This window comes from Plecotus auritus (genome assembly GCF_963455305.1).
Source record: "Plecotus auritus genome assembly, chromosome: 3".
In the NCBI taxonomy this organism is placed as follows: domain Eukaryota; kingdom Metazoa; phylum Chordata; class Mammalia; order Chiroptera; family Vespertilionidae; genus Plecotus; species Plecotus auritus.
The window spans coordinates 16,849,942-16,922,030 of record NC_137772.1 but is presented as its reverse complement, the minus strand read 5'-3'; the positions used below and the strand labels follow the sequence as shown (position 1 = coordinate 16,922,030).

The 72,089-nt window shown below is 42.6% G+C and overlaps 1 protein-coding gene across 2 annotated transcripts; it reads right to left on the bottom strand.

Annotated features, from left to right (window-relative positions):
* Nucleotides 1-37,367: 37,367 nt before the first annotated feature.
* Nucleotides 37,368-70,529, bottom strand: LONRF1 (LON peptidase N-terminal domain and ring finger 1). 2 transcript variants are annotated; one of them, XM_080662734.1, is made up of 12 exons: nucleotides 69,708-70,529; nucleotides 60,622-60,740; nucleotides 57,302-57,424; nucleotides 54,354-54,503; nucleotides 52,105-52,345; nucleotides 51,911-52,007; nucleotides 50,549-50,663; nucleotides 46,954-47,075; nucleotides 43,902-44,060; nucleotides 43,621-43,783; nucleotides 42,173-42,325; nucleotides 37,368-39,393 (listed from the first exon to the last, which is right to left on the bottom strand). In XM_080662734.1, the coding sequence occupies exons 1-12, from the start codon at nucleotides 70,420-70,422 to the stop codon at nucleotides 39,235-39,237; spliced, it is 2,316 nt and encodes a 771-aa protein (XP_080518860.1). In that variant the 5' UTR covers nucleotides 70,423-70,529; the 3' UTR covers nucleotides 37,368-39,234. The 2 variants fall into 2 exon arrangements, with proteins under 2 accessions (XP_080518860.1, XP_080518861.1); XM_080662735.1 differs by lacking the exons at nucleotides 46,954-47,075; nucleotides 50,549-50,663.
* Between the last annotated feature and the right edge of the window lie 1,560 nt (nucleotides 70,530-72,089).

The window sequence follows — 72,089 nt, the reverse complement described above, 5'->3', positions numbered from 1 at the left end:
GGCTCGGGGTGTCTCGGGCGAAAGTGAACCATGGGAGGCAAGGATGGCAGAGACTGTAGCACGCAGCAGTCTCGCAGTGCCCAGTGGCGTGGCCTGGCACCCAGTACATGCACGTGGTATCCAGGAGAGGCCACAGGCCCCAACCAGAACCCTGGTACCGAATAAAAGCTTCTGTGGTATCTGCAGTGATGGTGGGACTTGGTAGTTAGGTAGGCAGAGCGTCCAAACAGCAATGGAAAAAAGAAAAATATTCTTATGTTCAGATAAACAGAAGAACAAACCCCACGGAATTTCTGAAAAATAATTGTTGCAAGAGCAGTCAACACAAGCGATTACTGTAAATAACCTCCAATTAAAGAAAAAAATTTAAATAGCCTTATAGAGAAGTATTTGAGTTGCTTTTATTTTAACTTAGATTTTAGGCAAAATCTGTATTTTAACAGTATAACATGTTCACCAATGATAATTTTCCTGAAGCCAAAGAATATATTTTAGGTTATCATAGTATCAACCCAAAGGAGAGTTATTGTTTTAAAAAGCAGTTTCTTAGGAATTTGTGCTCATTTTTGTTTCCTTAAAGTTTTGCTAATTCCTGGTGAATCTTTGCTGTTTCCTATTGTTTGAGTAATATTGGTGTTCCTGTGGACAAAATCCAAGACTCTAGAGCAGCCTTGGGCAAACTATGGCCCGCGGGCCGGATCCGGCTGTTCTATCCGGTTCTCTTGCTCTCCCCTCCGCTCCTTTACTTTGAATTTATATTAGTTCACACAAACACTCCATCCATGCTTTTGTTCTGGCCCTCCGGTCCAGTTTAAGAACGCATTGTGGCCCTCAAGTCAAAAAGTTTGCCCACCCCTGCTCTAGAGTCTAGAATAGATGCACAAAGAAAGCTCCTGGCATTTGGATCAAGGTTTGCTACTAACCTCTTTCCCCCTGATGTTGATTCATTGTGGTCTTGGAGGCATGACCTTATTTATTAATCTGAATGACATTCTGGTTTTTGAAAGGGCAATACTCCGAATGGCAAATAATGAAATAAAAGTATGTAATCTCTTTAGTCCACCTGTGTAGCTAGATGACTTTATCTGAGAGGGTATACGTGTAAGAGTGCTCTCAACTAACCCTCTAGGGATCACCTGGGTTATACCTAATGCAACAATCACTATTTAACTTCAACAAAATAAGAATTGTATACTGTCTGGCTTGTTCTTAATTCTTCCCTACGGGTCTATTTGGTTTAGCATCAAATATAAGATTAAGAGACTCCAAACTTCAGCTAACAGCCACTCAAGGGATTTAAAGATGATCTCTTTACAAAACAGAGAGTTAGCAGACATCTGACATCCCTGCACAGAAAACACAGGCTATGCATAGAATAAACCCACTTGTCCTAATGCTTTTTATTTGAAAGCAAAATAAAAACTACTGTTACTATACTCTCAAAAACTCAACTTCCATCATGTAAAATTTGGGACAAGACAAAAGTGTCTATCAATTTATAATGAGAAAGAAAATATTGAAGGTTAGAGTGGCTAGGTGATCACATAAAAACGTGTGTATCTACATGTGTGCATATATGTGTATACTGGTATTTGCATATATCTTAAATTTGCATAGCATAAGTGAAATGGGAAAGTCAAATCTAGTAACATTCTCAACAGGAATTCAAGCTTGGGTCTTCTAAGACCGATTCTAGTGTTCCTTGCCTCACCCTAGGCTGTACCCAAATGGGGATAGAAACTCGCAGGGTAGAGGAGAAAAAATGCAGGGAAATATGGCTCAGGCCCACCTACTGGCTAAGGATGAAGTATTTTTGCACAAGTAGTGAACCATAATATGCATTTTTCTCATGTATTCATGCCGGAAGCCAATTCCAGCATGTCAGCAGGGCTAAATCATCTGGAGATGGCTGAGGGCATTTCCCCAAACCTGAAAAGGGTGCATTAATGATTGCTTGCTGCCAGACAGTTAAGGGCATTTTAATCTACATGTTATTGCCTCCTACTGGCTAAACACCTGAACAGCCAGAGGTAATTCTTCCAATCTGACAATGGATTCTGTAGACCAAACCCTGGCCTTTGAAGTGTATATCTACTTTGCCTTAGGATAATTTGTGTTAAGAAAAAAGCAAGGGGTCCTGAGACAAGGAGAACTTGGTTTCTTTAGCCAAGCTCCTCTGGCCCCCATAATGCCTTCCAAAATTATGTTTCATCTCTGGACTCTTTGTTAATTTACACACAGCGCTTCTCCAGATTCCTGAACCCTTCTAGATGCCAGATCAAGACCACCGGCATATTCAGACTTAATAAAATTGTTCTCAGAGGTTTTATATAATGTATATTTTTATTGAGTTCAGAGAGAAAGAGAGGAGAAGGGAGAGATAGAAACATCAATGATGAGAGAGAATCATTAACTGGCTGCCTCCTGCATGCCCCCCACTGGGGATTGAGCCCACAACCGGGTATGTGCCCTGACCAGGAATCGAACCATGACCTCCTGGTTCATAGATTGACACTCAACCACTGAGCCACACCGGCCAGGCAGTTCTCATAGTTTTAAAGAGAGGAAAAGTAGAGAAACAGGGAAGGAGAAAGAGATAGGTGGTAATAGAGAGAATGAAGGGGTATATCTCTTTCTCTGTGTCTCTCTGTCTGTCTCTCTGTCTGTCTCTCTTAGAGCTGCTTTTCTCCAAAGATACCATAGAGCTATGTAAAGAGCTGCAAAATTCCACAGTGTAGCACTACAAAGTTACAAACTGGAGAAATGGACTTAGACACGGGATTGGGAATGGAGGAATGCAGCAGGAAGGTTCAGGAAGGCAGAGGTGCCTCAGCAAAGGCACCCCCCAAGCCCGTTGGCCAGACCTGGCTCAGTTGGAGAGGTTTCCATGTCACGATGCACCGGCAGAGCAAAGTCACTCCTAGTTTATCTGCCAATGAGAGAAAAGACATAGTTTAATATTTGCATTGTGTTTACAGGGTCAATGCAAATATTTGTGTACAAACACATTTAGATGACAGCGATTGATTGTTACATTTTCTAGAATTAATTATTTCATGTTCATAACGCTTGACTGTGTGGCGAATTGTTGGGTGGAGAGCACAGCTGTTGTATCCAACCCCTTCATTTACAGAGGAGGGAATGGATTCGGGTATCCCATATGGTTTGCATATGCATAGCTTATGTAAAGTGATATTTTTAAATGTGAGGGCGTAACTAAGCATTCAGAACTATTTATTTAAACTCTCTTGGCTTCCTTTGATTCTCCAGAGTCCTAAGTTTTCTACAAGTGGAACTGAAGCAGTAATCTTTGTTACAATTTCATTTCCGCAACGTCAACTCTTCCTCTAGGCAGACCTCTTGCCCTGGGAAGAAATGCTGATGATATGGCAACAGCAACCAAATAGAAGATTAGGTGCTGCTGGGGAAAGGGTATTACTCATAACTTGGTATACATCCTGTCAATTATCATGCTTTGATGAATAGTATGTGACGGGAAACCAGGAAGTGGCAAAGGACCTACCAACCCCATCTCTTTGACAGGGAAGGTGGAGCGGTGAGTGATTGCATACCAGGCACCTTGCCACACTCACCGCAGAGCGGGGCTGGTTCATTCATCACGAAGACTGCAGTAGACAGCCTCTGCTCTGCTACAAAGTGTAGGCATAAAAGGGTTTGACATTCAGGGCTAAGTAGATGAGCCAATGGTATAGAGTCCAAAATGAATATCCTGTCCCAAACCAAAATATTAGTTAAGAGTGAGGGGAGAAGAAAAATCATGCAAGCAAAAAGGGTAGCTGAGCTTCAAAAATGCATCTTTTGCCCACTGTCTTTTCCCAGTTTGTAAATAACATAATCTAACCAATGTGTCATACTGGAGAGAAAAAATACTTCTTTCACATTTCTGTGTTGATGAATAGTATGTAACTTAATTTTAGAGCAGCAGGCCCTGAATTGCATGGCTTTGACATGGAAGATCTCACCCAATGGAGGGACTCCTCTAATACCCCGGGGACTGACACAGACCTAGTTAGTCCTTGAATGTTGCCAGTGTTACCGGCAAGTCGTGACCTACCCAAGCATATCATTCTACCTTCAAGCAGTTCTAATTATTACAAAGTCCTATGTAATAGGATGAGGCTGGGTTTTGGATACTTCTAGAAGTTCACATGTCCCTCACCAAGTATATTGTGCATGAAGTAATCTGATTGGGAGCTTTGTTTGACCAAAAGAAGGAGGTAGAGAGGGAAGACAAAGAGAATAGAGATCACACAGAGTTCCATTCTAGCCCTTTGACCTGGTTGGAGCCGTGATAAAACTGAGGATTAAAGGCCGGAAAATGATAAACTCTGAGCACAAGCATGCTACCCACTGGGGTCAGCAGAGAGCCTTTCCCTGCCGTTGTCATGGAGCCCAGCTCTGCTGTGAGCCTTGATGACGGGCAGCTTCGGGGGGCACTGATCAAGGGCACCTGTGCAAAGACATTGGCCTTATTTGTGGCCCAAACGCTATAGCAAGTACCATTGTAAGGCTGCTGACGTGGAGAAGGGAGACAGACGAGGAAATGAAGGCAGCAGGTGTCTTGGCTGAACTGATGTAGACAGGCTGGGCACTGGGAAAGTCCCAGAAATATTTTGGTTGGGAGGCAGGGGGACAGGAGGTGTGGGTGCAGGGAACTGCCTGTGAGTAGCAGTGCAGCAGACCGATCCCCTGGGTCACAGGTCTCGGTGCATCCAGGCTGGTGAGCCAGAGCAACGCCTGGACCGCATTTATGAAGATTCACAGTCGCTTCCTTTGCAACAGAAGCTAATTAAATTGCTACTCATTTACAGAGACTGTGAGGGTCGAATGTGTTATTAAATCTGAACAGTTGTCTTTTAAGTCACAGGGTACTTTTGTCAATAGAAATAATTAATGACTTCCATATTTTCATAATATAAAGCATACTTTAATCTCAAACAATATGAGCAGTGAGAAGCAATAAAGTTAAAAGCTGTCAGTTAAAGGAAGAATGACCATGTAATGTATCATCCAAACCAGGACACTTCTGAGAGTGAGAGTGTTATTATTATGCTGAAACAAGAAACAACAATATGGACTGTTCTGGGTAAACTGGGCCATATGGTTACCTTACCTACAAGTGATTCTTGCTTGGTAAGACATAAATGGGCACTGAAATCAAGCGGCAATACTTGTATTTACCCAACCGCCTACAATGCAGCCTGAATGTGGTTGGGCCATCTTGAAGCCTTGGCATCCTCTGCCAGCTGATGCCAACCTTCTCCACCACGAACAACAAAGAAAGGGGTGGGGGGACAGAATATTCTAGAAACTTCAAAGAGTAATATAGATTTTTTTCTTGCAATTTTATTTTGTATTGGTTTCGGGTGAACAGCTTATTGGTTAGGGAAGGAGGGTGCTGAGCTTTCATGCCTTCTTCAGTGGCCACTCTCCCCAAATCTACACGTGTTCATCAACCCAGAAGCTTTCCAAACCCAGTCCCTTCTGGTTTCTATGGAGGCCTCATCACATACCCATGGTGGACTAAATCATTGGCCATTGGCTGTTGATTCAACCTCCAGCCTCCCTCCCTTCCCTAGAAGTCAGGGCGTGGGACTGAAAGTGCCAACCTGCTAATCACATGGTTGGTTCTTTAGGCAACCAGCCCTTATCTTCAGGTGAGGTTCAAATGTCACCTCCTTAACATAACATCACTTGGGAAATTTCAAGTTTTAGCAGCTTTGTGCCAGAACTAGGGATGATGACCAAAACTCTATTTCCCTTTTTCATTTTATTTTAAATCTTTATTGTTGAAAGGATTACATACGCCCCTTTCCCCCCTCTCCCATTGACCTCTTCTAGCCTGCCTCCACCCTCCACCCCAGTATATTTCTTATTATAAACTACTAGAGGCCCGGTGCACAAAATTCATGCACAGGTAGAATCCTTAGGCCTAGCTGGTGATCAGGGCTGACCAAGGCCTTCCTTCCCCTGGCTGCCAGCTGCTGGCTGGGCCTTCCTTCATTCCGTGCTGCCCCCTGGTGGTCAGCACACATCATAGCAAGCAGTCGAACTCCAGGTCAGTCAAACTCCCAAGGGGACAATTTGCATATTAGCCTTTTATTATATAGGATAATAAATATCACACAATCAGGAGTAAGTGGAGGGAAAACGCCAACTAAAGCTTTTATATTTTTTGGAGGAGGGTAAAGCTATTGATTAACTGTACATTTTTTAAATTAAATATGCATGTTCTATTTTCTGGGTCAATACTGAAAAATGGAAACAGTGTATCACTTAAAAATACCAGAAGGAAAATATTAAGAAATGGAACAAAAACTAAGTCCAAAAGAGAGCAAGAAAGAATATGAGGGAGAGAAACCTAGAAGGAGAGAAAAGGACAATTAGAAAATACAAAATAAAAAGCACACTAAATATAAATGGACTAATTAATATCTCCAGTTCAGAGATAAAGATAGACTAGATCTTTTCAGATATACAACTGCATTCTGTTTGCAAGAAATCAACTTAACACTTTAGAACACAGTAAGGTTAATTTTTAAAAAATAGAAAAAATATGCTACGCAAATCCTACAAGGATGAAAGTAGGACAGCTATTTAAATAGAGAGGAAAGAAACTTTAAAGCTGAAAGCATCAATGACAATTAAGAAGATCACTAAATAGTGATAAAATTTTTAACTCACCAGGAAGATATATCAATTCAAAATTTGTATAGTTTCAGTAAAATAGCTTCAAAATATATAAAGCAAAATTTGGAAGAATTACAAATTATACATCAATCATGACAGTGACAGATTCTAATATACCTCTTTAGCAACTGACAGATCAAGCAAGCAAAAAGGAGTAAGCTTGATCAAAAAGTCATTATATCTAAAAATCATATTTGAGGCCATAAAGCAAGCATAACAAATACTTTTTAAAAATCTATTTTCTATGGACAATCTCTGGCTACAGCACAATTAAATTAGACACCAGCACTAAAAAATTAATTCCACACTGCACCTCTCAAAAACCAACTTGGGGGATTAAAAATAAATAATCTATGGGTTAAAAGAAGTCTTAACTTCTTAGAAAATACATGGAATTACAAAGTAAGGAAAATGCTATATCTCAACACTTCGGTGTTTTGCAGTTAAAGCAGCACTTAGCAAAATAAAAGACTTACATACATTTTTTAAAAGATGACAATATATGAGCTAAATATTCCCTTTAAAAAGGTAGACAAAGAATGTCAGAATCAACCCAAATAATATAGAAGAAAGGAAATGCTAACTATTCCTTCCCTGTATTTTATGGTTATTACTTAACATAGTTGTCCCTGTTTTAGTTGTATTGGTCTGATCTTGTTGCTATGCATTTCATATTCATCTTGTTAATTTAGAAGTTCTGCCATCATATTACATTCAATTAATGACCTGTGTTTTTTTATGCTCTATAAATCAGAACAAATGCCTCTATTGCCCTATTCTTTCAAAGCTATTTCTCCCACTGAGACCAACTAGTTCCCCTACTGATGTCCTCCTTCTCGTTTCTCCACATTTTGCTCACAACCTAATGGCATGAAATCTGTAGAATCCTTTCCTTTTTCCCCTTTCTTCCCTCCTCCCAATTACCCCTCCCATCCTAATTAAACTCTCTAAGGTTTTTACTTCCCCTTGCACTCTTAATTGCAACATTTTGCTGAAGTAACTAAACACGAAATTTCACTTCATGCTTGTTTGTTTGTTTGTGGGACGCACAAGTGGATCCATTACATGTTCTAGCTCTATCCATCAATATTTAATGACATATTTATAAAATCAATGAATTATTTATCTCCAATTCTTTCCTACTTTACCTTTCCCCAGCTTGAAGTCTCTGTTTTAGTTCAGTGGGTCTTTGGAAAGGTCCTTTTTTCAAGTGTTTACCTCAGATGGGGCACACAATGGTATAGTTTCTGATTAGTACACGTCTTCCAATATCTTTCACCTTAACAGATAAGCTACTGTAAATGCCTAGTATAAGATTCTTGTGGTTTCATTCAATCACCTAAAGATAAAGAGTCCACTCTCCTCTAGCTTCCTGTGTGGCAGATAAGAAATCCAATGATGCCTGGATGGCATGGCTCAGTGGTAGAGCGTCAACCTATGAACCATGGAGGTCACAGTTTGCTTCCCAGTCAGGGCACAGGCCCAGGTTGCGGGCTTGATCCCCAGTGTGGGGCATGCAGGAGGCAGCCAATCGATGATTCTCTCTCATCATTGATGTTTCTATCTCTCTCTCCCTCTCTCTTCCTCTCTGAAATCAATAAAAATGTATTAAAAAAAAATCCAATGACAGTCAAAAGGGAAAAGCCTGGAAACTTCTTGTACCAGGATGTATGATTGTTTCATCCATCAAGACTTCTGAGCCTTTTTACTCTGAAAGTTTACACCTTTCTTTGACTTAGAAAAATTTATCCTAAGTTTTTTCAAATCAGTTCTTCCACTTCATGTGCTCCTTCCTTTACTTTTAGAATGTGTTGTCCACATGACAGGCATCCTGCACCCATTTCCAATCTCACCTCTTCCCTCGTGATTTCAATCTCTGCCTGCTTTGCTCTGTGATTTGTGATGCTAATGGTGGCCCATTTTCCAGTCAACTCATATAGTTGCCATCTGTCACCACTCACCCTCTTGATTCACCTACTGAATTCGTCAGGTTATTGAAAAGTCTTTTTACTTAATGTGCAGTTTTATAGTTTTGTCCTTAAGTGCTCTTTTTATAAGATTTTTAAAAAATATACTTTTATTGATTCCAGAGAGGAAAGGAGAGAGAGAAAGAGATAGAAACATCAATGATGAGAATCATGGATCAGCTGCCTCCTGCACGCCCCCTACTGGGGATTGAGCCCGAAATCTGGACATGTGCTTTGAGAATCAAACCATGACCTCCTGGTTCATAGGTTGACACTCAGCCACTGAGCCACACTGGCCAGGCATTAGTTCTCTCTTTAATTTTTTATTTAGGAACCCACTTATCTACTCCAGCAGTATGATTGCCTGTTCCGTGGGGGATGTTATCTGAACATAGTATTTATTTGTCCTCTCTTTGGCTCTGGACAACTTTGAATAGATGAATATTTTTCTCTGTTGGCCAATTGGAATTGAAATCTTTTCTTCTTTTGATACTACTCTGAAAATCAGGATACTCTCAGGCCACAGGGTCCCCTCCCTGTAAGCATGGTATAGAGGCTGACAGTCTTCCTCTGAGGCACCACAGGAAGTGCCCCTGCTCTCAGATCACTCTGGGCTCTCCCTGCACGCATTGGAGAAAAGATTTGTCCAAGGCCTTATGTCGCTTAAGGAATCCTGGTATAGTCAAGTAGGACAGAGTGCTACCCCCAGGGAGCTACGCATCTTGATTGACAAGACCTGTCCTTTTCCCAGAGCTCATCTAGCTCAGCACCAGTTCTTTTACCAAGAAAAAAAAATTTTAAAAAGATGGGATGGAGAGGAATCTTTACTGAGAGCCCACGGCTACTGTAGGTCCCAACTCTGTAAAATGAGGAAATTTAGACTAGTGTTAGATAATACTTACAGGCTTTTCAACTCCAATATAATATCTGTAAATCAGATATTAAATTAAAAAAGGGTTCATGATTATGATCATTTATGGGATTAGAAGTGTCATGCAAGAAACACTTTAGAACCAGTATTTTAAGGAAAAGACTAGTTTTTGACTTGTAATGCTTTTATGAAAAACAAACTAATCTGGAGTCAGGAGATTGAGTTTGAAACTGGATGGCAAGATCCTCTGAGTTTTTAAACTTCTTAATCCTGATCCTATAGGAAAGGAAAATATTTGTTCCCATAACCTAGAACAATGCTTCTCAAACTTACTGTACGTACAAATCACCTAGCGATGTTCCACCACAGGTTCTGGTCCGGGAGAGTGCCTGAGAGTTTGCATTTCTTACCCAAGAGCATGCCCACACTGCCTGTCTGTGGCTCAGTTCAGTAGGCAGGCTTGGAATATTTGTAGTGGTGAGTAGAGACCTCTGGCGGGCAGAGTAGAAATATACAATCACTTTGTCATACAGCTATAAATTCTTTTCCTGGGAATGTTAAAAAAAAACACACACACATATCCCCCAAAGCCAGCAACTGATATATTTCTATCAGACATGATATAGGCAAAGCCAACACAGTTTATTAATTTAGACTTATTAACCTGGAATTTGGTGTCATTCCAACAGACCACACTGCTAGTGATAATCAAAGATGGAATGAATTTAGTCTATTAAGTGCTAAGGCAAATTCATTTCTTCTTAAAAAAAAATTGAAAGCGAACCTAGTAGTAGCCTTTATATACAAATAATGAATGAGTTATAGATGATTGTCTTTGTTTTATTGAATTTTTTATTTTCTAAGCCTTTTAATTTGATTCTCTTCCCCTTCCTTGTTAAGGGCTGCCATAAATTACATTTCTTATAAAGTGTCCTCTGATTCAGGCCCTTTTCTGAATCAGACAAGCCTACTCTTTAATTAGGAAAAATGACGGCGGTTTCATAGTAGTTTTAAGTTTCTCAGTCTTCTGGCTCCTCTCAGTCTGTGCTTCTCAACAGAACATAAAAAGTGCTCTGTTTTTTTACTAACTCTTGTCAGGGGTTCAAGTTAAACAAAGAAAGATATTCAATTTGGGGAATTATTTTTTTCTATTGTTATTTTTCTAGCTACAAATATGTTTCTTATTTGGAATGTCAATAGACATATTTCCTGTCTTTGTCATGGTAAGCCAATAAATGTTCATTAATCATACCTTCTTTTTGAGATAACAAAATTAGTAACACTCTAGGAAGGAAGATAAACATACTACACGAAGGATGTGCTTATTCTCAAACATGAAGCCCATTTCATTGAAACCAGCTTGCTAACTGATGTCAATAGGACGTTGCTATGGAGATGAACCTCTGTCTCATGAACAAGTCACTATCACTGGACCTGAGCAGTTACTGAAAAACGGTCCCCTGGCTAATGGAGATTTTCTTGAGTCTGCTCATGGTCCAGTGTCTTTGCATTTGGACACTAAATGGGACCCCAAAGCAAGTCTGTTTCCCTTGCCGGCTTCCACAGGATTATCATATTTATTTTATAAGAGTTATACAGATCTTTCCTATCGTAGGACGTTATATATGTCTATGCAACCTTTTTATCAAGCAGCTTTATAACAACATCTAGAGTTGTTTCTACTAATGACCTGGACTTGGCAGGTACTGATGGAACTGCCTGTGTAGATCATTTAAAAGATTTAAAAGGCGCCTATTCTGGGGTTCAGGGGTATGGGATGCTTTCTCAGTAAAGGTTTGGTGGGAAGTGCAGGTACATGGTGAGACGTCATAGCAAGTATTTCTGTGTTCTTAGTCTCCAAACGACTCAGAAGTTCACATGCACCTCTGACTCAGGAATAGTCATGTGTTTCATGTGTATAACCACCCATCGCCTGGCAACAGCCCCTCATTAGTTTGCTGAAGGGGAAATATCATCCCTCTACCCTCTGCTCACAACACGTTGACAGCAGGTGTGGGGTTGTCCCCACACCCACCAATTCCCTGACACCAGCTGGGGGCCTGCAGTTCAGTCCTGTCCGACACCATCTGCCTGGAACTAGTGTCAGATCGCACAGGTGAGAGACCGAGTCCCACACACTGCCCCCACTTCGGATGCCAATTCCCCAGGTGACCCAAGCCTCTGTCAGACTGGGCTACAAATTGGGCGTTCCAGTGACCCTTTCCTTTGGGTTCAATAACTTGCTATGATGTCTCACAGAACTCAAGGAAACACTGACATTTACTGACTTTTCTTTTAAGAGGGAATATGAAAAATGGTAAATGAACAGTCAGATGGAGAGATACATAGGGTGAGGGCCGGAAAGGTCCCAAGCACAGCAGCTTCGGTGGAATTGGGGAGTGCCACCCTCCCGGCCATGTGTCCACGAGCTTGAAATCTTTTGAACACTGTAGTTTAGGGAATTTTAAGGCAGTTTCATCACAGAGGCATGATTAATTAGTAACTCAATTTCTGGTCTCTCTCCCTGCTTGGAGGATGGGGAGTGGAGATGGAAGTTCCAAGCTTCCGACCAAGGCTTGGTCTTCCTGGTGACCAGCCCCCATCCGGAAGTTATCCAGGAGCCCACCGAGAGTGACCTCATTACACCAAAGATGCTCCTGTCGCCCAGGAAAGCCCAAGAGATTAAGGATCTCTTTGTCAGAAACTGGGGTGACGACTAACATTGGTACAAAAGGTGCTCCTAGCGCCTTTATCGCTTACAGAGATTTGGAGAGCTCTGGTCTGGAGCCAGGGACAAAGACCACAATCCATTTATATATTTATTATTATAACACCGTATCCCACTAACCTTAATAGTTTCGTTGCATTTTTAAATCCCTGCCATGGAGGTTAAGTGGGAGACTGTTAACCAGCAGATTTTGTTTATCTGCAGTTCCTAGCATTTCATTACGACCATGTCTAAGGAAGGAACAGAACCTCAATTGATATCTATTAAACTCAAGACACCAATTATTTTTGCATTTTAATGTCTAATTGATTCCTTTCTTGAGTTTAATGTATTCTCCTTCTTGTCTTTCGTTCTGTGGAGCTCTTTTCCACTGAGTGAGGCAGAAAGCATGAAGGTAATCATTGGAAGCGAATCACTCTGTACGCCAGCCCTCCGCAACCACCAGAGGAAAAAGTGGAGAATCATTCCTGGTTAAAGCGAATCTATGTTTTGGTAGCAAAACTCCCAAATCACACACACAAAAGAACAGGATACCTAGATTCTGTCATATCTGTGTACCCACTATGACAGCCACGGAAGTCATCTAAAACTGGTAACACTTATGGGCTCTGTGATTTCAGAACAGAGTAAGGGTGGAGGTAAAAATAACAGGCAGCTCAGGGAGACTTGAGACACTCCACCTTCCTGGAGGGAGAAACTCGCCACCTTGAGACTTCTTGGGCCCGAAATATTTTACTTTGTGTTGTTACATTTATATACTTCTTTAAATATATGTGTGTGTGTGTGTGTGTATACATATATATGTTTTTATTTATTTTTATTTTTTTAGAGAAAGAGGGAGAGGGAGAGAAGATAGAAGCATTGATCGGCTGCCTTCAGCACACCCCCTACTGGGGATCGAGCCTGAAACCCAGGCATATGCCCTGACCAGGAATCAAACCAGCAACCTTCTTGGTGCATGGGACGATGCTCAATCCACTGAGCAACACTGGCCAGGCCATTTATGTACTTCTAAAAACTAGAAATATATTTAAGATAAGCTTAAGTGTTAAATGGGTATGATTAATTCACCCGTGAGATGGAATCAATTCAATCAGATGGCTTTCTTCTACCTCTTCAGAATAGCCACGTTCAGAGGGTACAAGGAAAGAAGGTGAGTCTGAATTACAGAATTCTCTTGGGTAATCACCCTTCTGAGGGGGGCGGGGGCGGAGGTGGAGCCAGCAAAGGGGCACCCTCAGTTTCTGGGTTGGGAGAGGTCAGAGGAATGAGGCCTCTATTGCTGAAAGTTGCGCAAGGTGCAGAACAGGTAATTCGGGAAAGTCAAGTCCCCAAAGGAATGCAAAGTCAGAGCCAAAACAAACCTGCTAAAATGGGTCAGCAACCCCAGAGGCCAAATCGTGAGTGACAACTAAGATAAGACGCCAAATGGGTTAGAAAAGCAAAACAAAAGAGGAGACCTGAGAAATGGAAGGAGCAGGCAGGACCCAAGCAGCAGCTTTTCGAGGTCAGGCATTTAGAATTAAAGTCGCTCAGAACTAACTCTAACCTCACCTCCCTCACTGGCTTTCTCCTGTGGGGGTTCCCTAGATGTGCCTGGTCCGCGGCTCTGAAGTCTGGAGGGGGCATTTCCAAGGCGATGGAGGTTCTTTCCCATTGTCACCGGGATGAGTTATGGAGCTCTTATTGGGATCGAATGTTCAGGCGTAGTTTTCGGAGGGTGGGGTGGGTGTAGCAGGGATCTAGGGGGCCTGGTGGGGATGTTTGCAGAGAGGAAGACTAGAGACAGAAACTCATGGGGATGGTGGCCTCAGGCGGCTTGCCGACGCCAGTGGACCTCTGGTTTCTGAAGTGTCAGGTCTGGAAGATTCTGGAGCAGCCCCAGGCATCTTCCACTGCGATGCCCCCCTTTAGGAGGGACAGCTACCACTTTAGGACTTACTTTGACCCTGCACATCCTATAGCATTTTCTAGAGGCTTTTCTAGCGTCACAGTGCCTCCCACCCCAGGTACTGTTAGGATCGCCGAAAGAGGAACGCACAAGGCCAAAGGTGGTGAAGGGTTATACATTTATTAGGTCATCTGGAACCCAGATAGGCTGAGCCCCAAAATAGCGTCAGCACCTGGGGATGGGGAGTCAGAGGTTTTAAAGGATGCTAGGCGGGCTTTTTCTGGGCAGAGAATTCTCTGCGCTGGTCTAGATCCTGGGAAGGTCCGGAGGGCAAGGATAATGGTCTTAGCAAGTGGAATGTGGTCTAAGCGAAAGGGAATGTCGGTTGTGAAGTGGCCTAAAGGTCAGTTCCCAGGGGGGGAGGTATCGATTTGATTATTTGAACAGACCTAACAGGTAGGTGTCACCTGCCAGGCCTGTTGCTACAGAATGGGATATTCTTGGGGGAGGGGTACGGTGGATTGTTATAGCCAATGCCACTGAGCTGAGGTGAGCGCACTGGTTATTTTGGTTTCTGTTCTCCGCAGATACTTCCTACATTGCCCTTTCCCCAAAGTAATGTGATTATTTATGTGAGTCAAGCACAGCAATAGCACTTTGCATGCGATTCTCACAGACGCTCCCCAGCATTCAGGACCCCGTTCCTCTTTCCCCAGAGCCCTAATTCTGTTCCGTGGTCCACCTCGTCCAGCCATGAGGCCCAGAAGTCACCTCTCGCTCAGCACCTGGGTGGCCCTGATTTGTCTAAGGGTCCTCCCGTTCCTTTCACCAGTTTCTGCTTCAGGAATGAACATATGACCAAATTTTGGTCAACAAGACTTGAGGGAGACGAGACGTGCGCTCACGTTTCTGGCAGGGTTCCCTCACTCCTGAGAAAGCCTGTTCTTCCTCTGTTCCATGTTGAACTTTGACCTACTTCCCAGAACCTGCTGCTTGCCAGAGGTCACACACAGGGAGGTGGGTAGATGAAGATAACCAGAGAGAAATGCAACCTGGGTTCTGCTAGAATATCCATGGAGCAGACTGCTTTTAGCATGTGATAACAAATTTCGCTGTTTACACTGGTTTAATCAGGGCTTTCTGTTTAGTGCCTTCAATTCATCCTATGGATACAACAATATAAGTCAGATATTTTTTTCTCCCTGTTCTATAGATGAGGATGTTGAGGCTAACTTAACATTAAGCAATGTTTCTAAGGGTAGACAGCTCTTCGGGTAGGGTCAGGATTTGAACCCAACGTGGCCCAACTTCTAAGACTGTTTTCTTAACACAGAGAACACAAAGCCCCTAGCTGATGTGATTAATCTGACTCTGGGTCAGAAGGTTATGAACGCAGAGGGCTTTGGTTCTCCCAGGGGTCCCCATGCAGGTGCCTGGCACTTCATCAATGTACTTGTCCTGGGTTGGCCTGGTGAGGATGGAGCTTTCCAGGGATAGAGCCCAGGACAGCTTGACCCAGGGATTTACCTGAGACAAAAAGAAGTTCCTGCCGAAAAAAAGAAATCTCTCTGTTACATAAAGACTCCTTAAACACCATTTTCTCGGTGCAGGTTTTCTCCTACATCCCAGGTTTGCTCAATCACAGGACTATATGCTCTCTGCAGACCCTTGCTGGGGTCCTCAAACTACAGCCCGCGGGCCACAGGCGGCCCGCCAAGGATATTTATCCGGCCCGCCGGGTGCCACTGCCTGTCCTGCTTAGCAGCCAACTCGTCCCGGGCCCACTGTGCGCATAGGAATTTGTTCATAGTTTTTTTTAAAAAAACTATAGTCCGGCCCTCCAACGGTCTGAAGGACAGTGAACTGGCCCCCTGTTTAAAAAGTTTGAGGACTCCTGCTTGTACTTCTCCAATTATAATCAGGTGTCTACTATCTGTCTTCCCTGTAGACTAAAGACTACACATTCCTTGCCCTCTGGGCTTCCTTTCCGCTAAGCCAGTGGTCGGCAAACTGTGGCTCGCGAGCCGTGGTTTGCCGCTCTGTTGACGAATGAGTTTGCCGACCACTGCTCTAAGCCCGCCTCCAGCCCAGCTATCTGTTTGGTTTTCACACCAGGTGACAAATGCATCTGCCAACCAGATAGGACATCTACGGGGACGGACAGTCCTGAGCGCCGTGCTGCATGTAGGCAGGGGAGTGGGTTCTGAGGTTGGGCCGCCGGCGGATGCTGCATGCCTGGGGGTCTAGGGAGAGTGTGCCACGCTGACAGCACATAGAAAGGAGACAGAAGGAGACTAAAGGTGAACCTCATCCATTCCAGAGTTTGGATGGAAATTCCATACGTGGAAAAGAAGTAGGGGAGCCCTCGCCGCTTTGCTCAGTGGATGGAGTGTCGGCCTGTGGACCAAAGGAGCCCAGGTTGGATTTGGTTGCAGGCTCCTCCCTGGCAACCAATTGATGTGTTTCTCTCACATCAATGTTTCTCTCTGTCTCTCCCTCCCTCCTCCACTCTTTCTAAAAATCAACTGAAAAATATCCTCCTGTGAGGATTTTAAAAAAAGAAAAGAAGTGTACAACTTGTTTACCAGCAAGACAAACAGACACACATGCACACAATTAGAAACACACACACACACACACACACACACCCCAAAAGGGACCTTAGCTAGTTCTTTCATTACTTCCTTCAGTTACATTCAATTTTCTGGACTGGTTTAAAAAGTTAACTGTCATTTATAATTCAGTTCTGATTAGAAAATACTTTGAGAGTACCCCAAAATATATACTTCATACAGATTTTCAGTAAAAAATAATTATTGCTTTGTATTGAAGTGGTTTTTTTTTTTGGGGGGGGGCGGCGGGAGAAGGGATGATTTTGGCTCCTTCTAAAGACAAATGTATTGTATGGAAACTAGTAGGTATAGGTGTTCAGTAAACAATTATTGAATTTAGGAAAGAAAGTTGATCATTAGTTATACTTTATTTCTATGCAGAAAATAAAGAGAAATGAGTTTATTTTAACAAAGAGTGTGTATTATGAAGGCTATTGCTGCAAATGGAATTCTCTTCAACCAGTGCTGGCTGAAGAAGACACAAAATAGCTTAGGGAACTTCAAGGTTGTCAGAAGCAAAGGGAAGGTGTTAGATGCTGTGTTCAAGGCCAGCTCAGGGCCTGCTCTTTCTTCTTCCTTCATCGTGAATAGGCTTCTGTTTGGCACGATGCTCACAGTACTGCACTGGGCACATGGGGTGTACATGAAGAAGTGTAATATACAGTTCCCATAGGGAAGACATCACCACAATTCCACTGATCTTTGAAAGTCAGAATATGCTCGTATTATTCTCCCACCTAAAGACATCCATTGCCTATCGTGTAGAGAGAGCAATCTTTAGCCTAGGTGGTGTACCTAACTTACAAGGTATTCTCAAGTCGCCCTCCTCCCAAACTTTCTGCCCCACATCCCTATTGGTCCTGCCATCCTTTGAATTCCCAATTCTCCTGTCCATACAGTTTTATCTGCCTGAAGTGGCTCCCCTTTCCCTTACAGTTAAAGCCCACTCATCCATCAGGTCAGATCAGACTTCACTTATTCAGGGAGACCTTCCTGGACTCCCTAGACTGGGTCTTCATTGTGAGGCAACACTGATCGAATGAGAAATAGCTATCATCCTCAAAATAAACAATGTCATAAGCTCCACTTCCAAAGAGCTGTTGGAGAGTTGGCAGGATTTAAAAGGCAGCTGAGCCCAGCTGGTGTTTCTCAGGGGTTGAGCGTCAACCTATGATCCAGGAGGTCACAGTTTGATTCTCAGTCAGGGCACATGCCCAGGTTATGGGCTCCATCTCCAGTAGTGGGGCGTTCAGGAGGCAGCCAATCAATGAGTCTCTCTCATCATTGATGTTTCTATCTCTCTTTCCATCTCTCTTATTCTCCATGAAATCAATAAAAACATATTTAAAAAAAAAAAGGATCAGAGAATGAGAGTAATCCTATGATAATGCAGGAAAAATAACATTCTACTATTCTACCACTTCTTTGGTTTTTATTTTATTTTTTGGTTTTGGTTTTTTTGCCTCTCTTGGAAATTAGTTATTTTTTTGTTATTTTTAGACTTCTGAGGGAGAAACCCTACATTCTACTTTCTATAGATAGAGTCAGCCCTAAAGAACTTGGGTATATCTTCTAGATTTGAATTGTACTGCAGCTAGTGAGTATGGGGGCAGGGTGCACATACCTTACAGAAGGTGAAGCTTGGGGCCTGGTAAACATGCTTATCTGTCTTATTTCATTAGATTCTTTTATCAAAATTATCATAGATTCTCAAATCAAAACCCTTCCATCAAAGCCAAAAGTCAACTCTTAACCCATGGCAGTGTTTAGCGTTGTGAGATTTGAGGCAGATTCTAGGGACTGCTTAATGTAAGGAATTATAATATGATGAGTAGTTATATATAACAAATATGTGAGTAACACAGTGTGACCCACTCCCACCAGGATCAACATTTTCCTACATAAAATATTCATGCAGTCACTTTCTAAAAGAAAAATTCTATGAAGCGCCTGGGAACTTATTTTGTGATTTGTCTCTCCTTTGACCATTTATCATCTGTGGTTTTCCTGTGTTTTATATCCTTTCATGTGCATTCTTTCTAAATTAAGGATTCTAGCAGAATTAAGTCTGATGCATTTTAATGCCATTCTCCATTGTTAGTTGTTCTCGGAAACTTATAAATATTTCATGTTGGGTATTGCCAAATGTTAGGCATCATGGTTCTACATGAATAATCTTCTGCTGATAATTGCTAGCAAGGCTTGTGGTTTACTGCCTTGCTGGGGTTCATGGAGATTTATTGACTTAGAGCTAATTAAATTGTTGCCTGCTGCTTTCGAAATTCCACCACAGAAACACGCCTGTCATTAGGCAGCCTTTGTGCCCGAGGGCCGAGTTGGATTGAGATGCTGACTTCTTTCCCAGGTGCTTGTTGGGGTGGGCGTGGGGACACGGGAGGCTTTTCACAGGTTAAGGTTGTATGCACACAAAAACTTACGCATGAGCACTGGTGTTTTCTGTGTGTTTTTGTTTCTGGGGTTTCTGAGATATTGGAACTCTGTGTTTAAGTTGCTACATTTTCCTTCCAGAATCGCTCTCTGAATAGGAGGGCTATTTGATGGTCATACTGATTTCTTTTACCATATTGCTTTTAGGGAACACGCTAAAACCACGTGTTTTGATGCATGATTGTGGTGACTACATGAATCATTTGGGATCATTTTACCTCCCCAAATAGGTTTGTTTGTTTGTTTGTTTGTTTGTTTGTTATTATTTCAGAGAGGAAAGGAAAGGGAGAGAGAGATAGAAACATCAATGATGAGAGAGAATCATTGATCGGCTGCCTCCTGCATGCTCCACACTGGTGATTAAGCCCACAACCTGGGCATGTGCCCTGACCAGGAATTGAACCTTGACCTCCTGGTTCATGGGTCGATGCTCAACCACCGAGCATGCTGGCTGGGCTAGGTTTCTCAGAAAATGACTGAAGAAGCTTGAAGCGTAGGACTACCCATCATCTGTGGCCACATTAAATCTCCGTGTCCCTTCACATCAGGTTTTAAGGATTAGAACTGATTCAGAAGCCAAGCTTTGCCCTGGGCCTCCTGCCTCCTGCCATAAACCCGGCCTCTTTGTTAGTCATGCCGTTTCGCATCCTCTGCCTCAGTTTTCCCCTCTGGGAAATGGGGATTGTCATGGTACTATCCTATAGGGTTGTTGTGAAGATGAAGAGACCACATATTCATATGCTTTAACATGACAAACAGGTATTGGTTGGTACTATTTATTTCTACTTTTGTCATCATAACTATAGTGACAAAACTCCCATTTATACTGAACCTCAGAGTTTTACAGTTTAAACATGGGTCATCTCATTTGACCTTCACTGGACGTAAGAAATTCATGTATTATTTTCACCATTCCGTTTTAGAGATGAGAAATCTGAGATTAGAAAGGCTAAGAATTTTTCTCAAAATCTCACAACTATGGTGTGATGAAGCCAGAACTCACACCCAGCTGTGCCGAATCCAGTCTGCCCTGTTTCCTTCCTATTTCACTCCGCTGTCCTTCCATCGTCAGATTTAAGACTGGAGGAGAGCTCAGAAAACATCCAGCCTGAGCCCCTCCTTACACGGATGGGGAAGTGAGGCCCCCCAAAATGAAGAGTTGCCCAAGATCACGTAGTGCTTTGGAGAAGGGCCATCTTTCTCGATTAGCATCTGAAATCCTTTGCCGCCACCAGTCATCAGATCACAGGCATTCCAGGACAGCACTGAGGAAGTGGTCAGAGCATTCCCAGCATGAAAACAGGGCTTCTTTTTGGTAACGTGAGAATTTTAATACCATTACTTTCCTGCAAGCCAACTATTGTGGAATTGCAATAAATGTTAAATAACATCCTCTCCATCAAGGAGTTATTGTCATAGCCAGAGGGTCTCTTTAACTTCCCCTTGGTTCGACTTTGGTTTCGGCTCCTGGTATCTTCTCCCTTCCCATGGGAAAGGGGAGCCCCTTACAGCTGCCCTTGATCATTCTCTGTTCAGCACTGCCATGACCGTGGGGTGTGGCTAGAACACAGGAGGTCGGCTATCACAGGTGGCTTCTGGAAGCACAGAGGAGCGAGGATGAGTCGGACCCCATTTCCTCTGGCAGCCCCGGTGGAGTGAAGTGTGCAGTGAGTGTCTCGTGCACTTCACAAAACAGCCCAGCAAAAGCCAGCTTCGCACAAAGAACAGGGACCACGTTTTGTGTGGCCAGCTCTCCAAGCCTGGCCTGAGTTATGGAAAATGCAGGGAAGAAGCAACTTGAAGGTAGGAAATGCGTCTGTCCATCCCATACCTGAAGGGGCGATTGCATTGCTCATCAGAATGGGAACATTTCGCCCGGCTGGTGTGGCTCAGTGGCTGAGTGAACCAATAGGCCACCTGTTCGATTCTTGGTCAGGGCACATGCCCAGGTGGCAGGCCTGATCCCCAGTGGGGGGCGTGCAGGAGGCAGCCAATCAATATTCTCTCTCATTATTGATGTTTCTCTCTCTCTCTCTTTCCCTTCCTCTCTGAAATCAATAAAAATATATTAAAACAAACAAACAAAAGGAATAGGAAAATTTCTGCCAAGGGCCTCCTCTCCCAGCTCCACACCACACCGCCTCTCCTCTTGACTCGGGGGACCTGCATTTCCGAAAGGCTGCTCCTGGCTCTCCAACAGGACAGGTCTCTGCCACCTCAGAGCCCTCACACCTTCATCTTCTCACCTGTGACTCTCCGTCCATACCTGGCTGCCTCTCATGCTGATCAAAAATGTTTTCCTCCAGCGCCATATCTAAAAGAGGCCACTCGGCCTGTTTCTTACAGCCACGTCCTGTTCGATTCTCTGATGGCGCTGGTCACACGTTCACACGACGTATTTGCTGCTGCCATAAGTATTCTGTCCCTCCGACTTTAAGACCCATGAAGCTGGGCAACGTTCAACTCTCACAGTTGGTGCCTAGAAGATGCTGAGCACCTGTGCGGGCCCAACAGGCTGGGCCTGTCAGCAAGGGGATAACTGAGGCCATGACTAAGGAGTTCAACCGAAGTGGAAAGTTTAGGAGGAAAAAAAATGTAGCAAAGTGACATTAAGCTGTGACAATAAAATAATGACTGATGGTTTTAAACCAGAAAACTCCTTTATGAACATCTGTGTAGTTCCAAGGTCAGAAGTAGCCTTTGAAATAAAACGGGTTTAATTCTCCATGTGCTGCGGCGACAGCTCTGAATTGTTTAGTTTGTGGGTGTCTGTACTGCATGTGCTCGCCCATCCTGTCCCCCCAGTGGCAACAATCACTCAACGTTGCTCTCCCAAACCTGCCCATTACTTCCCTGGCGTTCAGCTCTCTCCTGCTGAGCGATGGCTTAGGAATTTTACCAGAAATTCTCAGCTACTTTTCAAGGTGTTTTTCTTAGGCAACAAACAGTTCCATCCCTAAGAGTTATTGTGTGCTGAGAAAATAATGCATCGCTTCACTTTGCTGCATCCGTTAAGGTCCATTTGGTTCTGAGTACTAGACTCCAAGTGAAGCCAAGGTTAGCAGGTGAAGGGACTTAGCATAGGGATGCTGTGGTTTCTAATGGAACTCGTGGAAGAACTGAATAATCTGGCTTTGGGGCAGCATCTCAGTGAAAACACACAGCCTCTGAGGATCCCTGACAATTTCCACAGGAGGGTAATCCGCCCGAGCCAGCCAGACACGCCCACAAGTGTCTGTGATGTGACCCTCTGAGTGCATGCGATTAGGGCCCCTCTCCTCAGAGTTTCTATTTTTTTTTAAATATATTTTATTGATTTTTACAGAGAGGAAGGGAGAAGGATAGAGAGTTAGAAACATCAATGAGAGAGAAACATCGATCAGCTGCCTCCTGCACACACCCTACTGGGGATGTGCCTGCAACCAAGGTACATGCCCTTGACCAGAATCGAACCTGGGACCCTTCAGTCCGCAGGCCGACGCTCTATCCACTGAGCCAAACCAGTTAGGGCCTCAGAGTTTCTAAAGGTGGTGGTTTGGATGGGTCCTGGACTGTAGATACTTCGCAGTATGCAGAGCACTTTCACATATAACCATTTTCAATTGAAAGAAAATAAACCCACAGTCATTGCTTCACTTAAACACATACACACACACACACACACACACACACACACACACACACACTCCTACTCCATTATCACTCAAGTCAGATGTGGATGGGAAGGGAGTAAGAAGTCATTAAAATTCATTTTTAAACTACTCCTGCCAGACCTAGCAGGTTTGGCTCAGTGGATAGAGCCACTGGCAGACTGAAGGGTCCAGGGTTAGATTCTGGTCAAGGGCACGTACCGTGGTGGCAGGTTCTATCCCCAGCCCTTGTCGGGGTACGTGTGGGAGGCAGCCAATCAATGTGTCTCTCTCACATTGATGCTCCTCTCTCTGTATCACTCCCCCTCCCTTCCACTCTCTCTAAAAATCAATGGAAAAATATCCTCAGGTGAGGGTTAACAAAAAATAAAAATAAAAACACAAACTACTCATACCAGAAATTATATTAACTTTTGACATGATCGTCTTAAAAGCCTATATATTCTAACGTTGTCATTCTTAGTATTTTTTGTGATCCATTATATACCCGTGTGAGATATGTAATAAATATTTAACTTCTATAAAATATAAGGTATAGTTTTTATTTTCATTATCTTATAGAGAACTGAGGCTCAAAAAAGTTAAATAGCTCTTCTAAGATTTCACATCTGGGAAATATTAGTAAAAGTGTTAATTTCTCAGTCTCTCTCAAGACTATGGTTTTAGCCCTAACTGGTTTGGCTCAGTGGATAGAGTGTTGGCCTGCGGACTCAAGGGTCCCAGGTTCGATTCTGGTCAAGGGCATGTACCTTGGTTGCGGGCACATCCCCAGTAGGGAGTGTGCAGGAGGCAGCTGATCAATGTTTCTCTCTCATTGATGTTTCTAACTCTCTATCCCTCTCCCTTCCTCTCTGTAAAAAATCAATAAAATATATTAAAATATATATATTTTTTTTAAAAAAGACTATGGTTTTTAAAAAGTGTTCCTCTTCTAATATAGAAGATATTTTCCAAAAATATAAAATAACTGGTTGAAAAAAACACTATGGCTTTATCTAAGAGCATGTTTTTGTGGGGTTTTTTTTGTTTGTTTGTTTGCTTTTTGGTTTTTTGTCCAAATGAGAGAAAAGTTCTTAAGAACACAAATCCATCAAATTCCCTCTGAAGCTAACTGGCCCTGTTTTATCTTCAGGTGTGGCAGCACCATCTAGTGGTGAAAAAAGACAGCCACATTGAGTGATTTTCTTCATTGGCCATCTAACCCCATTTTTAAGGGTGACAGATTAATTTGGGGCTTCCGATTAAAAATAAAATGAGAAAATATGTTTATTTTCTTTACCTGGAAAAATTGCACTAAAACTGAGCCAATGAAAGGAAAAATGTTATTAATTCACAGAGGCAGAAAGTTGGAGACAAACCCATAGGGGACAAAAGACTCCTACAAATACTTAGAAGACAGAAAGAGGATAGAAGGTGGTGACCTAGAACACAGGAAGTTCATGTGTTTTGTTCTCATTAAATTTAACTCCTAACAAACAAACAAAAAAAAAGAAAAAAAATCAGCTCCTAACATTTCCTTTATCACTAAGCTGCCTAATATGTACCCCCCAACAGTTAAGTTTGAAGCAGAGACAGACTTACATATTTCTTTGTCATTATGAGATAAATCAAACATTGTGTGTTTAAAGATGCAGCGAACTTGATGAAATTTCACAGTATTTGAATCATTTCTTACCCAGGAGGTTGGCATCTTATCTGTTGGTGCCCAGATGGAATAAGCATACCTGTTGTCTTCTTTAGTAGTTAATGTAGTTTATAGAGAATTCTAGGCTTTCGTTCATGCTATTCCCTCCATCTAGTTCATTTCCTCTCCTCTCCACCTGATTAAACACGACTCATCTTTAAGACAGCCTAGAGTCCCTCTCTAGGAGCCTAGCATAACACTCCATCACCACCCAACCCTCCTATAGGCTAAGTGACCCTCTTAGAGTTTGCATAACACCCCAGGCGTATGCCAATCACTGCACATGGCCCTGGTTTTTATCACCTCTTTCTGCATTCATCTTCCCTGCTCTATTGAGAGTCCCTGAGGGCAGGAACTTGGTGTTATTTATTTCTGTCACCAAGCATCTGATGTCATAGTAGATGTTTATTTCATGAAAGAACACAGAGACTTAACTGTGGCTTCGCAGCAGAACTACCGTGTTTCCCCGAAAATAAGACATTCTCCGAAAAGGTTTCCTTCTGAGTGAAATATAAGGCATCCCCCGAAAATAAGGCCCCCAGGCTCTGTCTCAGAATGAAAATTAATTTGCCATAAACTGGTCGCTAGGGCCACCCCGACTGGCGTCTAGCAACCAGTGACGTTATGCGGAGTGCTGACGTCACTGCTGTGTGGAGGCGAAGCGGAGGTCGGAGTGAGCGGTGAGCGCGGGGCGGGAGAGAGGAGACTTTCGCAGATGCATGTAGAAGAACAGGAGGATTAGAGCGGATGGGACGGGACGCGGGGAAGGTGGTGAGTGCTGGTCTGTCTCTGGTGACACTACCTGATGCTCGCGGCCGCCTTCATAATGACTGAAGGTTCTCAGTCAGTGGCAGACCCTGCTCCAGCCCAGATCCAGGCCCCAGCAAGCCCAGTGATAGTCCCCAGGCAGGCCCCAGGGGGTAAATGTCTGATAAAGGGGTAGGGGGGATGTCTGGTGAAGGTGTTCAGTGGCACAGGGGTGGGGGGAGGGGGATCACTTAAAATGACACAGGAGGATCAGAGGGGGCAATCAAAATGACACAGGAGGATCAGAGGGGACAATCAAAATGACACAGGAGGATCAGAGGGGACAATCAAAATGACACAGGAGGATCAAAAGGGGTTACTAAAATGGTAATCCCCCCCCTGATTCTCCTGTGCCATTTTGATTCCCCCCTCTGATCCCCCCTGTGTCATTTTGAGTGATCCCCCTCCCCCCACCTTGATACCCCAATTCCTTTTTTTTTACCCCTAGAAATGAGCACAAAAAGAAAAAGCCACTCCGTGGAGTACAAGAAAGGAATCGTGGAAGACTCTTGGGGCCAAAATCTTACTGCTTTCTGCAAAGAGAAGATGTTGAGTATCCGACTGGTCCGAAAATGGCGAGCAGAGTATGGTAACCTCATTGAACAAGTGGACAAGGGAAATGCTAAAAAGCGCAAGTGTGGATCAGGTTGGCAACCATTATTTTCCAAGCTGGAAGACCTGATCTGTGAATGGGTTGTTGACAGGAGAGCAAAGCCTTTGGTTGTGAATAGGGCTCAGATTCAAGAATTTGTCCTTGCAATGGCACCACAGTTTGACATAGACCCCGAAGACTTCAAAGCATCACAACACTGGCTGGATAATTTCCTTCAGCGAAGTGAACTGTCTTTAAGAAGATCTACAACATGGTTTAGGTTGGAAGATACTCAAGTTATTAAGCGAGCACTTGCATTCAAGTCCTTTATTGATGATGCTGACTTCTCTAAATACAATCTTTCCAACATGATTGCTATGGATGAAACTGCAGTGTTTATGGGCCAATCATCTCAAACAACAATTGAACAGCAGGGTGCCTCCTTGGCGTACATTCCCTCCACTGCTTACGAAAGTGCACATGTTTCCTGTATTTTGGCAATTCGTCTGGATGGCACTAAAATCCCACCTTTAATCATTTCTAAGGGCAAGAAGGAAAAGATTGAACGTGTTTTGGGCATTTTTATTCTTGAAACTGAAAAAGGGCCACACAAGCAGTTATAAGGAAGTGGGTCGATTTAATGCTGCCGCTTGTTATGCGAGGGAGCCAAAGAGGTCTGCTAGTCTGAGATGCAGCCAGCACTCACTGCGCTAAAGACATGAAGATATTTCTTCACGAAAGAAAAATAGATCAGATAATGATTCCCGCAGGAATAACAGCCTATCTCCAGACTCTTGATATTGCAATAAACAAGCCATTCAAAGACAATTTGCGCATGGAAATTAATGACTACATTGAAAGTCGAATGGAGAGAAATCAGCGTGGAAACTTTGTGAAACCTAAACTGCAAGAAGTTGTGACTTGGGTGAAGAATTCATGGGAGAAAATCACTGACAGTTGCATTGCAAATGCACTGCGAGCAGGCTACCTTGACAAGAAGTACTCATTTAAAGACAGTGCTATTGCTAAACATGAGAGATTTGGTCCACTGATTCTGAAAGAAATGGAGTCACAAGAAATTCACCAGGAAATTCAGGAATTGGATTGTTATGATGATGTTCCAGAAGATGATGACATGATTGTCATTGAATAAATGAGTAAATTCTTGATACTGTAGGATTCAGTTTGTCTGGTTTGTGTTGACAACTACCGTACTACCGTACCATATACAGGTAATAAATTTCCTTTATTTTTATTTAACAATAAATGTGTACCGTATTCTTCTTCATGGAAAAATAAGACATCCCCTGAAAATAAGACCTAGCGTGTCTTTGGGGGCAAAAATTAATATAAGACACTGTCTTATTTTCGGGGAAACACGGTAGAAAGTACACTTAGAGATGCCCCAGTAGCGGGAGCTCTCCTGGCCCAGATCACTTCTCAGACTACAGGGCCAAGGACTGGACTGAATTTAAGATGTAAGAGAGTTGGCCCAGCCAGAGTGGCTCAGTGGTTGAGCATCGACCTATGAACCAGGAAATCATGGTTCAATTCCTGATCAGGGCACATGCGCAGGTTGCAGGATCAATTCCCAGTGTGAGACGTTCAGGAGGCAGCCAATCAATGATTCTCTCTCATCATTGATGTTTCTTTCTCTCTCTCCCTCTCCCTTCCTCTCTGAAATCAATAAAAATACATTATTTTTTAAAAAAAGAAGGGAGTCAGAGTGGAGCACAGGAATGTCAGTGACACATTCACAATCAGTAAGAGACATAAAGAAAAAGAACACGGTGATGGAATGCTGAGGGAGTATCCTCTGGTGATCTTCCTCAGCCAAAACCAGGATCTCCTCAGTAGTATCAATGTAGTAAAAGGAGAGAACTGTGTAGACTCACTTACAGAGGTGCATACGTGTTTAGGACCAGAGAAATGTTGAAAAGCTCCATGTGAAAATCAACTCCTTCTGACTTTTCATACCTGAACGCCAGTTAACTTATCTTCAGATGTGGCAGCACCATCTAGTGGCGAAAAATTCAGACACAGACCTATTGAGTGACTTTCTTCATTGGACAACTAACCCCATTATAGGGTGACATTAATTTGGGGCTTAGGAAGTCTCAACCAAATGAGGGATAAACTAGTAAAAAAGATGTAATGAGGGTGAAAATGTGCTACACGTAGCCTTTACAGGGTACGGTTTTCATAGCATGAAGTTTGAAATGTGGTATTTATTGATATACTAGTGGCCCAGTGCACAAAATTCATGCACATTAAAAGGGAATTAATTAGAGGAAATATTTTAATATTGCTATTTGCCCTTTCTCTATAATAGAAGTGTCAGAGATTAAAGAAAATTAGTAAAATGTATATGAAAATCTGCCTCCTGTCAGAGTCTGGGGCACGCTGTGGGACCCAGAGTCAAGTCCCCACCCACCCATGCCTGCCTTAAAATCGCAGAGCAGGGGGCGCAGCCTCAGGTCCCCCAGTCCCGGTGCGAGGGTGTGATGACCATTTGCATATTAGCTCTTTATTATATAGGACTAGGGGCCCAGTGCACGAAATTCGTGCACTGGGGGGGTCCCCCTCAGCCCAGCCTGCCCCCTATCACAGACTGGGAGCCCTCAGAGGATGTCCCACTGACAGCTTAGGCCCATTCCCTGTGGGGAGTGGGCCTAAGCCACAGTCTGGCCTCCCTCTGTGGGAGGTGACTGGGCTGATCAGGGGAAGGCGCCAACCCCATCACCCTGCTGCTGCTGCCACTGCCACAGCTGCCAAGATGTTTTCATCAACACGGACTCCAGTCCCTGCACCACGAAAAAATTACAACTTTCTTTAGGCATTTTCAAGATGTGTCTTTCATAGGATATGACCTTTCTTTCTTTCTTTCTTTCTTTCTTTCTTTCTTTCTTTCTTTCTTTCTTTCTTTCTTTCTTTCTTTCCTTTCTTTCTTTTTTATCCTCACCTGAGATATGTTTCCATTAATTTTTAGAGAGCTTGGAAGAGAGAGGGAGAGACAGAGAGAAACATCAATGTGAGAGGGACACTTCGATTGGTTGCCTCCTGCATGTGCCCTGACCTGGGCCCCAGCCAGGGAGGAGCCTACAACCTAGGTACATGCCCTTGATCAGAATTGAACCCGGACCCTGCAGTTGGCAGGCCAAAGCTCTATCCACTGAGCAAAACCGGCTAGGGCAGGATATGATATTTCTTAGCCCCTCCAGCAGTGGACCTTAGTTTTTTCCTCCAGGAGTGTGGTGGAAAAACCCTAGATCACCCTAGATTCTTATTACCTAAGTTACCAAGAACACTGCAAGTGGCGGCGTACAGGGAGCTTAGCCAATGAGCAGTCAGAAAAGGTGTTTCCTCTGCAGCTCATGTGCAGAGGCCCCCTGTGTTGTGTCCGCTGGGCTGGGGGCATGCCCCAAGCTGCCCGGCGGCTGCCGGGAGCACGTCCCCAGCCCAGCAGCCCTGCCTTGTGTCCACAGCCCTCCCGCCCTCCATGGCCAGGGCTAAGATGCTGGCATCGTCGCCAGGGCGACAACGCCAGCATCCTGCCCTGGGCACATGGGCGCCGCCATATGTGTCGGAGTGACAGTTGATTTGCATATTACCCTTTTATTAGATTAGATGTCAGTTGTTACAAATTTTGGATCTGTGAAAGCACATGGGGGGAATTTCTAGATTTACTGAGATTTCTACAACTTAGGAAATGTGGCAGATGGTGCTTCCTGCAGCATTGTTTTTTCCAGTTTCCTACTAATTTAGTATGAAGACACTTCCAGCAAGCCTCTTCTGAAAACATGGCCACACTGTAAACAGAGCGTTTACGTGGCTGGGTAATTGGTGAGAAATGGTGAGAAAATTTTGAACTTTGCTTTTTACATGTCCGCATTATTTAATTTTATTTTAAAATATGTGGTATTGTTGTAATTATATTAAAACAAGCCACCAAAACAATCATCTAAATCAGTGTGTGGTGAGCAGTCAACGCAACTCTCCCTTTTCAGTGTTTGGCAGTACTCTACACTGCATCGCAAGTCTTTCTGGTGACCAGTGGGAGGCAGGAGGAAATCTGAGCCTAGCTATTTACAAGCAAGTCCTATTTCCTTCATTTTTTTTCCTCCAGGATTGTGCAAGAAAATAGGCTAGAATCAGACAGTTCTAACAGCCTGCAGTTGATTTTACTGGCCACCAGGTGACGCCTGTGTGCATCTGCTGGGAAAGATTTGAGTAACAATTTTTAGAAATTTTGAGAAATTTGGGACAATTGACAAGTCATGAGATGAACTCATAGAGAAAGGGAGTTTAGGTGTTTCTGGACACATTTTTATGAACAGATCAGAATCTAAGTTTCTAAAGGGCTGATACTTGTATTTCAAATACCTGTCCGTGTTGGGCACAAGGTAAATGCTAATATTTTTGGAACCAAAGATCTATGAAAATAGTACTCTTTTATGTAAAGAGAACTAGAGTTTCTCCATTTGGCATTCTTAATCATCATATATTATCAACAATATGGTGCAGAAGTAGCATAAGAATCTGTAAAATTAAAAATGAAAATAATGCTAGCCAGGTAGCTCAGTTGGGTAGGGCATTGTACCAGTTGGGTTCAGGGCACATACAGGTAGCAACCAATGAATGCCTGAATGGGTGGAACAACAAATTGAGGTTTTTTTCTCTCTCTCAAATCAATGAATTTAAAAAAAAGAATGAAAATAACCTAAGGACAGACTGCATTGTCCCAGTAAATACATGGATACCTTTCACTTCATGAAATTTGTTTCCCTGCAGACCCTACTGAGTTCTTAATTTTGAAAAGTGAACAAATGGGTGGTAACATGAAATTATCTGTTCATATTTATCTCGATAGGTGGTCATTCTATAGGTATTTATTGAGTAACTGTTATACATATGAGGTGCTAGAATCATTCCAGTGTTTTGTCTTGGGGTGAAAGGATGGCTTTTATGTGTCTTGCATTTACCAGCTAGTTTACATGGATTTATGAATGTGCCTCAAGTAAAAGGTATGATTATTTTGAGTCTGATCTGCTGATTTGTCCCTTCCTTTCCTCATTTCTGGCAACTTTATCTCTACTTACAAATCTTCCAACTCTAGAATTAATTATATCAGACTAGAGGCCTGGTGCACAAAAATTCATGCTCTGGGGCGGGGGGGCAGCCTTGCCTACACCCTCTCACAGTCCTAGAGCTTTCAGGTGATGTCCTACTGACAGCTTAGGCCCGCTCACTGTGGCCGATTGGGAAGGCACTGCCCCCATCATCCCCTCGCTGCTGCTGCCTCTGGCCTCCCCCTGCGGGAGGTGATCCAGCGATCAGGGGAAGGCGACGCCCCCATCATGTCTCTGCTGCTGCCACTGCCAACTTCATGGCTGCCTGAGCCTCGGCCCTCGCAGCCACCACAGTTTGCCTGAGCCTTGGGCCCTGGGCAGCGGCAGCCACCATCCACCATCCACGGCTTGCCTGAGCCTCGGACCGGCCCTAGGCAGTGGCAGCTGCCATTGGAGGCTTGCCTGAGCCTCAGGCAGCTGCTGCAGCTTTATCTGGAAGGATGCAGCATCAAGTCCCCGCCCACCCGTGTGTGCCTACCGCGCATGCAGCCTTCTGCTGATCGGTCGTTACGGCGTGATGGCACGACAAACACTAGCATATTAGCTCTTCATTATATAGGATTAGTTACTAGAATCAATTTTAATCAGAAAGAGTATTCAACCAAGTTCAGTCCCACTTCCACATGGCCTTTGCATCACAATCCTTGTGTCAGTCTGAAATGAATGGTTTTCCCAGGCTGCCATACTTCAAACTGGGTGTCTTTAAATAGTATAAGTGTATTCTCTCACAGTTCTGGAGACTAGAAGTCCCAATTCAGGATGTCACCAAGGTCATGCCCCCTCCAAAGCCTTTAGGGGAGGATTCTTTCTTGCCTCTTCCAGCTTCTGATACCCTCAGGCATTCGTTGGCTTGTGAACATATCACTCAAATCTCTGCCTCCATCGCCACATGGGCTGTCTTCTGAATCTTTGTGCTTCACATAACATTCTGCTGTATCTTTCCTCCTCTTCTTATGAAATCATCAGTCATATTGGACTAAGGACTCACTTTACACCAGTATGTCCTCATCTTAATTACATCTGCACACTGGACCCTATTCCCAAATAAAGTCACAGTCTGAGGTTCCAACAGTTTAAACTTCAACATGTTTGGGGGAGTGGGGTGACACAATTCAACCCATAAATTACTTAACTACATAGTGTTTCAGTTTCCTCATCTGGACAAAAATACCTACTTTATGGGATTTTCTGAGAATTAAATGTGGTGCTTATCACATTTTGAAATTAAATCTATAGTCTTTTCACTATCCTAAGTTGTGACAAAAAGCTTAAGGATACATTTAATGTTGGTGACCAACCAAAAGCTATTTGTAGGCAAGTATGCAAGAGACTCATGTAACTGAGCTGGGTCACATATGTCTTCTCTATTCAAAAACATATACAGGCAGTCCTTGGGTTACGTCGGACTCTACGTACGTCATTTTGTGGTTATGTCGCCATCTCCCAATTTATAAAAAAAAAAAAAATTGTCATTTCGACATATATACATATGTGCTTTATGTTTTTTATTATTTATTTACCACAAATAAAGGTCAGGAATTGTTATATTTCTTTTAATTTTTTTTTACTCTTTCACTTCATTACTGCTGTGTATGTGCTCCATGTGAATGAGGTAGGTGCTTATGTAGGTGGGTTCCGACTTACAGCGAAAATTGCATTACATCGCGCCGTAGGAACGGCTTTCCGACGTAACCCGAGGACCTACTGTACAGTGTCATCCAAAAGTGTATACACACTTTAAGAGTTGATAGCTCAAATTTGAAAATTGTGTATTTTAATTAACACTGTCTTTATAATTATTCAACGTGTGTATACATTTTGGGGTGACACCCTATATATTAAACATTATTTAAATGTTGGCATCTAAACATTGGCTTAGGAAGAAAAATCATGTGATCCAGCCAATAACCTCATTGCAGAGCAGTGCCAGTCAACTGAGTTATTGCTGTTTGTCCTTGGTCCACCTGTGTAAATTTGCCTTATTGTTCCCCTTTCGATAGATGAAGTTAGCCCCTAAGAGATATTATTTTTAGTTCCTGAGCTCTGGGAAAATTGACTGTTTTTTCTCTTCCTTTTTCCAACTTCTATTACATGGACATTAAAACTTCCATGTCTCAAATTTTCCCTCCTATTTTGACTGTATTGATCTCTGCACTTGTTCAGGAAAGCGCCACTCGACTCTCCACCTCATTTATTCTTTAATTCATTCTGTGTAGCTCATCTACTTGCTTATTTTTATGATTCACTCATTGAATGCTTCGATGGTGTCAGGGATTATGTGAAAAGTATTAAATTCCCAGATCGGAGAGAAACCAAGATGGCGGCATAGGTAAACACCTAAACTGCTGCCTCGCACAACAATTTCAAAACTATAACTAAAAGACAGAACGGACACCATCCAGAACCGCAGGAAAGCTGACTGAGTGAAAATTCTACAACTAGAAGGAAGGAGAAAAGCTCACAGAGAATTGGAGGTACGGCAAAGGGTCTTTGTGCGCGCAGAGAGGAAGGGCGGCGGAGTGCCTGGCTGGCTTTCTCTGGCGGAAGGGGGAAGGGAGCCCCCGACCGCATTGAACCCCAGTTCTGACTGCACTGAACACCTATTCCGGGCGAGCCCCTGGGGACCCACGCTCTTGTGGGGGGAGTCTGGACTCTCGGGCGGAGACTCGGGAGCCGGGGAAGGCGGAAGACTGAAAGTCCGCTCGCGCCAGTGCGCACAAAGGCTGCGGGGGCTGCCGCAGGCTTTCCCTAGCGGAAGGGAGTGAGAGGCTCCTGACGGCACAAAACCCCAGTTCTGACTGAAGTGAGCCCCAGTTCTGACTGCAGTGAACCCCAGTTCCAGGCGAGCCCCCGGGGACCCACGCTCTTGTGGGGGGAGTCTGGACTCTCGGGCGGAGACTCGGGAGCCGGGGAAGGCGGAAGACTGAAAGTCCGCTCGCGCCAGTGCGCACAAAGGCTGCGGGAGGCTGCCACAGGCTTTCCCTAGCGGAAGGGAGTGAGAGGCTCCTGACGGCACCGAACACCAGTTCTGACTGAAGTGAGCCCCAGTTCTGACTGCAGTGAACCTCAGTTCCAGGCGAGCCCCTGGAGACCCACGCTCTTGTGGGGGGAGTCTGGACTCTCGGGCGGAGACTCGGGAGCCGGGGAAGGCGGAAGACTGAAAGTCCGCTCGCGCCAGTGCGCACAAAGGCTGCGGGGGCTGCCACAGGCTTTCCCTAGCGGAAGGGAGTGAGAGGCTCCTGACGGCACCGAACACCAGTTCTGACTGAAGTGAGCCCCAGTTCTGACTGCAGTGAACCCCAGTTCCAGGCGAGCCCCCGGAGACCCACGCTCTTGTGGGGGGAGTCTGGACTCTCGGGCGGAGAATCGGGAGCCGGGAAGGCAGAGGACTGAAGGCACACACGTGCTAGCAAGGGCAAGGCTGATGGGAAGCCAAGACTGAGACTCCACCCCATCCAAGCAGAGCACAGAGGCTATTGCAATTTGGCAAGTCTAATCCTATAAGGCTGTCTCCAGCACCGGACTTCTCCCAGCATAGACACAGCTGATCCTTACAGCCAACTGGCCTGGAGGTCAATTCTTCCCAGTGATACCAACAACAATAAAGACTTAATTACAACAAGGCTGTACACACAGTCCACAAAGGGGTGCACCAAGAGTGTCCACCCCAGGTTAACTGGGGAGGCAGACCCACTGGGCCAAATTGGAAACCTAGCACACAAATCTACCAACTCAGGGAAGCAGTGAAAATGCGGCGTCTAAGAATCAGATCACAAACGAAAGAAATGGAGGAAAACAAACGACTGGATATAGAATTCAAAACCACGGTTATAAGGCTTTTTAAGAATATCCTAGAAAAGGCCGATAAATATAACGAGACCCTCGAAGAGATGAAAAAGGACCAACTAGAAATTAAACATACACTGACTGAAATAAAAAATATTATACAGAGACCCAAAAACAGACAAGAGGAACACAAAAATCAAGTCAAAGAATTGAAATACAAAGAAGCAAAAAACACTCAACCGAAAAAGCAAAAAGCAAAAAAAAAAATCCAAAAAGTTGAAGATAATGTAAGAAGACTCTGGGACAACTTCAAGCGTACCAACATCAGAATTATGGGGGTGCCAGAAGAAGAGAGAGAGCAAAATACTGAAAACCTATTTGAAGAAATAATGACCGAAAACTTCCCCCACCTGGTGAAAGAAATAGACTTACAAGTCCAGGAAGCCCACAGAACCCCAAACAAAAGGAATCCAAAGAGGACTACACCAAGACACATCATAATTAAAATGCCAAGAGCAAAAGACAAAGAGAGAATATTAAAAGCAGCAAGAGAAAAACAGTTAGTTACCTACAGGGGAGCACCCATACGACTGTCAGCTGACTTTTCAACGGAAACTATGCAGGCCAGACGGGAGTGGCAAGAAATTTTCAATGTGATGAATAGCAAGAACCTACAACCAAGATTACTCTACCCAGCAAAGCTATCATTCAGAATTGAAGGGCAGATAAAGAGTTTCACAGACAAGAAAAAGCTAAAGGAGTTCATCACCACCAAACCAGTATTATATGAAATGCTGAAAGGTATTCTTAAAGAAGAGGAAGAAGAAAAAAGGAAAGATAAAAATTATGAACAACAAATACATATCTATCAACAAGTGAACCTAAAAATCAAGTGAATTAAAAACCTGAGGAACAGAATAATCTGGTGAATACAATAGAATCAGGGGCATAGAAAGGGAGTGGACTGATAATTCCCAGGGGGAAAGGGGTATGGGGGGGTTCATAAAGAGACTGGACAAAAATCATACACCTATGGATGAGGACAGTGGGGGGTAGGTAAGGGCAGAAGGTGGGGTGGGAAATGGCTGGAGGGGAACTATGGGGGGAAAAAGGAGAAATAATTGTAATAATCTGAATAAAGATTTATTTAAAAAATAAAAAATAAAAAATAAATTCCCAGATCGTTTTGGAATTGCACATTCTCAAACCTAAGGATATCGAGTTTGTCGTCTTGTTTAGCATTTTACCTCAAATTTCTAGGATTTGATTATTTATTCACTTGTCATTTGGGATCCCTATTCATTTAGGGTTGTTCATTCAGTCAACCCCGTGGACTATGGGGTCACGCTGGAACACACCGCTGCATGAGCAAGGTCAGTAGCTTACTGCCTGTGCACAAGGACGCTCGTCCTATGGGGATCTGTACTAGTTAAGGCTCCGTAGGTCTTCCTTGGCCCAATACCCACATTCAGTGCTTTAGCCTGAGAACAACTGCTGCTGCCACTGGCTGCCCAGCCCAAGTGGAGGAGGAGCCAATGACCCAGCTGTATCAAGTGTAGCCTCCCCACGGAATCTTCCAGAGCTTTCCAAGACACTCTCCAAGTCTGGGGCTTCCCTTCAGCCCTCCATTTCTGTGAAGCTATGTTTTCCTTTGGTCTCCTGTATCAGCTTTGTTTCCATATCTCATAAGTTCCTCCACAGCACTGGTCAACTGACACTTTTGATTTCACAATGCCACTCGACTTCATTTTCATTACTGTCCCTTTTTTCTATTTGGGGAGGAAAGGAAGGCAAAGGTATCCAATACCTTACCCAATTTCCCTTCTTGACTGGCATTTATTTCAATTCTGCTCAGTGGTCAGCACATGTCTTAGAGCTCAAATCTGTCTAAATGCTGGACACTGGCCCCAGCATTTGGGAGAGGATATTTTGTATTTAATTGAATTATCATCTGAGTGCCAGAAGCAGAGAAGGAGGAAAATGCTATGGAGTTCAGAGTTCCAGCTGAGTGAAGGCCTCCAAGCTGGACCTTGGAGAGCAGGAAGAACCGGACATGTAGAGACAGGTGTAAAGGAGACAAGAGCAGCTACTTTGGCTTGAAATGTCAAACCCATCATAGAACTTAATCACTTAATGTGATAAGGGGGGAAAGTGTCAGATTCCTTTGCTCTTTCTGTAAGGATACCTTTTAAAATATATTTTCATTGATTTCAGAGAGGAAGGGGGAGGGAGATAGAAACATCAATAATGAGAGATAATCATTGATTGCCTGCCTCTTGCATGTCCCACAATGGGGATCGAGCCCACAACCTGGACATGTACCCTGACCTGAATCGAACTGTGACCTCCTGGCTCATTGGTCAACGCTCAATCACTGAGCCATGGCTATAAGGAAATTTTCTGTATAAATCTATAGACAGCAACTATCAGAAATCATCTACCACAAAATTAAGGTCAGATGATAAATAAAACCCATGGAATTCCTATTAGTACATGTGTATAGAGACCATTTAATGCCCATTTGTGCTGGTGTGTGCTCACACATGTGTGCACTTCAGACACACGTTACAGATGTAGATTCAAGACCATGTGACTCGTACTGCCACCTGATACATATTTGGAGAACTATACAGGTAAACTCTGCACTTCTACTACCCAGACACCGTTTAACAGCATTTAATAGTTTATTACAAGTGTAACCTAACACTTCAGAAACTACTGAGAAGGTGCTTTTGGGAAATGGCCAGTTCTTTAGACAGTATTTTCTGCAGAACTAATGAACATTCTCAATCAGCATAATTGAGGGGCAACGGGTGGTCCTCGAGGCAGTCATTTCTGAGCATATTTTTTATATCAACATTCAATATTAAAAGATGGTTTGGAAAATCCTAGCTGGGAAAGTGGGGACCTAAATGGTCAAGTCCATTTAACCAAGAGAAGCCCCAAATGGGTAATATGTATTTATCCTCATCCTAAAGGGACGTGGATTTTTAAAAGGTTGAAAAATAGTGCTTTAGAGGATGGTTCTAGGGCCTTAAGCCTCCTTAAGTCACTGCATTTGACCAAGAAAAGTACTTTGAAAGCTCGTGTTAATGTCTCATGGCACAAACAGTGAGCAAAACCCAACGGTGCCTTCACTCTGCAGTTTGATTCCCCCAATGACTGTTTTCACAATGACCTAAAATTAAGAAAAATTTGTTATGAATTTAGCTTTTATTCAAAATTAAATAAGCAAAAGCAAGTTTTCCCGAAACTTTTACAAATTACTTACATAAAAGAAAGTTAATAGGGACAGTCCTAAGTTTGCAACAAATAATTACAAAAGTGTCTAGGGCAGCATGAGTATAAACCACGTCACAGCATGGTGATCTAACTGTCATATGAGTAAGGCATAACTAACATTTGCACCGAGACCAGAATTAGAAAACGAAACAGACTGTAAAAGCTTAGTTCTACATTAAGCTTCTTCTCTTCCCTCAGGTCCTTTATGGATTTGAACTATGTCATTGTTTTAAACAAACACATCCTGTCAAACTATAAATTACACAGATGGGCAGTTAATGGGAAAAAGCCCCCTAAAAGGTACAAACTAACTGGTACTGAATTGAGTTCTCCATTTGCCTTTATGTACAATTAAATGTAAACCATATTTTCACAGTTTTGAGTGTTTTGTGAGTAGATGCACAGTACCATGTCAGGTTTGCAATTGTTCCTGAAAACTGGCTCTAGGTTCTGCACCCCTGTCGGCCACTGGGGTGCACGTATTTACATAAATAGGAAAGTATCATAGTCAATGGTCAAGACAGTTCAGCAAGAGCAGGATTTCCAACAGAGTGATACACGATACCATAGTTTACATACCTGTGCAAATAGAAGCATTCGGACAGAGAAATCTGAGGCAAATTCAATTCGCAAAAACTTGTATCGCTACTGTTGTAAACTTGGGCAATAAATGACCCTCGGCAAGCTCTGCTCTCTATGGCTTTTTTTTTCTTTTAAAATCTTAAAGCCAGAGAAAATGCACACATACTACCCATACGCTCGCGCACACACACTCCACACACATACACAGTTCTCGTTTCATTTTAGAATACGGTACATAGTGCAACTTCATCACAATGTAGAGGTTTAACACATTTGCTGTGTGTTTTCCTGTGCAAGTTCTTAGTGGTCTAAATCCTAGTTGAGGGTATTCATTTGCAGAACCACATGATTCTGGAGGTTGAGGAAATAAAAAAAAAAACACAAGAGTTTCCACACATTTTTCAAACCAGCACTGGATGTGCAAAGGCAGCGGACAACCTGGCCATCAACACAGCCAGGTTAGGGTAACTTTAAAGGAAGATCCAAGCAGTTAGTTACTTAGATTGGTCTCTAGAAAAATAGGTCAGGATATGCTGTATCTTTGTCAACCGTTCCTTCAAAGACTTCATTGACAAAACTGACAGCTGGTATCGGGGATCCACAGGGAGAACTGCAAGAAGCCACCAACACCAGGCAGGTCCATTAGGAGTTGCCTAAAAATAATCAACATTTTATAGGATTAATAAAACAAGTATCCATGTGATAACAACAGTAACAAACCACCCACAAGCTAGTCTTGACTGAGCATTTTTCCCTATCAAGTCCTATCTCAAATTCTTTAAATAATCATGCAAGGAAGGCTTTTGCTATAACCATATAAAATGGGAAAACTTGCCGAAACCCGTTTGGCTCAGTGGATAGAGCGTCGGCCTGCGGACTGAAGGGTCCCGGGTTCGATTCCGGTCAAGGGCATGTACCTTGGTTGCGGGCACATCCCCAATGGGAGGTGGGCAGGAGGCAGCTGATCGATGTTTCTCTCTCATCGATGTTTCTAGTTCTCTATCCCTCTCCCTTTCTCTCTATAAAATATCAACAAAATATATTTAAAAAATAAATAAAATGGGAAAACTTGAGCTCAGAAGTGCAATACAAATTGTCCGAGATCTCTCAGCTCATACGTAGCAGAGCCAACATTCAAACGCAGATCTGATTCCACAGCCCACACTCCTTCCTCTGCAGGAACTGCTTAAAGCAAGGTTTCCTCAAGCTCAGGTGACTGGCATTTGGGGACAGATGATTGATTGTTATGAGAACGGTCCTGGGCCTGTTGAGCAGCACCTCTGCCCTCTATCAGCAGCACCTCCCTAGTTGTGACAGCTAAAGTTGTCTCCAGATATTGCCAAATGTCCCACGGGGGCAAAATTGTCCCTATTTGAGAAATGCTTTCTTAGCATGCATATTTAAAACTTTTTAAAAAATATGTTTTTATTGATTTCAGAGAGGAAGGAAGAGAGATTGAAACATCAATGATGGGAGTCATTGATCGGCTACATCTTGCATGGCCCCCTACTGTGGATCGAGCCCGCAACTCAGGCATGTGCCCTTGACTAGAATCAAACCAGGGACCCTTCAGCCTGCAGGCTGACGCTCTATCCACTGAGCCAAACCAGCTAGGGCTAAAACACTTTTTTAAAGTTAGTTGGTATTTTGAAATAGCTTCAAAGGATTGTGGACTCCTCAGAAAGCTAGAAGTCCCCCTGATGTTGTAAGGGCTGACTACTGGCTATTGAAAGAACAGGAATTTATACAAAAGAATTGTTAAGCCACCTTTACTACAATTGAACTGCTTCTTATTGAACCTGAAAGTTCAGAATGACAAAAGGAGCTATATTGGTGTTGGTCTCAATGCACTCTTAGACTCAAACTAGATTTCTATATTTATGTATTGTCTGTGCTCTAGTCAGCACCACAACCACCTCCTTCTGCATATCAGAGACATCAGAAAACTACATTCCCCAGAACCCCCTTCCCCATATGGTTCCAGGTTAGACTGGCTAATGAAAGGCACGCCTGTGTGAGATGTGTAAGTTGGAAAAGAGGAAGCCACTACTCTCTGGAGATTGTTGCCAAGTGAGGGCAGATGTGAGATTTACAGAAGCTTCCAGAGAACTCATGAAAACCACCTGCTCTGAGGCTGCAGCTGAGACACGGGGCAACATCGGGGCAGGCCCAGGTCCGTGGTGGCAGATTCTCTGACCACTGACGATGTCCCCGATCTTCTCCAAGCCGGGGCGTTAGATCTACATCCTACAAGAAACCTTCATTCCAGGAGCAGCCTGGGGGCTCTTCTTTTCCTCACTGAATCCTGCCTTATCCAGACTAACAGGCAGCAGAGAGGGAGGACAGGGCAGTAAAAGGTGAGGGTGGTAACGGCCACGGGAAAGCAATGCTGAATTTTTCTACAAGTTCGTTTGTTAGCATTTAAAATGTCTTTATTCAATTTTGTGCTTATCAAAAGCTTTTCTATTAAGCTTAATCAGATTCAGGTAGACAGGATAAAACAAACATGCTAGACACAGAGTAAGTGCTCAATTAGGAGATGGTCTAATGCTGAAATTTAAAGTTCAGGTGAAGGACTCAGCTGGGATTCAGACAGACTTGCACTGACCTTTGAGCACTGAGCTGAGAGGCAGTCTGCACCACAATGGGACCTGTTCTCTCTCCATCTTCATATTTACTTATAGTCATCCCTTTATGAAATCTATTACCTTCTGACCACAAACACTTTCTTCTCTTCAATTCAAAATGCTCATGCCTAAAAGTCAGTGCTTTGACGCATCTAAGCTCAGATTTTCCAGGCTGGGGACCCTTCTTTCTTGCCTCTCACAGTGCCTACTGCACAGATCTCTTGCCCAGAGAATGCCTGATACACATTAATTAGATTAAGCTTAAAAGCAAACCCTAAGTACCTGAGCTAGACCATAAGGACAGCAGTTTCCGAGGAGTGCAGCATTAAATGTGAAGAGACAAAAATGAATTTAATTGCCAGGCTGAAAGTTGGGAATAAAAGGTGGTGAGAAAAAAAATTGTGAAAGTACAGAAAATGATACATCTACATTTCTCAACTGTCCCAGAACGACGGCTGACTGGCTCAAAGGTGCAGCTGTCTCACAGTCACAATTTACCCGATGGTACCACGTCCCGTTTTTAATGCCTTATTTCTCCTTCTTGAAAAGGGCCCCTCAGTTAAGGGTTTGACCTTTCCTGGCCCTCACTCCTACGGGCATTGCAGCCGACACCTACTCACCCCCTCCCATATCAAATGCAGGGGGTACCACTGAGCTAGAGAATGCAGGCATGATTCCACAGACGGGGACAAAGGAGATGCTATGTAAAAAGGACAACACCAACAACAAAACCTTAAAAACCTACTCACTTGGGTTTATTAAAAAAAAAGTCATACTTTTGGAAACAACATCAAAGCCATCTTACCTGAAGGTTTTCCTCCCTCCTGGGCATTGATCCAAAGTGCTGAAGAATTTGGCTTCGAAATCTGTCTCTTAAATTCTGAAACCAGCTGCAGGCTTGAGAGTAGACCAAATCATGAAGCTGCCTGAGACTCTCTATCTCATCTTCATTCTCCACCTAGGAATACAATAGTTAGTAAGGCCTCTGTGTCTAAGCTGCCTTATCTAGTATCACCACGGACATCTGAAAAAATCGAAAAATAGTGACTACCTATTTCAGTGCTGGATATAAGAATATTATACTTATACAATACATATCATATATTTCTGCCTCACATAATACAGTACTACCGGACCCTCCTAACAGCCCCCAATTAGGAGGGTAAGACTGTGAGGGAGTTCTCAGACCAAGGCCTACTCCAATTGAGAGTTCCCTTGGTCTTTATGGATCAGTGGCTTTTGAGAGCAGTGGAACAAAAAGAGCAGGAGTACAGCGGCTACAATAAAAGGAAAGAAAGGGAAGGGGATTAAGGTGCAGATGACAGGGCAGAAAGCGGAACAGGATTTTCCACCACAGAATGGGGTCAAAAACAAAAAATTTTAGAAAATCACTTAGCATATAAAAAGGCAGAGAATAATTTATGCAGTGATGAACATCTCCTGCTGTAAAGGCCCAAGGCTGTGGCTACCTCCATCATCCCTCCGGACACCCTGCAGACTGCTGGATCATGGCAGTACCAATTAAATGCATCAGCTTGCAGCCTGCGATCCAGAGTGGTCTCACGATGCAGGTGGAGATGGAGCATTAACTCACCCACCTCACACTGACTGCCCTAATGCACACTGCTCCCACTCATGGCCTGCCAGGGGGCGCTCTGGTACACACACACACACACACACACACACACACACACACACACACACGCTCACTTCTCAGCAAATACCACGCTTGACTCAGCCTTCCACACTCGAGGATGACTCAAGAGGAAAACAACAAAAGAACTCTAAAAACATTCTGAGATATAAAAGGTGAGTCTGCAGCACAAAAGAGACCCCAAAAAAACATGCTTTTTATTTTTTAAAGATCCGAAATGAAACACAAAACAAGTTTAAAAGGCATCTACTTTTGCACAACAATGAGAATACATTTCATGCCGCTAAACTGTACACTTAACAAAGGTCAAAATTCAGCCCACTGCACCTGGTAAGTGCCTGCCTTGCAAACACACACACACATTCTGGGGGCTGTGCTGGCTGCTGAGCCTGGAGAAACAAAGAGTATCCAGGTCTGGTCTCGCAGGTTCTCTGGGAACTCAATGATTAAGAACAAGATAAGAAAAGGTAAGCTGAAACGAATTTGCACAAGTACTGACGAGGGTCTCTGAGAGGAAGACACTGTTTCTTCTGCCCGGATGCCTGTACAATGCCAGGACAGAGTACACCGCGGTGTGCTGGAAAACAACACTGTAATACCTTAACATCCTCCAGATACTCAATGTCTGCGGTGCAGTATCCATCTTTCATTCCTCTTTTTAAAACCTTAAACCGCTTTCCTCCAACCGTATCCACCACAGACCTTCCATCAGGTAAGAAATGTACATTTCTAATTTGTAACATACAACCATAATCTGCAAAACTAAAAGAAAAATTCTAATTAATATCAAAGTTCAAGCAATAAGCACACATGTTCTCAACAATATTCAAGGAAAGTTCCAATGTAAATAAAAATATTTAAAAGTACATAAAAAGCATACCCATTCTGTGTGTCACTGACACACATCCCAAACTGTTTAGTTCCAGTTTGTATGCTTCTTCGAATCATCAATCTATATCTTGGCTCAAATACATGAAGAGGGCAAGGCACAGTGGGGTAGGCTATAGTGCAAACAAATATTGGGACATTCTTGGTCAAGCTGAAGAAGAGAAAAGTGTCATTATTATGTGTCAGAATTTATAACCAAAATGAGTGAAGCTTGCCACAGTAATAAATTCATATCAAACAAAAAGAAAGTAGACCTAAATAAGGTAGCTTTTATTCTTGGCAAGAAAAGAATCAGTCCACTCACGTGGATACAATGTTAGCACTAAAGCAATGTTTGTGATCCTCTTATGCACACAAGTCAGCAAGTCCACCTGAATTTGAGCTGCCACCTTATCATATAGAGCTCAGTATCTTTATGAATCCAAAAGTAATGGACTCGAATTCTATTCTATATTTAAAATCTCTCTAAAATATCTGTAACATGACTGAGTTAATATCTTTTATCCATAAAACACTCTTAGTCACTCTTAGATAACAGTAAGAAAAAAAGAATTCCCCAAAAATACAAAATGCAAATCATTAAAAAGTCTTAGGCATTAAAAATATTTTCAAACTATCAAAATAGGTAATTAAATAACATTTTTTCCAGGTAATTAAAATGATACATTTTCCATTGCCAGATTTCAAGAAAATGAGAGGCTGCAGGCCGTGCCCAGCTTTGACGAGGGCGGGGGAAGCTGGCAGTGCAGGGGGCACACTGAAACAGCACAGCCATGCTGAAGAAGCATGTGGCAATATACATCAAAAACTTCTTTAAATGTGCACATCCTTTAACCAACAGGCTCACTTTTCCCCACAAGTACTAAGACTGTTCAATGTAGCACTGTGTACAGTAGCCAAAACTTAGAAGCAAAAAGAAGACTAATAAAATAAATCATGACATAGCCATAACATGGTACACATTTAAATGTCTATATTAATGGGAAAGAGGTTATCGAATATGAATAAATGATCTTATCTATGTTTAAGATGTATTTATATATATTAAAACATAAAAGGATATATGCCAAAAAGCCAAAGGAAGCTCCCTTTGTTAGGGTTACCCATATGGCTTTTCCCCCCTGCTCACCTATATTTTCTAATTTTTCTTCAAAAAGACCATAAGCTACAAAAATTAATATTGAATAAAAACATGTTTAATGTACAAGTGCTAGTTACTCTACTTTTAAAACTGTATTTTACCATCACTGTACACTCTCCTTATGAACCTAAGAACTTGGGGGAAAAAACCAATAGACCCATTAATTAGCAAAACTTGTAAGTACAGAGGAGGACCCATCCCTTAAGGAAAACAGCCTGGTCAGTGAGCAGCAAGGTGCCCTCAAGCTTCCCTCTGTCACCTCAGCTCCCCTCCCATTACTACCGTCTGTCATTCACCGATTGTACTGCTCTGTGGGGGGTCTGGTGTGTCACTGTTTTAAGAATTTAAAGTATCTCTGCAGCTTTCTTATAGGCAGCTTTTTGCAGTGTTGATCAAAAAGCTTCATAATCTGCACTTTAGAATATTTTCTATCATAGAACCACACAATAAAATATCAGTTCCACGAGAAGATAAATCATATCGATTTCCATAAAGAAAAGATCCAAAGTATTTTACTGATAGCCACAGCCCAATTTGGAGGGCACATACTAAAAAAGAAGAGTCTACGGCCTTCGCCCTGCTGGTTTGGCTCAGTGAATAGAGCGTCAGCCTGCAGACTGAAGGGTCCCAGGTTTGATTCCAGTCAAGAGCACATGCCTGGGTTGCAGGCTCGATCCCCAGTAGGGCATGTGTAGGAGGCAGCAGATCAATGATTCTCTCATCATTGATGTTTCTATCTTTCTCGACCGTCTTCCTTCCTCTCTGAAATCAATAAAAATATATATTTTTTTAAAAAGTCTACAAGCACAATTAAATTTTTTTAGAAGTGAATATAAAATTTTTCAGTTTATAATTTGAAATAATGGAACCCAAAAGTTGTTCAATAAAAACAGCATACAAAAATTGCAATTTTGTTCTTTAGTGTATCTAGTTAAAAGAAAATGAAAGGAGCCTGGCTGGGTGTGACTCAGTGGTTGAGGGGTAACCTATGATCCAGGAGGTTAGGGTCGATTCCTGGTCTGGTCAGGGCACGTGCCCAGATTTTGGGCTCAATCCCCAGTAGGGGGCGTGCAGGAGACAGCTAATCAATGATTCTCATCATTGATGTTTCTCTCTCTCCCTCTCTGAAATATATATATATATATATTCAGACAGGATTAAAGAAAATGAAAGGAAAAGAGTTAAGAAATTAAAGACCTATGAAAGAAATTTAGAGACTCAAATAACTGGTCAAAGAGGGAAAGACGTAGGTGAAGAAAAGTATAAGAAAGAAAGGTGTACAGAGCAACAAAACTAGGACCAGCCTACCCAGCCCCAATCAGCCATGAAGTACTCTTAATAATGGTCTGTTCCACTAAATCCCAAAGTTACCTCCAGGGTTTTCACTTTCCTGTGACTAACTCGATTCTGCAAGTCAATATTTTCATTAATTGAGAATTTGGCCCCTAAGTTACCTCCCTACTTTCCAATTTCAGGACTCAACGCCCCACCTTCCAAACCTCTAATTGGCTAACCCCCCTGCCAACCCTGGCCATTTGTCTCCTGCCTTCCTCCTACACTGCCTTGATTCCTGAGGGTTCCTGTTCCCAGCAACCACTGTTACTGGCTCCACCTCTCTGTTCCAGATTCCACTGCCTGATGTCACTGTAAGAAGCCCTCCCCCACTTAAAATGCCGCTTAAATGAATCAATAATTCCCAGTAGAATCTGGAAGTTACCAAATGAACTTTTAAAAAATTCTGTTTAGGACAGGGGAAGCTGACCAATATTTGTTTGAAATATGCCTTTGATTAATTATATGGGTTGAACTAAAGGCGGGATCCAGCTTGCCACGAGAAGGCTTCTCCTATTTTCAAGGGTAGTAGTTTGTCATTTTGATTGTGTTTTTATGAGAAGAAACTTACTGTGAGAGTTCAGCAGTTTCTTCATCATATATTTTTTTTCTCTCAGACAGCTCATCAGGCAGATACTTCACTATTAATTCTTCCAACAGCTGTGTGACACAGTACCTCCTATCTGCTAGATACTAAAAGACAATATTATTTTACATTCCAATTCTTTTTTCCTACAGTATAAAACAGGCAAAACAATTTAGCTGATACAGTCAAGCCTTTATTACATATTTACACAGTCACTCTGAATTAACCGAATTAGTGAGGGGAACCTTACAATGGATGATGCTAAACAGGCCACCTGTCTGAGGATTCGCTCAAGAGCTTAAAGCTGTATGGTGGCAGCTTGAGCCACACCCTATGTAAGGCCGAGTCTTGCTCTGATCACAAATCCTTTAGCAGCTGTCAGCCCTGCCCCTGCATCTCCCACACAGAAGGCCAATCTGCATCTGGCAGCTCATGCATACCTGAAACTAGCATTTTAACTGAAAAACAAAAATAAGGTAAGGAATAAAGAAAATGACGTATTTGCCTTAATTTTAAAAAGCAAAAACTACATACACCCTTTTTTGTTCCCTATTTCAGTAGCAGAGTTTACAGCAAATTTTTTTTCTTTCAGATTCTCCTTCCCCTATCACCTCACTATACTCAGACCTCGTCAAGAGGTTGCTTTCCCCAGATGACCCCTGTATGTATAAAGGGGACATTTTACCACTCCCTCAGACTCTGAGAAACCGCCCCTCATGCATTTGGTGTCACTGTTCCAACTGCTAGAAGCAATCTCTTATACTCTTGCCTGTGAAAAGCCCACTGATCTTTTACGGTCTGGTTCCAATTTTACCTTTTTCATAAACTCTTAATTATTTTTCTGTCTCCCAAGAACCATATAAAAGGCAGTTACCACACCCTGCACTGTATTACACGGACAGGAATACATCACATCTCTGTAACTGAACTAAACACTGCACAGGGGAAGGGACCAGGTCAGAGTGTACGCACAGAACTTTGCACAAAGCAAATGCCCAGTACAAATTTATTAATAAAAGTAGTGAGGAAAAACTCTTAGGAGACCACGAGAAAATAAGATAAAGAGAGGTCATCCTTTAATCTGTAGATCCAGCATAAATAAAGGTTTGTCATTATCCAATGAAAAATAGAGTAGTGCCCGTCTGGCGTGGCTCAGTGCTTGAATGTCAACCGATGAACCAGGAAGTCACGGTTCGATTCCCGGTCAGGGCACGTGCCCGGTTGTGGGCTCGATCCCCAGTGTGGGTTGTGCAGGAGGAAGCTGATAAATGATTCTCTCTCATCATTGATGTTTCTCTCTCTCCCTCTCCCTACCTCTCTGAAATCATTAATAAAAATATATATTTTTTTAATAAAGAAATATATATTTTTTAATAGAGTAGGAAATATGAGAATTTAGGAGATGGGTAGTAGTGGTTTTCAAATCTTAGCATGAATCAGGGCTTGTTAAAATGCAGACTGCTGTGTCCCACCCGAGTTTCTGATTTAGTGGTTCTGGAGTGGGGTCTAGGTAATCGGATGCTGCTGGTCAGGGGAACACACTTTGAGAACCACTAAAGAGTGGTACTCTTGAGCAGATAATGTAGATACAGATAACTGATGAGTTTATTATAAAATTAATCAAATTATAGACATTATAAAGGCAATGTTATTACCATTTTTCTATTAAACTAATAAAGATGTTATAAAATTTAATACTCAGGTATTAAATTTGGGGAAATATGGCCTCTCTTACATTCCTGATAGGAATCTAAATTTGTACATTTCTAGGGACCTATGCAATTTGGCACTTGGTTTTAAGAGTCTTTTAAAAATAAGACGTTTAAGCTAGTAATTTACCCTAAGGAAAGAGTAAAAGACATAACACATAGTTATAAAAAAAAAAAAGAAAACAAAACAATTTACAAATCCAACAACAGGGAAATATCAAGTCAATATACTATTATACTCTTATAAAATATATTCAAATGAAAAAATGAGCAAAATAAAATCACAAGTAGGAAAGACGCAAAACTGTAGAGCATATCAATTTAATTCTTTAAAATATATATTTAGCTTATGCAAATTATGTTATACAAGGTATTTTCAAAGTCAGGACACAAGATAAAGTTATTTTTAAATAGTATGCTAGTTATATTTTTAAATATGCTTATTTTCTTTCAAACATCATTTTTTTAAGGTGAGGTATCTCTAAATTTAAAGCTACATACCTAATTATTAACCGAAAATAAAGCATAATAAATATATTAGAGCCCTGGCTAATGTGGCTCAGTGGGTAGGAGCACTGTCCCATACACGGAGAGGTGGCAGGTTCAATTCCCAGTCAAGGCATATACCTAGGTTGCAGGTTCAATCCCAGGTCAGAGCACATACAGGAGGCAACCAATTGATGTTTCTCTCTCTCTCCCTCCCTCCCTCCCTCCTTTCCTCACTCTAAAATCAGTAAAAATATAAAATAAAAATATATTAGAGAGTACTAAAAACTCTGGGAACACAGGAAAGCATATTTAGAATACTTCACCTGAAAACAGTATTTAGTTGAACATGCAATTAACAAAGTCTTTAGGAATAAGTTTATATTGTTTCTTGACTTTGTGAACGTTCTGTACGTGGTTTTGTTTTTTACATATCAGCTTGTTCTAAAAGACACATATCAAACATAATGCACATATATTATGATACCTACACAGGGCTGTGTTTTGTATATAGGAAATAGCTATGTATGTTTGATAGCAAAATGGTTTTATCAATTTCTTATTCATATCTGGAAGACACTTTTTCTTTAAACAACCCTGTTGACTACCAGAGACAGGACTGCTCTCCCCTGATCAATGCTACCAGTGCAGCTGGAGTGCAGAATTCCAAGGCTTTGGCCTCACTTAGAGGGTCTCCAGCTGCCTTGCACGACTGAGAGAGTGTTGTCCTCCCACCTGGGATCTGCTGCTTTCCTCACACAGGCTGTTGGCACTGACCCCTGACTCTACAAGAAGCGCCGTGGAAGCTGTGCCTCCCCTCCTTCCCAGCCTACCACTTTCTAGAGCTGTCCTGTCCAACATGGCAGCCACCAGTCAAAGTGCCTACTTAAATGGATTAAAAATACAATTCCTCAGTCACATTAACTACATTCCAAGTGCTTAATATTCACATATGGCTAGGAGCAACATGTTGGGTAGCACAGAAATAGAGCATTTCCATCAATGCACAAAGTCTACTGAACAGAGCTGTTCCAGAGGTTAATGGGACTGAAATAGGCCAGAAATCCAGCCTATCCTTAGGGGTTTCACCAATATTGTCATCATTAATACTGAACCAATTTCTGACCTGGTACTTGACCATACACCCTCTTTGCTAAAAACATTTAAGTACCAGGGGCTTGGTCTCCAGGACCTCTCTGCTTTCCCTGCCCTCTCTAACCTCACTTTCTCCAACACTAACATGTGGAACTGAGGCACCATCCTTTGCAGTCACTCAGCATATATAATGTAATTCGTTCTGAACATCATTATCACTATTTCTATGGCTGATCAGAAATAAAACCATGTTGCCAAACTTGAGACCAATAAACAGATAAAATGTTTACCTCTTTTAAGCTTTCTTTGCAAAGGGGACAATATGGTGTATGATCTAAACAACGCTCAAGACAATTCTTACAGAATGAGTGTCCACAAGGGGTTGTTACTGGCTCGAAAAACAACCTGAAATCAACCAAAATGCATGAAGTACATATTAGTTTTCACATTAAACTGTTTATTAGAAAAAATGGACAAACTATTAATAGAACCATAACACTAATCTCTATTTAGAGAAGGAGGGAGGAGGGTCTGATGGGTAGAAGAAGAGGAAGGGGGCAGTGATTAATGCAATTACACAAAATGTTCCTGAAGAACTTTTTAAACGTTCTCTATCAAAACCTGCCAACCTCCCAGAGCTGCTCTAACACTACAACAACCACTCGCCCCACGGGGTGCTGAGCACTTGAAATGTGGCCAGTCCAAACGAAGATGCGTCGTAAATGTAAAATACACACCAGATTTTCAAGACTTAATGTAAAATATATCATTCATAATCACTAAATAGCCTTCATATAGATTCTTATTTTCTTATCTCTTTGAAATTAGTTTTCTTAATAAGCTTATAAAAGGCATACTCTGTAAAATTCATTAAAAGGAATAATCCAATAAATATTACAGTTAAATACTAAAGAAATAGTAGGCTTAATACCAAAGGCAATACTCAGATAATATGGGAAAACTAATTTTACTTACAGTATGATTTCCTGAAACACATCTGAATTTCCTGGAAGTATTATTAGATATATAGGTACTTCAGAAATTGTCTGGACTAATCCCCCACCTCATAAAGGAAGAAACCTAGGCTCCGATTAGAGACTTGCTTGGGAATAGAGCCAGTTACCACCAGCCTTGTGGGGCCAGTTCCAGGTCTCCTGACTCTTCGGGCCCTGTTCCTCTGACGCCACACAACTCATGTAAGTGGAAAATGTTCTTTCCAAACCATCAGTCTTTTAGAATTCTAAGCACTCCACATAATGAAAATCCTTATCCAATGGTTCTTTAATGAGTCAGACACACACAATACAGAATTAGAATCGTTACCCAAATATAAAATCTTGGGTATTTCTAAGTTTTACCAATAATACATACAGCCTTTATAGAACTTCACAATTTTCCAGTAACTTTATATTTAAGTCATTTGATTCTTATAACACTGTGAGAAAGGCTATGCAAACACTTTCCAAATAAGGAAACCAGAGGTTCACATATTAAAGTTATTTGTCCAAAGTATGAAAGGTCAAGCTAGGAGTAAAATTAGCACATTTAGTTCACTTACATTATCTATTATTACAGAGTAGGTTATCTTTATCTACCCTGTATTTTATTTACATTAACATAAAATATTCATCTTGTAAAAAAATTTTACATACCTCATGCAGAGAGAACACTCAAAATCTGAGACGTCTATTAATTCCTCTGGGATGTCGCCATAAGTTAATGAAAAGGTACAGACCTCATTGGGCGTTTCTATTTAAACAAAGAAACGACAGGGTTATGTTGGTGGGAAAGTTTAAAGGTTATTTAAATAAACAAATGTTTTATATGAGTGCAGTGAAATGTTTACCTCCTTGCTTTTTAAGCTTATTTCTTCCATCTTCATTGACAATCACGTCCTGTTCTAAGAGAGACAGCTTTCTTTTCAGGAGAGCACCTTTTTCTTGAACAGACAGCAAAGGTTCTGAGGACACTCGTTTTAAGCAATCCTCTCTGGCTGGCATTTCTGTGGAATTTATAGCCTGTGCTGACTTAGCACGGTTTAAGCTTCCTTTGACAGGTTCTGCCGAGGCCTCAGGTATTTCTTCATTCTACAAAAATACAGTAACAAAACTATCTGTATTTCTTCGCTATCCTTTACTGCTCTCACCAAGAATCAAACCAAGCCACTGTTCTCAAAACTGCCTGGTACTGGCACAAGAAAAGAAATATAGACCAATGGAATAGAACAGAGAACCCAGAAATGGACCCAAGCCATTATGCTCAATTAATATTTGACAAAGGAGGTAAGACCATACAATGGAGTCAAGACAATCTCTTCAATAAATGGTGCTGGGAAATTTGGTCAGATACATGAAAAAAATGAAACTAGATCACCAACTTACACCATACACAAAAACAAACTCAAAATGGCTAAAGGACTTAAATGTAAGATGGGAAACCATAAAAATCCTACAAGACTCCATAGGCAGAAAAATAGCAGACATATGTCGTAGCAATACCTTTACAGACACAGCTCCTAGGGCAATGGAGACTAAGGAGAAAATAAACAAATGGGACTACATCAAAATAAAAAGCTTCTGCACAGCAAAAGAAACCATCAACAAAACAGTAAGAAAGCACACTGCATGGGAGAACATATTTGCCAATGTTATCTCCGATAAGGGTTTAATTTCCAAATTTTACAGAGAACTCATACAACTTAACAAAAGAAAGATAAACAATCCAATCAAAAAATGGGCAACGGACCTAAATAGACACTTTTCTAAAGAGGACATACAGAAGGCCAAGAGACACATGAAAACATGCTCAAAGTCACTAATCATCCGAGAGATGCAAATCAAAACAACAATGAGATACCATCTCACACCTGTCAGAATGGCTATCATGAACAAATCAACAAATGACAAGAGCTGGTGAGGATGTGGAGAAAAAGGAACCCTCGCCAAAACCAGTTTGGCTCAGTGGATGGAGCGTCGGCCTGCGGACTGAAGGGTCCCGGGTTCGATTCCGGTCAGGGGCATGTGCCTTGGTTGTGGGCACATCCCCAGTGGGAGGTGTGCAGGAGGCAGCTGATCGATGTTTCTCTCTCATTGATGTTTCTAGCTCTCTGTCCCTCTCCCTTCTTCTCTGTGAAATATCAATAAAATATATTTAAAAAAAAAAAAAAAAGAAAAAGGAACCCTCCCTTCTGCACTGCTGGTGGGAATGCAGACTGGTGCAGCCACTGTGGAAGACAGTACTATGGAGTTTCCTCAAAAAGTTAAAAATGGAACTCCCATTTGACCCAGTAATCCCACTTCCAGGAATATATCCCAAGAAACCAGAAACACCAATCAGAAAGGATATATGCACCCCTATGTTCATAGCAGCACAATTTACAACAGCTAAGATTTGGAAACAGCCTAAGTGCCCATCAGCAGATGAGTGGATTAAAAAACTGTGGTACATCTACATAATAGAATACTATGCTGTTGTAAAAAGGAAGGAACTTTTACCATTTGCAACAGCATGGATGGAACTGGAGAGCATTATGCTAAGCGAAATAAGCCAGTCGGAGAAAGATAAATATCACATGATCTCACTCATATGTGGGATATAATGATTAACATAATTTGATGAACAAGAATAGATCCAGAGACAAATGGCAGGGGAGGGTGGATGGGTTAGAGAGCAACCACAGGACTTGTATGCATGCATATTAGCATAACCAATGGACACAGACACTGGGGCGGTGGGGGCTTGCCTGGGGTGGGAATGGCTGGGGGGAGGGAGGGTCAAGCAGGGAAAAAGGAGATATATGTAAAACTTGAGACAATAAATAAATAAATAAATAAATAAATAAATAAATAAATAAATATAAAATTTAAAAAAAAATTTCTAACATTCAGGTGACCTAAAATTGTGATTAATGAACAAGTCTTTTCACATAAAAGCTTTTAGTGTGAAATAAGTATTTATAGACAAAAATTCTACTAAGACAACATTAAATAGCTTAAAAGTACCTGAACAGATTCTAGTACTGAAAGGAGGGAAGGCAGATCTTAAATTGTAAAGGGGGTTACACTAAACCCATGGTGACCTCTTCCCACTCTTTACCTGCTCTGGGCTAAGCTCACTGGAAGAGTGAAACTCTTCCATTACTGACGGAAAACCAAAAGGTTTGTTCTTAGTACAGGGCAATGAACTCCAGGAAGAATCCTTCAGGCCTTCTTTTAAGTTTTCAGGTGATAATAAATCAAATAAAATCTGTAAGAGAAATATTAAAAAGTAATAAAAATATAAAATATTCAGTTAAGGATAATTTAATATAAAGTTACCTAATATTTAAGAATTTTGAGAAAATTGTAGCGGACATTATTTTTTAATGAGCAGGAGAACAGATTAATAAGCAGAACTGCCAAATGTTTTTTAAAGTCTTGCAAAACCAAAGTGTGCCTCAGCCCTAACTGGTTTGGCTCAGTGGATAGAGCATTGGCCTGCGGACTGAAGGGTCCCAGGTTCGATTCCGGTCAAGGGCATGTACCTTGGTTGCGGGCACATCCCCAGTAGGGAGTGTGCAGGAGGCAGCTGGTTGATGTTTCTCTCTCATCAGTGTTTCTACCTCTCTATCCCTCTCCCTTTCTCTCTGTAAAAAATCAATAAAAATATATTTAAAAAACAAAAAAAACAAAACAAAACAAAGTGTGCCTCAATGGGGAAAGAATCATCTCAAAGAAATGGCTCAAAAGGAAGACATGGGTGTGGTTCAACTGGATAGCTAAGGAGGGACCCAAGGTGAAAGCTGACTTTTTAATGTAAGAACTGTAAAAAGAGGAGCTCTTACATAGAAAATATTTACCTCTGAAGATCAGCAAATACTGTCCTGTCAAAAAGTTCACAGTTCACCCCTGATGTATATTTTAAGGCTGGACTTGGAGTGTTTATGTGAACTAAAGAACTTGGACCTCTAACTACGGAACTCTAAAACTCCATGTATTTACACTGAATTTTGCTTCTTGCTGAACAACTAACCTGCTTGGGCAGTCACCATGCCAGCTTTCGGCTGGGAGCACTAAACAGCAGCTGCCCCATAACAGCTGGGAGTTACAGCTGCAGTATCAAAATATCTGGGCACTTCTATCAGGAGCAGATGTAAAACTCTCAAAGAAACAGAGTAGGTCAAGACAGAAGAACCAGATTCAAGGAAATGAGAGGTATTCAAATTTTTTTGTTTGTCAAATAAACTGTATTTATATGTTCAGTAGAGCATTTCTTAAAGTCTAAATTTAGAGGTTTGATTTTTTTTTTAGCTGTACTAGCTCTCAAGTATACAAAAATCAGAATTTTTCATTGTCATTACAATGTAAATAAGAGGAAATATATACAATGTAAATAAAAGTGTGTATATCTGGTAGGTGCTCAAGCAATACCCCATATAATAAACATTTAAAAGTCTGTATATTTCACATTTCCTTTGATTTAAAAACATGTAGTAAACACACAACTACCCTAGAACCAGCCACTCCACTCCTAGTTGGTTACCAACGAGATGTAAAATATATGTCCACAAAATGACTGGTACAAGAATGTTCATAGCAGCGACTGGAAATAATCCAAACGAAAATTGCTATTAACTGTGAACACCACAAATTGTGGTATGTTCATATAATGGAATACCTCGTGAACAATAAAAACTGTTAAATTACTGGATGTATTTCAAAAATACTATGTTGGGGGGGAAAAAGTCAGACACAAAAGAGTATACTATGATTCCGTGTATATGAAGTTCTAGAACAGGCAAAACTACTCTCATGGTGATAGAAATCTGAACAGTAGTTGCCTCTGGGAATCTACTGGAAAGGAGACAAGGTAATTTTCTAGGGTGATGAAGATATCTATATTTTGAATGGGGTGCTGTTACATGAGCTTATAATTTCTCAGAACTCATGGATGTAAATTATACCACAATTTTTCAAGAAGCTTATTGGGGAAAAACAAATATTTCAAAGCATCTGTTATTTTGCATTCACTTGACCTTATTAACCAACAAAGAAATATTTACAGATATATAAGGATATCTAACAGCATGGAAAATACAAATTATAAGCCCTTACTGCAATCTCACCAGGAAGAAAGGCTAACAAATATAGATTTGTCGTAAAACACACAACAGTAAACATAAGACTCTGCCAAGGTGCTTCTTAAACTATGTCCCAGTTCAGAGATTCTAACTCCAAAGGTCTGTGGTAGGGCCCAGGAATCTTTGTTTACCATGCACCCAAGATTCTGACAAAAAAACCATTCACTAAGAAACACAGCAAAGTAATTAAATAATGTAGCATGTTTTTAGGACATTGAGGAAAGAATCATGACTAGGCACTGAAATTGTATTAGGGTTGATTTTCCCCCCAAAATTTTCAATGACTCCAGTCTTTCCAAATGCTCTGTAAATAAGTCTGACAACAGCTGAATGCCACAGTCATGCTAGTATAGCGAAACCTCTGAGTTTTGAAGAAACCTCTTTAACTTGGTTTAACCCAATGTTTCCTAAAATCATTTGATCAGAGAACCCCCTTCCCTTTTTCTTTTAATTAACACCTACTAACACAGAACAGAACAAACTTTCAAAGTGGAATATGGACTGCTGAGAAAAATCAGGGAAACAATTTGACTAGGGCAATACTATTGGCACCCGTGGAGAGTAAGCAAAGTTTAGACCTGAAATGAAAGGCAAAAGGCAGGCCAATAAAAATTCCTGAGCAGAAACATCATGACAACAATGTTTAATTAAGGATAACTCGTCTGGCTCGGATTAAACAGACTATTAAGGAACATCTAAATTTAACTAAGTAGAAATAATGCATTTAAATATCTGTGAATGAAATACTCTGATTTCAATAAGAATCCAATTCACTATGTATATGAACCTGAAAACCACCTGTCCAATTGCTACTAAATTTGACTTACAGATTCCTTATGTTCTTATTCCAGTTTTCTAATTAGGGGTTTTCAAAAGAACTATGTCATAGCCCTGCTTAAACTACTAAAGTTGCTGAACCAATTACCTTTTCCACTTCCAGCTTTGCAGGTGCAAAGTCTTCATCAAGGGCTAAGCACTGCAGGAATAGTTGTAAGGCATCACCTAAGAAGCCAGCATCATGGAGTACTTTTCCTTTCCTGAAGTAGACCTTCAATAAAGCACATAAGCAATACTTTAATTTGCAGAATTGTGTTGTTTTTAAAAAATCAATATCTGGGGGGTTAATGGAGGGAAGAGGACACATATGTAATACCTTAATCATTAAAGAAATTTTAAAAAAATTTATATCAAGTAAAGGTGTGCTCAGAAATGTTCATTTTGAACTCTGAATGAGTCTGAAGAGCTCAGAGCATTTAGAGGTACAGTCACACTGCCCTGGAGAGGCACTTACAGAGGAACTGAGGCCAAGAGAATGACTTCAAATCACATTTCTAATTGTATCACTCCAGTGCTAAGTCCAAGGGTTCTTTCTTTTTTTAACAGTTTTAAAGTTGTCCATACAGATCATTTTCCCTCTTTTTCTTAATATATACGTGCCTTGTACTAACCCATCATGCCAGCATGGGATTCTGCTTAATTTTTGCTATTAATTTATAATTTTTGGAGCATCCTTACTATACTGTCTTTTAAGGCACAGTTTTGAATGGAGGAAAAAGTCACAAGAGTAACTTCTAGCTTAAAGAACACATATGGGAGGGAGAAACCAAGATGGCGGCATAGGTAAGCACCTAAACTGCTGCCTCGCACAACAATTTCAAAACTACAACTCAAAGACAAAACGGACATCATCCAGAACCACAGGAAAGCTGGCTGAGTGGAAATTCTACAACTAGAAGGAAAGAGAAAAGCACACGGAGACTCAGAGGAGCTGCAAAAGGCTGAGGTACAGAGATGCGTGCGCAGAGAGGACTGGCAGCTGAGTGCGTGGCTGGCTTTCTCAAGCGGGAGGGAGATGGAAGCTCCCGACTGCGCTGAACTCCAGTTCCGTGCAAGACCCTGGGGACCCAGACTCATATAGGGGAAATATGGACTGTCAGGAAAAGAGTAAAGCACACTGAGACTCAGGGGAGCTGTGAAAGGCAGAGGTCCAGAGGCGCGCGCGCATGGAGAGGACTGACTGCTGAGTGCGCGGCTGGCTTTCTCAAGCAGGAGGGAGACGGAAGCTCCCGACTGCACTGAATTCCAGTTCCGGGAAGACTCTGGGAACCCAGACTCATTCGGGGAGAAACTGGACTGTCTGGCAGCAGGCGAAACTCGAGGGACACTGAGATCCAGAGGCCGCATAGTGCAGGGCTGATGGGAAGCCAAGGCTGTCTGCTCCACCCTGAGACTCCGCCCCATCCAAGCTGAGCACAGAGGCTTTTGCAATTTTGCAAGTCTTGTCTCATAAGGGTGTCTCCAGCACAGAAGTTCTCCCAGCATAGACACAGCCAATTGTCAGATTGGCTGATCCTCACAGCCAATTGGCCTGGAGGTCAATTCCTCCCAGTGATACCAACAACAATCAAGGCTTAACTACAACAAGGCTGTGCACACAGTCCACAAAGGGGTACACCAAGAGTGTCCACCTCAGGTAAATGGGGAGGCTGAGCCACTGGGCCCTATAGGAAACCTAGCACACAAATCTACCCTACCAACCCAGGGAAGCAGTGAAAATGCGAAGACAAAGGAACATCACAAGTGAAAGAAATGGAGAAAAGCAAACGACTGGATATAGAGTTCAAAGCCACAGTTATAAGGTTTTTTAAGAATTTCCTAGAAAAGGCCGATAAATTTAGTGAGACCCTCGAGGATATGAAAAAGGACCAACTAGAAATTAAACATATACTGACTGAAATAAATAATATTATACAGAGACCTAACAGCAGACTAGAGGACCACAAGAATCAAGTCAAAGATTTGAAATACAAAGAAACAAAAAACACTCAACTGGAAAAGAAAAAAGAAAAAAGAATCCAAAAATTTGCAGATAGTGTAAGGAGCCTCTGGGACAACCTCAAGCGTACCAACATCAGAATTATGGGGGTGCCAGAAGAAGAGAGAGAGCAAGATACTGAAAACCTATTGCAAGAAATAATGACAGAAAACTTCCCCCACCTGGTGAAAGAAATAGACTTACAAGTCCAGGAAGCGCACAGAACCCCAAACAAAAGGAATCCAAAGAGGACCACACCAAGACACATCATAATTAAAATGCCAAGAGCAAAAGACAAAGAGAGAATATTAAAAGCAGCAAGAGAAAAACAGTTAATTACCTACAAGGGAGCACCCATACGATTGTCAGCTGATTTCTCAACAGAAACTATGCAGGCCAGACTGGAGTGGCAAGAAATATTCAAAGTGATGAATAGCAAGAACCTACAACCAAGATTACTCTACCCAGCAAAGCTATCATTCAGAATTGAAGGTCAGATAAAGAGCTTCACAGACAAGAAAAAGCTAAAGGAGTTCATTACCACCAAACCAGTATTATATGAAATGCTAAAAGGTATTCTTTAAGAAAAGGAAGAAGAAAAAGGTAAAGATAAAAATTATGAACAACAAATACATGTCTATCAACAAGTGAACCTAAAAACCAAGTGAATAAAAAATCTGATGAACAGGATAAACTGGTGAATATAATAGAATCAGGGGCATAGAAAGGGAGTGGACTGACAATTCTCGGGTGGAAAGGGGTGTGGGGGTGCGGGAAGAGTCTGGACACCTATGGATGAGGACAGTGGCGGGGAGGTAACGGCAGAGGGTGGGGTGGGAACCGGGTGGAGGGGAGCTATGGGGGGAAAAAAGAGGAACAATTGTAATAATCTGAACAATAAAGATTTATTAAATTTAAAAAAAAAAAGAACACATATGGGAGATGGACTGATGTGGCTTGGCAACTTGATAAAAAGGACAACTGGTAAACTGATTGTATACACGCCACCAAGTCTTTTCAAAACATGGCAAGGCCAGCTCCTTGTCCTCCTAATCACCTGGTTCCCATCATCAGGCCCCAATCAATTCTCCAGCCTCAAGGGCCTCTTCTCTTTCCATTAACAAACCCCATGCACCAATGGCCAGTTTGTATCCATCTTCACAATATGGTTGTACCTCTGAGGAAATTCTGTATACTAGAGTTTCTTTTTTTCTGTGTCTTGAATTCAGGTGTTCTTTAACTAGGAAACAGATTTCTTACAATTTACAAAACTATCAGATGATTGTTATCTAAAGTATTGACCTTAGATTTTGAGAACTTTCTGTATTTTTACTTTAAGAGTCAACCACACCATCCCGCTAAAACATATAACCATAACTGAGTGCATGTCCTTGCAGTTGAGATTTTAAAACGTAAAACAGTCATTTTACCTCGGCCCAACTCGGCAGCTCAAAGAGCACAGCATTCAGATCCTCTACGGCTGCTTTGACCTCTCCGAGACCCGCATAGGACTCAGCGCGGTAAATTTTTAAAGTCAAGTTGCTGGGCTCTGAAATAAATATTTTATAAAAGTTGATTGCTTTTAAAAGATTACTGCACAATCCACAAAATACATCATACTAGATTTAATAACTGCTCTAGTGATTCCAGTCGAAAACCGCCAAACCAAAGGTGCACAGTACAGGTGCAACCTACTTACATGTTGAATTTTATCCAGAAGTTCTATGAAATCACTATAAGTAGACTATTTTAGTGGAGTAAATTATGGTTCTTAAGAACACTGGAAATATTTTTATAATATGAATAATCACCTCTAAGGAAGAAAAAGTGTTTTTTTAAAAAAATAGGGCATTCTATACAGATTTAAAAGACATCTTGGATGTTTAGAAGACTTGCCTTTTTATGGAGAATTGTAATTATTTTATACCCTAGTTTCTAAATCCTTATTTATAAACAACTGTATGTGTCACTACTGCACATGGAATTTCCATAGTAACAAAGAGTGACCAAGGCTCTATCTCATGAGGTATATAACAGTCCCGATTTGGGAGAAAATGGGTGATGATTAAGAGATCAAAATTTTAATCCCTGCCCTAACCAGTTTGGCTCAGTGGATAGAGCGTCAGCCTGCAGACTGAAGGGTCCCAGGTTCGATTCTGGTCAAGGGCATGTACCTCGGTTGTGGGCACATCCCTGGTGGGGGGTGTGCAGGAGGCAGCTGATCGATGCTTCTCTCTCATCAATGTTTCTAACTCTCTATCCCTCTCCCTTCCTCTCTGTAAAAATCAATAAAGTATATTTAAAAAAAAAATGTAATCCCTGCCATTAGCAAGAATGGTATTGAGCCATCCCAAAATAGATTTAATTTCAAATATTCCTGAGGGAAAAAACTTTATTTTTTTTTTAATTTCACTGTCCTTTATGTCTCTACAGGAGAAACCAAATTAGTATCCCATGGCAATCAGAATTTCAGACACTTAGCTGGTTCACCCAATACAACAATCAATGACTACAGGTATATAGATTATGACAGAAGTCTAGCCCAGCCGGCGTGGCTCAGTGGTTGAGCGTCATCCTATGAGCCAGGAAGGGGTTCAATTCCCAGTCAGGGCACATGCCAGGGTTGTGGGCTCGATCCCCAGTGGGGGACATGCAGGAGGCAGCCAATAAATGATTCTCTCATCATTGAAGTTTCTCTCTCACTAATATATTTTTATTGACTTCAGAAAGGAAGGGAGAGGGAGAGGGAGAGGGAGAGGGAGAAGGAGAGGGAGAGGGAGAGGGAGAGGGAGAGGGAGAGGGAGCGGGAGCGGGAGAGGGAGCGGGAGAGGGAGGGGGAGGGGGGAAGAGAGAGAGAGAGAGAGAGAGAGAGAGAGAGAGAGAGAGAGAACATCAATGATGAGAGAGAATCACTGATCGGCTGCCTCCTACATGCCCCTTACTGGGGATGGAGCCTGAAACCCAGGCATGTGTCCTTGACCAGAATCGTACCCAGGACCCTTCAGTCTGCAGGCCGACACTCTATTGACTGAGCCAAACCACCTAGGGCAAAACATATTTTTTAAACTATCAAAAAACTCCTCATAGCTCCATGGTTTACTCATTTATTACAGATAACTCTCGACTGAACAATTAGGCCTTTTCAATTGCTGGTGCTTGAGAAGTGGAATGATACTGTTCCCTCAAATATATACCAATGAAAAACTTTAAAGAACACAATTTATATTTCATGAAAATATTTCTTACTTCCTAAATAAAAGACATTTAGGGCATCTTGTCTTTTGTTTCTTACAGCAATGTAACTGGAAATCACTGTCTGAACAAAAGCACACAGAATGATAGCTCACCGTGATTAATCGATCAAGAATGAAAAGTTCTAGCACAAAGCTAGCCCCTATAAGTGTTCAAAAGATTGTACTTTATCCCTGTCTTCGAGGAGCTTATTATCAAATTAGAAAAAATTGACTTTATTGTGAAACAGCGTCATGTAATCCTGATTTGACGAGCACAGCTGGAGCTCAGAACGGAGAGAGCAGCGTGCGCCAAAACAGTGCAAGAGTGAGTAGTAAATACATCAAACCCCGAGCGGGAGAGACTGCAGCCAGGGCCAGGACGTGCTCCCAACTGCATCCGTGGGCCCGCCTCCGCTCCAGCACCAGAGGGACTTCATGGTGGTAATAAGCAGCCTGTTCCACTCCGGGATCCCTTACTGGGATTTTTAAAAATGTCCTGTTTTTTTTTTCTTGTACAGCGAGTCCCCATCACCTCACACTTAATGCATATTCAGAAGTAGTGATTATCACACCCTTTCGTCAATGCCCTCACTGCTCAATTGTCACCAGGACAGCACTGGAGGAAGAGACTGAGAAGATCTGTCTTTGAGAAAACCCAGTCAACCTATCAAATTGCTCCACTCTGACCAAAGCAAAAGACTGTCCCCTCTTCCCTCAACACAAAACACGCAGACTATGAGACTAAGAGATGACAAGAGGGCCAGATATTAAAGCTCTTGCTCCCCAATTCTTCACAGGTAATGTTTCTATTGAGAACTTCAAGTATTAGTAGATGATTATATTGGGTGAATCTATTAGGGGAAAAAATACCAGCTGAGTTCAAATTCAATACTTTTTGAGTTCAGGACCACCTCTTCTTAATTCTAAAAAAAAGAGCCAAATGCACTTATTGAGGCCCCTGACCAGCCAAAGCATATAATACATACTAAATACTTAGACCAGGGCACACTATAGCACCAGCAAGTGTTCTATTATGATTGTGTTCCTTCAGTGTATGTGCGTAGCATTAATTTTAAAATCTATTTTTGTGCTTTCTCCTTCATTTCCTGACTTTGTGTCCTCAAGTCCTTGCTTTCCTAAATATTTACAAAAACAGAAGTTCATTAAAATGGGCCCACAATTCATGCTCTCATTTTCTCTCCTCCTAGACCCAGTAATATTGTGAGTCGTTAGGCAAATAAAAAAGTGGAAATGAAATTCCGCTATCCACCTGAGGAGACTACTCTTCAGGCTGTTCAAGGCGCTCAAGGGCTAAGGACAGAGCCCTCCCTCCCTCCCGTCATGATTCCCTGTCTTTTTCCAATCGTAGGAACATGTGTGATTACTAATATGTCGTTTCCTTAGCTCATTTTCAAAAAACAAACTTTTTTTCCAAATTATGTTATTGTTTACTTATAAAATTTGAAAAATATAGAAATTAAGAATTAAAAATATTTTCCCACCACGAGAAATAACCAGTATTGGCATAGAACCTGTACTTTTTCTGTGTGTATAGATTACATTTTTATGTAGTTTTATAACATATACCACATATACTGTTTAAAGCCTGCTTTTTTGTCAATGTAATTAAGTCAACATGATTTTTAATGGTTGCAAAGTAGTCTACTATATACATAATCTAGAAAATTCCCTGCTCTTCAATTTTTTACTTCCAATTTTTGCTAATATAAAAAGTAGTAGCATAGACATCTACCTACATGACTTTTTATATATCCGCTTATTTCCTTAGTTACTTTTATAAAGCTTAATGACTATGTAGAAAGTTATGTAGATATACAGAATTTCCAATATATTATAGCCCTCCTTTTATAGTATAAAAACGTTACTTAGGTTACACTTCCACAAACTGTTTTTTGTTTCCTAGAAAAATACAAATTAAAAACAGCATTATTTTAACATGCATTTCTTCAGTGAGTTTGACCTTTAAAACTACATATTTATTGGCTATTTAGACTGCATGTGTAAGTGTAAAAATTCCCTGTTCATATCCTTTTTCTCATTCTTCTGAGTGTCTTTTTTTTTCTTTGACTTATATATTGAGCTATTTCACAAAGTTTAATGGCAAACCAAAATATCAAACTTCTTTGCTTCTTTTACTTTATCAAGTTCAATATGGAGTACTTGGTTATCACAGTTAAACTAAAAGACATCAATTGACAAGTTATTAGTGACTGATTAATAAAGTCCAAGAATAGCAGTTTGGCATATTAAGATTATAACCACTGGATTCAGAAGATCTGTGTTCAGATTCATTCTGGAAGCTTGTCAGATCCCTTCCAGAAGTTTACCTAACTCTTGGAACCTCAGTCTCCTCACCTATAGAATGCTGGTGATACCTCCAACTTAAGACTGCTGTGAGGACTAAACAAGATAATGCATGTAAACAGTTAAGACACTGTCACCCTAGCTGGTTTGGCTCAGAGGATAGTGTTGGCCTTCGGACCAAGGAGTCCCGGGTTCAGCCCTAACCGGTTTGGCTCAGTGGATAGAGTGTCAGCCTGCGGACTGAAGGGTCCCAGGTTCGATTCCGGTCAAGGGCATGTACCTTGGTTGCGGGCACATCCCCAGTGGAGGGTGTGCAAGAGGCAGCTGATAGATGTTTCTCTCTCATCGATGTTTCTGTCTATCTCTCTCCCTTCCTCTCTGTAAAAAATCAATAAAATATATCCTTAAAAAAAAAAAAAAAAGAGTCCCGGGTTCAATTCCGGTCAAGGGCACATACCTCTGTTGCAGGCTCCTCCAGAGCCCAGGCCCTGGTCCGGCTCCTGCAGGAGGCAACTAATCAATGTGTTTCTCTCACATCAATATTTCTGTCTTTCCCTCTCTCTTCCACTCTCTCTAAAAATCAATGGAAAATAGCCTCAGGTGAGGATTAAGAAAACAAACAGTTAAGACACTGTCTAGCACACAAGTGCTCAATAAATAATAGTGATTGTTAGTATTACAAAATATTTCAAAAGTTGATAGAAAAATGAGATTAGCTCTTGATACAATGTTTCAAGCCCTTTGTAAAGTTATAACATGCGTAAGTTTATTAATTAAATTCAAATCTTGCACTGGCCGGTGTTCTCAGTGGTTAGAGCATCGGCCCAACCACTGAAGGGTCTCAGGTTTGATTCCTGGTCAAGGGCACGTACCTGGGTTACAGGTACAATCTCCCGGCCAGGCCGGTGCAGGAGGCAACCAATTGAGGTGCTCTCTCACATCAAGGTTTCTCTCTCTCTTTCCCCTCCCCTCCAACCTTCCTCCTCCCTTCCACTCTCTCAGAAAAGCACTGGAGAAAAAATACCCTTGGGTGAGGATTAACAAAAATACACACAAAAGAACAAAAATTCAAATCTCTTCAGATTAACCTCCTTGATTAAGATATTAAAACCCTTTATATTTTCTTTAAATGCATTCAGATAATTTGTCTAATCTCTGTTACCTAAAGCCTTTCAGTATATTTTATTGATGTAGGCTAAAATGTTACCACTGATTAACATAATCAGGATTTAACCCTCACTCTAGTAATCTATTAATGTGGTAGAGAAAAGAACAAGACTCCACATCACAAGATTTAGATTTCAATTTTAATTAAATCATCTTGTAGCTGTAGCACACAACTTTTACATTTGTAAAAATACTGTATTTTAATTGTTTTCTGGGCTTTTACTCTGTCAAGCATCATTCAAAGTGCTTTACTTGTTTTGACTCAATTCTCACAACAGACCTAGGTGATTGTTGGTATCTATCTATGAGGTGGATACTATTCGCACTTTTCAGATAAGGGAATCAAAACAGGGTGGTCAGACCACAGGCCCAGGTCAGAGAGTAAGTGGAGGGCTGCCTGGAATTCACAACAAGGCAGTCAGCTCCCAGCATCTACAGCTTTAACCACCAGCCCACAGTGAATCTCTAGCTTGAGGTGCTATAATTTCCTTCTGAGGACAACAGTACTCTGTAAGGTTCTTTGTGAAGATCAGGTACTGTGAAGAATCTAAAAATACTTTGTCAAGGACTATATAAACAGAAACTATATTAAAGACAAAAATTTCCTTCTCCAAGTATTTTAAAATAAAGTGTTCTGCCCTTTACTATTATTATTATTTAAACAATTCAAACTGTAAATTATACTGTTCTGTTCCCTTCTTTTGAGGGGAGAGGGGCATACAAAGGGAGGAGGCAAGTCTGTAAAACTTCATTAAAATTAAAAGGAAGACAAGCATAGCAAATGGCATCATTTCAATAGATTCAAGTATAAAGATTCAATGCAGACAAGACTTTTTATATAATAGCCTTGAATACTAAAAAGACTGACGTTATGAAACATCTGAGAGTTAATATCAAAAGATCAATGGATTAAGTGTTATCTAAATATATTTCAATTCAACAGAAACTTATGTAATCTCAATGGGAAACTTCTGATTTTGGCAAAGGTTTTCAAGCTTTCCTTTTTGGTTGACAGATAAATTTCAATGTGTGGGCTAACTGTAGACTAGATTATTTTTTTCTATTTAGTAGTATTTACTTGTTTCATTATAAGAATCACATTAAGAAATTAGAGTGGTTCTTTTTCATTGTCAACAATGACCTTATCATTAGTAACTACAGTACAGTTATATAAATACAATCCGATGCATATCTAGCTAACTAGCCAACTCTCAGAAAAGCTAAAGCCTAACTGTACACATAGATTTATAACTCTGCTAAACATTTTCATTTATGCACATAAACTGTTAAACACATATTTCACCATTAAAAATTCAAAGGATAAAAAAGGTTATTCTCCTTAGTTTCATTCAGACATATTTTTAAGGAATTGATGATTTTTGAAAGACCTAAAAATGAGGGGAAAATAGGCTAATAAAGTGAAAGTCAGGAAACTTGGGTTCTAGTCACAAAAAAGTAGGATTAAATAGTTGAATAGGCAAAATTCCCATGTGCAATCTATGTAAATTGGAAAAAAAGAAAGTGTAGATCTTTCAGAGTCTATTTCGGTTAAAGAAAAAATTACCTTAGGCCATAGCTGGGTAGCTTAGTTGATTAGAGCATCATCCCTATACACCAAGTTGCAGGTTCAAATCTCCAGTCAAGACACATACAAGAATCAACCAATGAATGCATAAATAAGCGGAACAACAATCGATGTTTCTCTCTCTCTCCCTTTCTCTTTCTCTAAAATCAATAAATAAACGTTTTTAAATGCCCTCAATTCAAGGTTAATTAAAAGATTACTGCCCCTAATTAAAAGATTACTGGTCACAGAACATTAAGCTAGACCTTAATTAGTAAAGGTCTCACTGCTCTTCCATGGATTAGGGCCTAAATTCTTATGAAACACCTCATATAAGAAGTCAAATCACGAAACCATAATACTGAATAGAACTGACAGTTTCATCCATTATTTTATGCTAGTGACAAAAACTCCTTAGAAATTTATATTAAACATTTTCATTAGATGAGCTTTATAATCTAAGATGAACCCTGGTCCCACATTTAGAACTGGAGGATATAGTGTTGTTGCCTCTACAACCAGTTAGCTGTTTGTGGACTGCGGACAAGTCATTTCACTGCCCTAGCTTCTGCTTGTTTTTAAAGTCAGGATGGTGGCCTAGATGGTCTGTACTTCCCCTCTCATACTCCAATCATCCAGAGAGGTAGCGTTGTCTGTATCAGAATTTTGAATACCAAACAGTTCTTTTGCTTTGGATCTGCCATTCTGTTCTATTTATAACTGCTTACTCCCCATAAAAAATAAAAAAAGTGAAAGTATATGAAAATGTACCAGGTTTGTGCTTTGAACTCCAAAGGTATTAGATAACTTTATATATTGTTACTAGTTCAAAATGACAAAGCACTTGGGTAAAAGAACCATAACAAAATACTTTAAATGGTAGTTTATAAATTTACCTATTACCTAACATCAGTTCTATTTTAGACGCCTATTTTCTTAGGGATTATCCCCCCCCCCCCACGTATTATTTCATGCAAATACAGATGCTAAGCTTGAAATAGGCTTATTTAATACAAGGTTTAACAATGACACACTTGACATTTGGGGCCTGATTATTGTGTGGGAGGCTGTCCTGTGCCTTGTAGGATGTTTAGCAGCATCCCTAGCTAGATGTATCAACACTAATCCCATAAGGGGTGGCAACTAAAAATGTCTCCGGATAATGTCGGGGGGGGGGGGGGGGGGGACGCGTGTAAAATCTCCCTGGTAGAGAACCACCGATTTACACAACTACTCTATATTACACACGGATAAGTCAGGCAATGTCCCCTTCCACTGCCTAAAATCACCTTAAGAAAAGTGCTAACCTAGGTTGTGAGGCCTGAGCTACTTCTTGGAGAAGAAACAGACAAAAGCCCTAAAGGCCCTTCCCCACAGCTGATCAAGAGCAGAAAAGCCAGCTGGAGCCTGACAAAGAACTCTAGGAAACTACCTCTTTATCTTGACCCTGGACTAGGTGTATTCCAAACTGTTTAAGAAATAAGTATGATTTTAAATAGGCAGGTTGAAACCATCAACAGAAACCAATCCTGCAGGCATTTTCAGGTCACACCTGAACACCCCTGAGCGCTCGGACACCCGCGCGGAGCCCGCGGACCCCCGAAGCCGGTGCGGGCGCCTCGCTCCGCCACGCCCACCGGACGTCACCCGTTACACAACGCCACCCCCCAGCTTATGCAATTCTGCCCTCCCGCGGCTTCCAATTGCCCCGGTGACTTTTGTGGGAGACCAAGGTAAACCCTGCCCGTCCGGCCTCCGCTGGGGATAATCTCCCCGCTCCGGCCGCCGTTTCCCCGCGAGGGGTCCCGCGGGGCCGAGCGGCCAATTCCCGGAAAGAGCGCGGCGGCAGGAAGAGAAGGGCCGCCCGGCCGCCCCACACCCCCGCATCCCGGCGGCCTGGCCCCGGCCCCGGCCCCGGCCCCGGCCCCCGCTTCTCCAGGGACGCGCACGCCCAAACGCCGGGCCGCGGCCAAGGGAACCCCGCGCCCGTGCGCCCCTCCCCACGCCGCGTCACAGTCGGCTCCGAGGGCGATCCCCATTGTGACCGAAGCACCTCCGGGCGCCGCCCCCTCCCACACTCTCGGGGACCCCGAGACCCGCCACCAGGGAGTCGGGAGGCCTCGCGGAAGCAGAGGCGCCTCCCGGGGGCGCAGACGAGCACCCGGGAGCCAGCCCGTCGGGGAAGGAGGGTGGGGTCGGCCGGGCCCGTGCATCCCCGCGCGGTCACCTGCTCGTAGCGCCTCGCCAGCGGCGGCCAGGGCCTCCCGGTGGCGCCCCTGGTGCAGCAGCTCCCCGAGCCGGCCGGCCGCCCGCGCTCGCTCCTGCTGGCTCGGGAACCACTTCTCCGCCAGGTGGTTGAGGACGACGCTGGTTCTGAAGCCCGAGGCGGCGATGGCGGCGGCCAGAGGCGGCGGCCGCGGGGTGGTGCCCTCAGCATCCGCGGCGGCGGCGGCGGCGGGCGGCAGCCGGTCCCGGCAGAGGCGGCAGCGGGCGCGGAGCTCCCTCCGCAGGCAGCGGCGGCAGTAACTGTGGCCGCAGGGCACGGTCACCGGCTCGCTCAGGAAGCCCCGGCAACCCAGGCAGCTCAGCAGCCCGCCCGCGCCCGCGTCCGCCGCCCGCGCGGCGCTCCAGCCCAGCCCGTGGCGGAGCCGGTAGTTGAGCACCAGGCAGTCCACCAGGGTGCCCAGGCACTCGGGCCGGACCGGGGCCCCGCGCCGCAGCGCCGCCGCGTACGCCTCCAGCGCTCCCTTCAGGTGGCCGCCCAGGGCCAGCAGCTCGCCCCGGCGGAGCAGCAGCTCCCAGCGCTCCGACTCCGCGGCCGCGCGCTCCAGTCGGTCCCCGCTGCCGCCGCCCACTTCCCAGAACCGACCCCGGCTCCGCGGCCGGGGCGCCATCTCCCGGTTCCCTCTCGAGGAGCTCCTAGCCACGGCCGGGAAAGACATGGCCCGCGGTGGGCTGCGCCGCCGCCGCCAACTGCCGCCACCGTCCCGGAGCCTGCGGGGCGCGCGGCTCCGCACGCGGCCGGCGAGCAGGGGGGCGTGGCGCGCGGACCCGGCGGGCGGCGCGCGCCCGGGAAGCCCCAGGGGCGGGGCCTGCGGGCGCGGGCGGGGCCGGCTCTGCCAGTGCGCCCGGGACTCCCCCGCACCGCCCGGGGCCGGGTCCCCGGGGGCCGAGCGGCTGGCCCCGCCCCTTTCGGAGCCCCTCCTGGCGGAGCGCGCGAGGTCAGATGATGCCCCAGCCGGGATCTAATTGGCTTTTCCCGAAAGAAGGGCCTGGCTTGTAACTGAACAAAGCTTCAAGGAGCCCAGATCTCCATCCCCCTCGCCCCCCCTCCGGGCGCCCCCCACCCGCCCAGGCCGATCTCCTAATTCCTGCTTCGGCTTCCTGAGCGCTCGTCTGCCGGGTGGTCAGCCTTGTGACGGCGCCCCAAATCGCCGTCCCTCCCCTGACGTACCCGCCCACCGGAGTAAGGACCTGTTCCCTCCTTGGCCCGTGGGGCCTCCCAGTGTAGTGTCCCTGCTGCATTGTCACTAGTTTATGCCCAAGTTACAGATGGACATGTAGAGGCGGAGGGCCTAGGAATGCACAAAGGCAGTCTGATGACGGTGACTCCCGAAGTCTAGAGTCAACCTTAGAAATAAGGCAACCCAGCCACGTTCCTGGGGTGACTCCTTCCAGAGGCCAAGGCCGTTTTTCCTGGGGCCAGTTGTGGCTGCCTTTCCCATTTAAAATGAACCCCCACTGCCAGGGAGGAAGCCCACAGATTCCCGAGGTATCGGCTGTACTCTCCCCTTCTCATTAACTGCTCCGAGCTGGCTAAAGGCTATATTTGGGGTTTTCAAAGAGAGAGCTCCAGGAGCAATGCTTTTCACGTGGCTCTCACCATATCACTACAACCCAAGCAGGGTCTGCCGTTTTGCTGATAGATAAAATAGATATGAATAAATATATATTTATGTGCAATAGGTTACTTTTCTTAACTTGCTGGCAGCGAGTTTAAAGCTCTAGGTTGATGCAACTGCTGTTTAAATTCAGAGGAGAAATATTTATAGACTTAATTAAAGGGTACTAGATTGTTCATGCTGAAAGTGACTTAGAACTTTTCTTTTTCAAGTGGTTAGAAATAATGGCCCAGAGAGGAAAAGTCATTTGCTTAAAGTCACACAGCTAATGTTATACGGAAGTGTTTAAGATCACCTAACTCTGATTTCACTATTATGTTACTATGTTAGGTCTTAGAAATATTTTACATGAGATTTTCAAAATAAGCTACTCAGATGGAATGTTAACCTGAGCATGTTATGTCTGAAACTGGCTGACGCTTAACATCCCTCTTTATACAGAACAGGCTGTTGGGCTCAAAACTGCTCTGAGTTATATGTGTTTACTTCCGAGGAGATATAGCTGTATTTCCCCAAAAGGAACCGGGGAAAAGCTAACTGAGGAACAGTAAAGGCTCTGGTTTCCAACAGGGTGCAGAGGCAAACAAGTTTGTCATTCACATCAAACGAAGCAAATTACAGCTAAGACACAGGAGCAACTCCTCATCATTTCCGGTGGGGAATAGTGGGGTTAATTCATGAGCATGAGCTTGAATGTAATTCTAACC

Excerpts from the sequence above, each read along its gene's own strand:
- LONRF1 (XM_080662734.1), bottom strand. The coding sequence starts at position 70,422 with ATGTCTTTCCCGGCCGTGGCTAGGAGCTCCTCGAGAGGGAACCGGGAG. Across the intron at positions 60,741-69,707 it reads TGGCGAGGCGCTACGAGCAG|AGCCCAGCAACTTGACTTTA; the intron begins GTGACCGCGCGG and ends TATTTATTTCAG. Across the intron at positions 52,008-52,104 it reads TAAGCTTAAAAAGCAAGGAG|AAACGCCCAATGAGGTCTGT; the intron begins GTAAACATTTCA and ends TTGTTTAAATAG.